The sequence below is a fragment of the Monodelphis domestica genome, chromosome X, assembly GCF_027887165.1.
Source record: "Monodelphis domestica isolate mMonDom1 chromosome X, mMonDom1.pri, whole genome shotgun sequence".
In the NCBI taxonomy this organism is placed as follows: domain Eukaryota; kingdom Metazoa; phylum Chordata; class Mammalia; order Didelphimorphia; family Didelphidae; genus Monodelphis; species Monodelphis domestica.
In genome coordinates, this window is record NC_077235.1 from 21,221,676 (window position 1) to 21,293,764 (window position 72,089).

Below are 72,089 nucleotides of genomic sequence, written 5' to 3' on the forward strand. Positions count from 1 at the left end.
CACCCCTGGGCATGGGTAAGAGTGTGAAATATAACATACACTCTCACAACTAACATACAATACCAACAACTAGTTGGGGAATGTTTCAAGGGTAAAGACGTTACTAGAAATGAGGTTGGAAGGTAAGTAATGACTCAAAGAAGTACAGCTTAGAAGAGAGATAATGTGTTGAATTACAGATTAAATGGCTTGAGGGATTGTACTTACATAGGCTATGTAATGTCAAATTTAAGAAACAACTTGTGGCAATTTGGTGAGAACATAGTATGTGTTTGAGAAGGAAAATTATGTGAAATAGGATTGTAAATGTAGTCTGAAGTCATATGGGGAAGGGTTTTTAAAGCAAAATTTGTCTTTCATTCTCTAGGTGATAGGGGGCAACTATAACTTCATGAGTAAGGGAGTGACAGTCAGATCTTGGCCTTAAGAAAGTTATTTGGGTAGTTGTGTGGATAATTGATTGGAGATAAACTAGCAGTAGGGAAACCAAGTAGTAGGCTTTTATTAATAGCCCAATTAAAAATTAATTAAATGAATGGAGAGAAATGAATGATTAAAAGAGATGTTGTAACAGTAGAATTGATAGGATATGGCAACTGTCTGACTGCAATTAAGACAAAGGAGACAGGCTATAATAATTCTAAGGTTACAATCTTGAGGAACCCTCTCAACAAGATGAAAAGGATGAAAGAAGGGAGATTGAACAGGGTAGTGAGAAGTTCTTTTCTGAATAAAATGAGTTTTTGCTGCCAATGACAACAAAGTAGATCTACTGAGGAGGAAATTGAAGTTCTGAGACAAGAGAGATTAGGGCTGGATATGTGGATTTGGGAGTCCTAAAGATCTACACAAAGATAATTGAACACTCAATATCAGGTGAGATCACTGAGGGAGAGCATGAAAAGAAGAAAGAGAAAAGGGTCCATGTAAGAGACTTGGGAATATCTACAGTTAGGAAGGAAAAGGAAAATGACCACCCTCAGTGAGGGAATCTGAAGAGATATACAGGAAGGCTAGGAAAGGGCAATGGTGCAAAAAGTAGAGGAGTTAAGGTAAGATATATAGGTAGAGGGAATGTAAACAACATCTAGTATTTGGACTAAGGAATGGGCATTGACTTTTAGACCAGATGTGTAAATTCTGGTTTCCCCTCAAAAAAGTTTAAAATATAACTGGGAAATGATTAAGAAAATGAATAAAAATATTATCCAACACTATGCTAGCTATGATGATAAATTTTGGTCAGTATATGACCTATAGGGGTTCTTTTCTATTTGAGTTTGTTACCAGTTGTTTTAAACCAGTGATGGACAACCTTTTGAGCTTGCTGTGTCAAAATTCGCCAAAAAAACAAGCATAACTCAGGTGATGTGTCACCTCGAGAAAAAGACCATAATTTGACGATATTTATAGTTTAAATAACAAAAATGTATAATTGTAATACATAACTGTATTTAATATACCCAAAACTAATTATTTAACTTGCCTGCTTAGTGACTTCTTTGTTCATCTGTCAGTTGGTTTCTTTTTTTTGGTCTTGATATTTAACTTGTGTAGGATACTGTGAACTAAGATAAGTGAGGGGAAGAGGGGATTCTTTAACTAACCTGCCTATTAGTGACTTTTTTGATGCTGAATTTCGTTGGCTAAATCTTCAATTAAAGGTTGGTATTTTGTATATTTCAAGCCCAAGCAAGTGCTACTAACTTCATCTGTCAATCTGTTTCTTTTGTTGATTTTAATATTATTTAACACTGAGAATGAGATCTCACAAAAGTACATAGAGGGAAAAATTGTGAGTAAAGCCATTGCTATAATTTTCAAGGTGGGGTTCCAGGCACTCCTCCATTGCATATAGGTCGGAGCCCCACCCAGTCTTCCTTGGGCCGGCCTTGCCCCTCCCCAGCTAGTTGGCCCAGGGGCACAGTGAGAGTAGCAGCTACCTACTGCCAGCCTGCCTACCTGAGCAAGCGCTCCTCCTCTCTGCCCCTGCAGGAGCTCCATGTGACCCAGCTGCCCCTCACTCGCCCCCCCCATCCTCTGGCCAGCATGTGGAGCAGCCCTCTGCCCCCAAGCCAGGCCAGAGGAATGGTCACGCCCAGGGTTGCAGGCCTGCAGCTCCCGGTTGACTCCCAGGCCCCAAGGCACTCTGAGCCCACATGTGACCACCTGTCATCAAAAATGGCTATAGGTTCACCATCATGGTTTTAGACAATCAGTGACCTTGGAGAGAACAATGAAACTGCATTAATCATCTTTCTATTTTACTATAACTTCTTTATGTTTTCTGGTTTCATTGTTAACCATGATGTAAGTCTTAATATGTTTCAGTTCCTCCCATAGCACATGAAACCTTTCCATTGTTAAACCAAAGTCAGCATACCAGCACTTCAATTAATCCTTACAAATAGTCTTATAACTCACTCTGAAAGCTTTTCTGCCATTCTACCAGTGCTGACTATGGAATCAGAGGATGGCTAGATAGGACTGAAGGCCATTGTGGTTTTGGTTTTTATTCATCCTTAACATTAGCCAAATAATTCATTGATGGGTAGCTAAGCTGAGTGTGACTAGTTTCCTTGTGCTCTGGTGAGGGTGCTCATCACTCTGAAGACATGGTAAATTTCCAGAACTGTACCTCAAACCTTTCCAGACTTCCAGGACTTGCCAAAGCCTTGGCTGTCTGCTTGATGAGCCTTTAAAAACTAAAGGTAATTTATACACCCTAATGAGACATCAAAGGACAGTCATTATGGGAGTAAGTGTTGTTCTTTAGTGCTATAAAAGAACAAGAAGATGTTATTATGCACTCTGGGATGAGAAGAGTCCATCCTATTGTGTTTCATTTGCATTTAAAGACATTCTTCTGAGAGGGATTCATAGACTTTACCAGACTGCCAATGGGCTTCTGAATACAAAAAGGTTTAAGAAGCCCTCCCTTATGTGAAGTCTAAATCTGGCTCTCAGCTAATCTACCCCATTTTTCCTATTCAACCCTCTGGGAGTAAGGAAAACCACAGCAGCAATGAAGATTAGTTGGAAAAAATATATATTCCAAAGGTATTTAAGTGTGATCATTTGGAAGCAGCTGGGGAGGTGGGGGTTCAGATTGCTTAGGTAGGATCTGTCATAGAACATGGTTATGTGATACAAGAAGGTTGTTCAGTATGTTGAATTATGGCATCATAGAGCTTGTCTGAATCAGAAAACAAGTCTTCATCATGGTAGATTTATTAAAATTGGGCCCCCCAAATATGCATTTACCTTTATTCCTCACCTTACCCAAAGTAGTTCTTTCATTGTTAAGGTATTGTGTTCTAATGGCTCCTCTTTTGGGGTGTCTTTTTGGCTTTGCAATGACAAGTGTGATGTTTTGGAAAAATCCATAAAAATATTTGCATTTGAACTGCTCCATTGATTTCAATTAAATAATCTCTCATTTCTATTAAAACCTTCTTACAAAACAGTGTAACTCCATAACAATGTTCTGCAAGCTTAAGAAGAAAACTTAAATTAAATGTAAGCCTAATGTACTAATTGTGATACCTTTCTGACTCAGAAATTTGGCCAGCTAGTAAGCAAAGTCTAATATTACTGCAAAGAATAGCTTAGAAGTCAATTACTTTGACATTCCGATAGGTAAATGACTATGACAGATGCCAAGTACAAAATGCATCCTTTATGTTAGTCCAAAAGCAAAATACTGAGCCTGAAATCTCTAGCTGCAGCTGGTTCTAGAGAATTTACCTAGTAGGATAGTGAACTAAATTCTTGGCTTGTTTTTTAACACATCAAAGAATGACCATCTCTTCCTATAGATTAATATTTAGATACCTATATTCAAATATTAAGCATCCTCATCCTCCCAAATTGACTGAAGAAAATATATTCTTTATATTTCAACACAGACCCTTCATTTCTGGCTAAATAAGTTTCAGATCCTTTCAGCTGGATGAAAATGCTGGTGTATGGAGGTTGTTCATATATTGTATTAGTATATAAATGTTTTATATGCATATATGAAAAAGTTACCCCCTTATCTGCATGTAATAAAGGAACTTATAGTACATATTTATTAGGAGGGAACTCTTACTTTTTTTTAAAACCCTTACCTTCCATCTTGGAGTCAATACTGTGTATTGGCTCCAAGGCAGAAGAGCGGTAAGGGCTAGGCAATGGGGGTTAAGTGACTTGCCCAGGGTCACACAGACACAGAAGTGTCTGAGGCCACATTTGAACCTAGGACCTCCCGCCTCTAGGCCTGGTTCTCAATCCACTGAGCTACCCAGCTGCCCCCAGGAACTCTTACTTATTTACAGTGCACATCCACTGTGTTTTGTTACCACTTTCAAATCCCATATAACTTCCCATCTCCTCTGTGAAGTCTGCAGCTGGAGGAATCAGTCTTAGCTCCAATTAGTTATGTGAGTCACTGTGAAAGTGACTTCTATTTCCACATTGGACCAGATTAATAGCTCCCGCTGACCTTGGTGCTACCTTGTACCTTGTCTCCTGCCCCTTTTCTCCAGCTCCACTTCAGACTAACAATTGTCAATGCACAGATCTTGGCTACAGGGCAGAGGGCATTCCTTTGTGAATTGGCAAACATCCTCTGGGCTGAAATTCTTTTCCTGAGTTTTTTCAGTGTTTTGTGTTTTTTTTTCCTTCCCAATCAAGACAGTTGTATTTTTTTCTAAATCTAGTAATATCACTAATTGGATATATATCTATATTTATGTTGTGATAGTGAAGAGCAGTTCAAAAGTTGACTTTTGTTTGAATAGCTGACTAGTTTCAAATACATTTTCTAAGAATTATTATTAAAGAATTATTATGAAATGAAGTGTGGACTTTTTTTTACCTTAAGGTAAAGAAAGGATTCATTTAGAAAAGAAATAAACTCCATATAATTTCAAACTCTTGGGTAAAGTTTCCTAACTATGAAACATTCATTGGATCACAACAATCTGAATCAAGCAGAGGTGAAGGCATTAGTCCACCGATCAGGAAATGAAAATGAAAGCAGTCATTTGTTTTGGTTATTTTTCTCTTCATTACAATTTTCTTTCTGATTTTAATAGAGAATATATTCTAAGAGATGATGTCTTTTGTCAGGGTAATCAAGGCCCACGACAAGAACTCGCTGCTCGGGTTAATTTGGGCAATAGTTTCAAATTGTTCCTGCTTGGTTTCACATAAAGGATGTATTTCTCAATAGTACAGTATCACAGAATTTTAAAAGATCTGAAAGTTATCTGATGCTGCCAAAAGAATGCTGATGACAGCAAACTTAGCAAGTGGTCATCCAGTCTCTACTTGTAGACTTTTAACAATGGGAAACCTCTCACTTCCTGTGGCAGCCCATTATACCTTTGCTCAGCTATAATTTTTAAGAAGTTTATCCTTAGATGTAAACTAAATTTATCTCTTTGTGATTCACAATTCTTGCCCTTGGTTCTGCTCTCTGGAGCCAAATAGAATGAATCTAATTCCTCTTTCATATGAAATCCCTTTGTATAAATGAAGATTGCTATTGTGTTCTTCCATAATCTTTTCTTTTCCCAGCTACCCTTGGCCAGATCCTAATAGACCAGGGTCCTGAGATCCTTCACCACTCTTATTGTCTTCCTCTGGGCATTTATTCTTATCATTGTTCTTCTTAAGCTGTGGTGCCCAGAACTGAATATGATGATATAATTGTGTGGTGAGTCTAGCAAATTCAGTGGAATGACTGGTCTTTCATGGTTGCCGAATCATGTAATTGGTTCACATTGAGCTGGAAGTTCATTAAAACTCCTAGATACTTCTATTTATTCGCATGTTTCTGTACATCTGAGGTCAGTTGTTTAAACCCCAATATAAGACTTTGTCACTTCTCCATATTAGATTTTATGTTTTCATATTCAACCAAAATGCTCTAAACAGTCAAAAATCTTTCTTTACCCTGACTCTGTCCTCCAGTGTGCTACTCATCTCTCCCATCATTGTCACCTCCACATTTGATAAAAATACCTTCTTAGGGGGCAGCTGGGTAGCTCAGTGGATTGAGAGCTAGCCCTAGAGGCGGGAAGTCCTAGGTTCAAATGTGGCCTCAGATACTTCCCAGCTGTGTGACCCTGGGCAAGTCACTTGACCCCCATTGCCTAGCCCTTACCACTCTTCTGCCTTGGAGCCAATACACAGTATTGACTCCAAGACGGAAGGTAAGGGTTATAAAAAATGCCTTCTTATGAATTTTTCCATGTCATTGGTAAAAATACCAAAAAGTAAATAGATTTCAGGAAGTTTGGCTGGAGACTTCCTTCCATTTTCACATTGAACTATTAATAACTAGTATTTATTTGGCACCTACAATGTGCCAGGTACTGTGTTAAATATACTTGGTAAATATTATTTCATTTGCCCCTCACAATAACCCTGGGAGGTAGATGTTATTATGATTGTCATTTTTGAAATGAGAAAAACGAAAAGAGATTAAATGATTTGCCCAAGGATACATAGCTAAGAAATATCTCAGTTCAAATTTGAAATCAGTTCTGACTCCAGGCTTAGGTCTCTGTCATTTATGACACCTAGCTGCCTATTAACTAATAGCGACAACTTTTGGAGTTGAGAATTTAAACTTTCGTGCATCAATTTTCATGCCAACATTTTTCCATCTTTTCCACAGGAATATCAGAAGGTATTTTATCAAATCTTTGGCTTTACATAAAACTATCTCCACTTCGTTCCTGTAATTTGCTGTTTTAGTGCTACTTTTAAAAAAGGAAATAAAATTAGTCTGATATGACCTTTTCTTGATGACATCCTGTTGGATCATTGTAAATATGACTACCTTCTCTAGATATCTACTAACCATCTCTTTAATTGTTTGTTCTAGAAATTTCCCAGGGACCAGAGTTCAATTTACTGGCCCTAAACTTGAGAGACTCCATTTCATCCTCTTTTTGAAAAAATTAGGGCATTTTCCCTTCTAGTCCATGATCCTTCCCCAATAACTTTCTCTATAATCATTTGACTACTATTGACAGTGCACTGTTTGTTAATCACAAGTATCAGTTTTCTTAGTTCTTGTTGATATATTTTTCATTTCAGCCAGGTGACATCAACTCATCAAGAACAGATAGGTACTTTTATAAGATTTTCTTATTCATTTTGAGTATCAGCTCCTTATTTTACATTTTTGTTTCATCCCTTCCAAATGATTCTTCTTGTCAGAGAAAATAGAAGTAAAACAATAATTGAATTGTCATGGTCCAATCATTCATATTAAGCATCATCTTCTTCGGTATAGTTGAAGAAAATCCCTTTTAGTTGTCCTTATCTTCCTCAATAACTCCAACTTCATATAAGCTTTAGCATTCCTGTCAATATTGTAACATACTCATATTCATTCTCTGTTACCTTCCCTTGCACCTCTCCTATGTATGTATATTTATAAACATAAGTTGACTGGATAGTTCTCTGAGTGTACATATTTTTCTTCAAGTAACTCTTATTTTTCATCCTCATCAGAGTTTTTTTATGTTTTCAGAATCTTAATTTCAAGATTTCCTTTATTTCATATAAGGTTGGAGTCAATGAAATATCATTTTTCTTTACTATGAAATATATGTTCTCTCAAATCCTAGGTTGTATGTCAGAATATCTCAGGGTTTACTCTATTACAAACCTTAAGAGGGAATAATGTATTCCTATTAATTCAACCCTTACAACTAGTTCTACCTTGTTATTGAGAATCATATTAGTATAGAACTTTCTCTTATTGGTTCTTCTACATTTTAAAGAATTAAATTATTATTAAGATGAGCAAAGAAATTATTAACTGCACTGTTTTGGGCAGAAAGTTCCAGTTTATGTCTGGATAATTGAACTCTCACACCACCACTTTTCACATTTTTGTTCAAGGCTTAGAAACTTTACTTCACCTATCTCCTCTTTTTGTACAGTTGGTCTGTGATATACTACAGTGACTAAATCACTTCTCTTTATTTCTCCATTGATCTTTCCTCAAATGTTCTCTGCTATACTCCGCCCTTCTATTTCTTGTAATTCTTCATGTAAGTATATCTTCTTCAATGTCAATGTTATTCCACATATCTTCGGACGCTGTGTTTCTTTGGACTAAAACTGCCCATCATGAACCACAAGTTTTGTCTCACACTGATTCAATTGCCAAATTTGACTCCTTGCTTTAAAATGCTCTATTTTAGTACTTGCTTATTGATGAAATTGTGGACAGATTTGTATAGACATTTGAGGTTATGGACTCGTTTCTTGAATTTTATTTCCTGTGAGCTTCTAGGTATTTTACCACCTGTTCCTCCTTCAATAGATTTTCAAGGTTTGGAAAATGTATTCTTACCTAGCATTGTAGGTACCTTCTGTCCTTAGTCAGGAGGTTGTCAATCCTCTATTTTCATCCATGGTCTAGAAATCCAAATACCATTCTCAGTCTGTATCATTTTAAATAGGTATTTGTTTTCTGAATCGCCATCTTTTCTTTTAATCCCTTGTTTTTATTGAGTACCATTTAGTAAAATATCTACTGTGCCTCCATGATCTTCAGTTTCTTACTGCAAACTTCATAATATTTGGTAATGCTTTTTAGGCTCCTTCCTGCAGAGTCATCTGTGCCCACATAAATCACCAGAATTATATGGTGATTATCTCTTTTGACGACTTTTTTGGAGATTCTCTGCTGTCTCTTTGGTACAGGCACTGAGAAAAGAGCAAACCTCTCTATGGCAAAATATAAGTTCTTTGAGGACATGGACTGTATTGATTTTGTTTCTCATCCTCAATGATTGATAATGTTATCAGATTTACATATAGCTCCTTTAGTATTCCTGAAAAGAAACTTACCAACCATTTATTATTCCTCATACTACGAAATATACTCTCTCCTCACATACACCTCTTAGACTCAGTAGTTTCTTTCAAAAGTCACCTTGAGAATCACTTCCTTAATGAGTCTTCCTAATTCTCAATCACTCACCCCAAATAATTTTATTTGTACATACTTGTAAGTTACATATTTCTGTACCCTTTAGACCTGTGGGCCACCACTGAATTTTCTTCCCCTGGCCTCTCATAGAGAAGAATACAGGAACCACAACCATCCATCCTGTGTTCAGTCCACCCCCATTGGCATCCCCTCTGCCTTCCTCCCTGGAAAACAAGTCTCAGTTTCCCATGGATATCATCATGAGGAAGATAGAATCCAAGATGAAAGAAATCCCTCAACTGGAGCACCTTCCCGACCTAGACTCTGTCATGCCTGACACCTGCTGGCCTGTCTGGTAACTAACATCATTGAATTAAAGTTTCTTCTTTATTCCCTTTAATTCCCTTAAATCGCCTAAGGGAAAGGATGATTTAATTTTTCTCTGCATCCCTAGCTAGATGCCCAACACAGAACTGAACACAATGTTGACCCTTAAGAAATGATTATTGTATGAGAAATATAGTTATTCCTTCATGTTCTAAACCTTTGCCTCATCAGCAATAAATATATTACAAATATTAATGAGAGCAGTTTTGTGGTATTCCTAGCAGAATTACTTTGTAGTCTCCTCAGGCATCCTGTTCCCATGTGAGAAAAGGAGAGAAAGCAGTTAGTCTAGGTGGCTGTTGGCTGTTAGGCAGCAAAGAACTTTGGAAGCAATAGGAAATATCTTCCCAACCCTTCTCAAGAAGGAATAAAAATGACTCTGGGAATCCATTTTTCTTTCTCACTTGCAAAACTATGTGAAGGAAGAGCAATTATCATCTGTCAAAAGAGAAACAAAATGTGTTTTCTTTAATTATATTGTTTACTTGAATAGTCAGATGTCAGAGCTGTCATTGGCCTTGAATGCAAATTATTTGTGTCCAAGAGATAGAACATGATTGCCAACAGTTCGCTTAACTTCCTCAGACTGGCCTCCAATTTTGCCTGCTAGTGGTAATGGGATCGGTTACTTAGGACTAAGAAAAGTGTCATTCCTTGGAACAGGGGCAAAACTGGAAAGTCATAAAGCATGCAGTTGACAGTTTCCTAGCTCTTTTCTTTCAGTAACTCTCTCTGATAGCTATTAGTAACCAAATGCTTGATTCTCTCTTGATAGAAATGCACACAGTGTAGCAAGTTGGAAGGGTAGATATATTAGGGAAGATATTTTCCTTACTAAACACATGCACACACACAAATTGCACAACCATAAGGGTGAACATACTGAATTTGGACTTCCATTTCGGCTAATCTTTCCAGATGGACTTACTAGTTTTCTACACCTTTCAATCCCCAGCATATACTCTGAGATCCAGGGGCACAGACCTTCTTGCTGCTCATTGCACATGACCTTCCATCTCTTAACTGTGGGAATTTTTACTGACTGTCCTCCATGCCTGGAATTCTATCTTTTCTCATCTCTATCTCCTTGATACCCTGGATTCCTTCAGGACTTCCTTCAAGAATAAAGTCTCATTTTCTGCATTTTCATGATTATCTTGAAATCTGATACCTTCACTTTGAGATTATTTCCAATTTATTTGTATTTATTTTGTTTATATGTAATTGTTTGCATGTTATCTCCTCCATTAGGCTGAGCCTCTTGAGAGTATGGACTGTTTTTTTTTTTTCATTTTTTCATTATTTATTTAATGAATTAATTTAGATTATTTTCCCATGGTTACATGATTCATGTTCTTTCCCTCCCCACTCCCATAACCGATTAACAATTCCACTGGGTTTTACATGTATCATTGTTCAAAACCCATTTCCAATAGAGTGATCATCTAAAGTTAACATCCCCAATCATATCCCCTCTGAACCATGTGATCAATCATATGTTTTTCTTCTGCATTTCTATTTTCACAGTTCTCTGGATGTGGATAGCATTCTTTCTTATAAATCCCTCAGAATGGTCCTGGGTCATTGCATTGCTGCTAGTAGAGAAGTCTATTACATTCAGTTGTAGCATAATGTATCAGTCTCTGTGTACAATATTCTCCTGGTTCTGCTCCTTTCACTCTACATCAGTTCCTGGAGGTTGCTCTAGTTCATGTGGAATTGCTCCAGTTCATTATTCCTTTCAGCACAATGTTGACTTTATTACATTGTTGGAGTCCTTGTGTTTATTGATTTTCTGTCTGTAACTTTGTAACCATTCTGCTTCATTCCATATAAACCTTCTCATGTTTCTCTCAGTTCTTCATATTTGTTATACTTTATGGTATAAAAGGTATTACACTTATGTAAGTAATACCTTACATACTAGATTCATCTTTTATTGCAATATGTTATCCCAGGGCACGTATTTGGTTTCCAACCTTTTCTCCATCACAAATAATTAGGTTATAAACCTGTGTTTACATAATGGCCTTTACTTGGTAGTATTCTCCTTAGATTATAATCCAAATACTGAAATCTGTATCAAAAGTCAATTTAAATATTTTTATATCAATTATTAAGTAATAAACATGTTTGCATGATTCAAATTGTGTTCTAGAATAGTAAAATCATTCCACTGATGCACCCAAATCTTGTTATTAACCTATAATCACTTCATCAATGTAATTTTCCATATCTTCTATTTTCATAGTTATGAATTGCTATTTGAGAATTATTTTAACTTCCATTCCCTGATGATTATTTTGAACATGTTTTGAGGGTTATTTATATTTTAGATTTCATTTGAAAAAATTATTCCTATCTTTTGACAACTTGTCTCTTGGGTATATAGTACAAACATATGTGTGTGTTTGTGAATTTTCTGTGAATTTTTAGAAGCTAGATTTTGAGCAGATATTTATTGCAAAGATTTTTCCCAATCTGAGGTTTCCCTATATACATTTATATTGTTCATGCAACCTTTATGAGATTATCCGTTTTGCCTTTTACAATCTCTTCTGTCCCATGTTGGTTATAAGTTCTTACTGTATCCATATTTATGAAAGATATAACTTTCAGTTGTATAAATTTTTAAGTCTTTGGTGGGGATTTGACCTAGCAGTTATTTATGACTATTTCCTCTAAGAACATATGATTGGGAATTGATTTAACACCATATATCTGTATGCTTTCATGACTTAATCTTGAATAAATAGTCTTCTACTTTCCCATGTTTTATTTAGCAATAGATAATTTTGACAGTTACTGATTCAGTGAAGTTTAATATGGAAGCACCAAATTCTTCTCCTTAATTATTTTCTTTTTAACACCTGATATTATTGGTTTTTATTTTTCATAATGAATTTTGAATTATTATTTTCCACAATTCTATGGAATATCTCCATAGAAATGTTTACTATTATAGCACTAAAATCTATAGAATAATTTTGACAGTATCAGGTTTACAGTAGTGGCAAAACTCAGGTATGTACATTAACTAACTCTTCTTCCAATTATTTACCTTTTATTTCTATAAAGAAGGATTATGGTTGTGTTTATAGAAGTCTTTTTTTAACTGATTGACCTAAATAATTTATTTAATATTGAAATTAGATGATCTTTAAATGTTTGGTAAAATTCACTTTTTCATTTTAAGTTTTATTTAATTGATTAAGAGAATTTTTTCATGGTTACATCATTCATGTTCTTTCCCTCCGCCCCTCTAACCCCCATCCCATAGCCAACGTGCAGTTCCACTGGTTTTTACATGTGTCATTGATCAAGACCTATTTCCATATTATCGATATTTGCACTAGGGTGATCGTTTAGAAATGCTGATGATTTATGTGGGTTTATTTTGAATCCTGCAACTTTGCTAAACTTCTTGATTATTTCCACTAGCTTTTTTGTTGATTCTCTAGGATTCTTTAAGTAGACCATCATATCATTTGCAAAGAGAGATAGCTTGGTCTCCTCATTGACAATGTTAATACCTTCAATTTCTTTTTCTTCTCTAATTGCTACTGCTAGTGTTTCTAGTACCATTTTAAATAATAGAGGTGATAGCGGGCATCCTTGTTTCACTCCTGATCTTATTGGGAAGGCTTCTAATTTATTGCCATGGAAAATAATGCTTACTGATGGTTTTAAATATATATTGTTTATAATTTTTTGGAATGTCCATTGTACTCCTATATAGGAATGAGTGTTGTATTTTGTCAAAGTCTTTTTCTGCATCTATTGAGATAATCATGTGATATTTGTTGGTTTGCTTGTTAAAATGGTCAATTATATGGATGGGTTTCCTAATAGTGAACCATCTTTGCATTCCTGGTATAAATCCTACCTGATCATAATAAATAACCCTTGTGATCACTTGCTGGAATATTTTTGCTAGTATTCTGTTTAAGATTTTTGCATCTATGTTCACTAAGAAGATTGGTCTGTAGTTTTCTTTCCCTGGTTTTGATCTGCCTGCCTTTGAAATCAGCACCATATTTGTGTCATAAAAGGAATTTGGTAGAACTCCTTCTTTGCTTATTTTGTCAAATAGTTATTTAGTATTGGGAGTAGTTGTTCCTTAAATGTTTGATAGAATTCACTTGTGAATCCATCTGGCCCTGGGGATTTTTTCTTAGAGAGTTCTGTGATGACTTTTTCAACTTCCTTTTTCTGATATGGGATTATTTAAGTATTCTATTTTTCCTTCTGTCAATCTAGGCAATTTATATTTTTGTAAATATTCATCCATATTACCTAGATTGTCATATTTATTGCCATATAATTGGGAAAAATAATTTTTAATGATTGCCTTAATTTCCTCTTTATTAAAGGTGAGGTCTCCCTTTTCATCTTTGATACTGGTTTTCTTCTTTCCTTTTTTTAGATTAATCAGTATCTAATCTATTTAATTTGTTTTTTCAAAGTACAAGCTTCTAGTCTCATTTATTAATTCAATAGTTCTTTCACTTTCAATTTTATTAATTTATCCTTTAATTTTTTAAGATTTATAATTTAGTTTTTATCTGGCAATTTTTAATTTGTTCTCTTTCTAGTTTTTTTTTTAATTTGTATACTGTGAAGATTGGATTTGGCTCTCACCCGATTGTAACAATGAAGGTACTTAGCTCTTCCCTGATTATGAAGATTTAAATTGTAACTCATGTCTATTGTTAGATTTCAATCCCCATCAATAAGACACCCTACTTAAAAGTTAAGCATGGAGACCTGCCTATTTTTAGATTAAATCAAAAAAAGTGAATACACAGTACTTAAAAGTTAAATATGAAGATCTTCCCATTAAGATCTAATCACCCAAAGTGCAAATATCCCACTTAATCATGAAGTGAGAGGTCTGTGACCCACGTATGTGATGGTGGGTAACAAATCAGAATCAACTAACTGCCTTTTGGGCAGTCCTAGATCAGAGAATGAGCTATAATTGGTAGATGTGGAATTAGGGGAGTGACACAAGAAAAATGCCTTTAAAAGAAAGAGTGCTACACAGAGTTTGGAGATTCTTGGAGCAGTGTTCAACTTGGACATCCACTTCTGCCTGAAGTCAAATTTTCACACTTTTGAGTTGAGGCTGGTGAAGAGGGGCAGAAGGATATGTTGACTGGACTGACACTTGGTGAGTAAAAAGCTGACTCTTAACTGCTGGATTTTCTGAAGAGACTTCTCCAGTCCTCAACTTTGCTGAGGTCAGCTGAAACTAATTCTCCCTGCCGGGAGGGGCAAGGAGTGAATTACTTAGTGATCGGGCTAGATATCTTACCTTATCCTCTCTCTGATTTCTTGCTTCACTCTTTGTACATTTTGTAAATAAATTGTAAATAAAATCTCTTTGGAATTAATTAAATTCCTGGTGACCAAACTCTTAAATAATCAAGTCAAGGGGGCAGCTGGGTGGCTCAGTGGATTTAGAGTCAGGTCTGGAGATGGGAGGTCCTAGGCTCAAATATGGCCTCAGACACTTCTGTGTCTGTGTGACCCTGGGCAAGTCACTTGACCCCCATTGCCTAGCCCTTACCACTCTTCTGCCTTGGAGCCAATACACAGTATTGACTCCAAGATGGAAGGTAAGGGTTTATTTTAAATAAATAAATAATCAAGTCCAACCCTTTAAACATTAACCCGCTTTCCCCCTTACAATGCCCAATTCATTTGGTTTGATTTATCTAAATAAGATAGAGGAACGTTCAGGTCTCCCATTAGTATAGTTTTACTAACTATTTCCTCCTTCAAATCCACTAGGTCCTTCCTTTAGAAATTTGGATGCTATACCATTTGGTGCATACATGTTGAGTACTGATATTTCTTCATTATCTATACTGCCTTTAATCAGAATGTAATTACCTTCCCTATCTCTTTTAATCAGATCTATTTTTACTTTGGATTTTTCAGATATCATGATTTCAACTCCTGCTTTCTTTTTCTCAGTTGATGCCCAATATATTTTTCTCCAAACTTTTATCTTTACTCTCTGTGTGTCTGCCTACCTCATGTGTGTTTCTTGTATACAACATATGGTAGGATTCTGGTTTCTAATCCATTCTGCTTTTTGTTTCCATTTTATGGATGAGGTCATTACATTCACATTCAGAGTTATAATTACCACCTCTGTATTCCCCAACATTTTGATTTCCTCTCCTAGTTCTACCCTTTCTTCTTTTGTTATTTCCTTCTACACCAGTGGTTTGCTATTAATCAGTCTGCCTAATCCCCACCCTTATTTTACTGTCCTTTCTGCCCTTTCCTTTTTAATTCCCCTCTTATTTTTTAGGGTCTATTAAATTCCATCCCTCTCTCTTTTCCTTCCTTTTTATACTCCCCACCCCACACCCCTCCTTGGTTTTTCCCTCTCAAATTCCTTGTAGGGTAAGATAGAATTCTATATCCCAATGCATCTAGATGCTATTCCCTCTCAGAATTGATTACACTGAGAGAAAAGTTTGAGTATTACCTATTAGTACATTCTTCCTTTCCTTATAATAGTATTCTTCCCTTCCCCCTCCCAAGCATCTCTTTGTGTGATTATCCTATTTTTCTCATTCCTTCAAATTTCTCTTGGTGCCATCTTCTATTCCCTCTCCCTTTTCATTTTTTGCATATCATCTTAAACCACGTAGTACTCCAAACTCTACCTATGATTAATTCTTCTAACTACTATAATAGTGAATTAAATTTTTGAGAGTTACTAATAACATGTTTCCATATAGGAATATAAAGAATTTGACCTTATTGAAGCCCTTAAAGAAAAAAATAAAAATAAACATTAATTTCCCCCCTCTCTTTCTTATTTACATTTTCATGTTTCACTTGATTTTTGTACTTGGATATTAAATTTTCCATTTATTTCTGGTCTTTTCTTTATAAATATTTGGAAATCTTCTATTTTCTTGAACGCCCATACTTTTCCCTGGAAGTATATAGTCAGTTTTGATGGGTAGGTGATCCTTGGTTGTAAACTCAATTCTCTTGCCTTTCTGAAAATCATATCCAAATCTTGCTTTCATTTAGTGTGGAGGCTGCCAGATCCTGTGTAAACCTGGTTGGTGCTCCTTCATATCTGAATTGTGTCTTTCTAGCTTCTTGTAATATTTTCTCCTTAGCTTGGAAGCTCTTGAATTTGTCGATTACATACCTGGGAGTTGTCTTTTGAGTATTTAATTTAGGGTGATCTATGTACTCTTTTAATGTCTAGTTTGCTTTCTTGTTGAAGAATATCAGGGCAATTTTCTTGGATAATTTCTTGTAGTATGATATCAAGGTGTTTGTTTATATCTGTGTTTTCAGGTAGACCAATGATTCTCAAATTATCTCTTCTATATTAGTTTTCCAGGTCCATCATTTTCTCAGTGAGACATTCCATGTTTCCTTCTATTTTCTCATTCTTTTGACTTTGCTTTATTAGTTCTTGCTGTCTTGTGATATTATTAGCTTCTACTTGCCCAATTCTGGTCTTTAAAGACTGGTTTTCAACTATGATTTTTTAAATGTTCTTTTTCCATTTGATCTATCCTGCTTTTCATGGCTTCCAGCAGGTCATTTCTGGTTTTCAATTTGCTTATCATTTCATTTGATTTCTGGGCTTCTTTTTTCTAGTGGGAGATTCTATCTTTTAAACTGCTATTTTTTGTGAACTATTTCCCACTTTTCTTGCCAACTTTCTCCTATCTTTTTAATGTGATTCTCAGATTCTAGCGTAATTTCTTGGAGAGCTTGTGACCAATTTCCATTTTTTTGGAAAGTTTGGATTTGTTTGCTTGTTTGTTGTCTTCTGCTGTCTTCCCTATAGTCTGGATTTTTTCTCCATAAAAATCATCCAGGGTCAATGCCTTTCTCTTGTTCTTTTTGGTGGTTGAAGTTTGTATTTCCTGGGTGTTGCTAGCCATTGTTTTATTGGTTTTTCCTTCCCTTCCCAGCCAGAAGTCTGAGTGAGGAGGGCAGGTTCTCTGTGTATCAAGATATAGAGCGGTTTTGTATGGAAGCTATTTTTTGAATCTCTGATGCATCAGCTGTGTGCTGCCCCTCTATGCTCTATCTCTGCACCCAATGTCTGCATTACTCAGCCTCCTGGCGTCCCAAGACTCACTGTAAGTGTAAGTGTAAGTCTGTGTTGCCATTAGTCAGTCCCCTGAAAATCTAGAAGTTGCACCAATCTCACTCTGACTCTGGTCAAGTGGGGGAGGGGTGGTGAGCCTGCTTTTTGGTGGGAGTCATCCCCCCCCCCTTTTTAGCATGGATGTGCCCCAAACTCTGCCTACCTTCAGTGCTTCACCCTACAGTGGAGCCCCTTTGCTCATCTTAACCCAGAAGTACTATAGAAGTCTTGAATATGGCTTGATAGCTTACTTTACTGATGTTTAATGCAGCAGCTTGTTACTCTGAATGGATTTCTTTTCCCAGATACCAATTCTCCTTATATTTTGTTAGTAAGTTATAAAAAGAACTGATTTCCCTTATGGATTTATTCTACATTCTGTTATTTCACTGCAGCCTTAATCTCAACTGATTTTTTCACTGCATGGTTGTTTCTCTTGAATATAATTTATTTGAAAGCTATAATTTGTGAGATGGAACTTAGATGACAGAATTGAGGAAGCTGAGGTGTCTCAACATTTACCTCCAAATTACTTTAAATAACTTCTTAAATCAAATTCAGGGGCAGAATATTTTAGTATTTTATATGTATATTTATTAACATTGGTCTAGAGTTTTAATTACTTTATCTCTCCCTCGTTAGAGGGTCAAGGGACATTTTCATTTTTTATAAGGAATGTGATACAATACCCTCTCTTCTTTTGTGAATAGTTTATATAGTAAAGGAATTATTTGTTCTTTAAGTATTTGATGTAATTCCCTTGTCATTCCATTTTTTCTCTCTTTCATAATCCATCTATGACTTGCTCAGCTTATTTTTCTGAAATGAGGATTTTTAAGATTCTCTAACTTATTTTATCTCAGTATTTCATGTTTTTTAAATTTTCATCCATTTCATCTAAGTTTTCAGTTTTGTTTGGCATACAATTGGATGTTGCCATTTGATAATTTTCTCAATTTCCTTCTCATTATTTGTAAATCTTGCTTCATTTTTACTTTGATAATTTTATTTTCTTCTCTCCTTAAAATCAAATGATATAATTTTAATAAGTTTTACTTCATTGTTTATGAAAACTGCACTCTGTTTATGATCCCAGTTGTCTTTATGCTTTTTCAGTTTTGTTTTGTTTTTTATCTGATCTCCAAAATGTCTCCTTATTTTCTTAGTTGGTGATTATTAGTTGGTTTTTATTTCAGGCAGAATTCACTGTTTAATTTCCTTTTTGCTGTTACCAACAAAGCTTAAATTTAGGCATTTTATAATGGGAAAAGAGGAATGTTTGTTATATATGCAAATAAGTGTATAACCCCTTGTTTCCCTGATATACATGGAAAAATTAATTGTAAAACTCAACTATAGAGATAAACATCTAATGCATCGAGGAGGTCCTCTGTGAAAGGTTGACTCTATTACAAGGAGATTTTGCAAATTATGAGGTGTCTGTCTGCTTTGGTGAAAGAAGTACCCACAGTAGTGTGATACTGATATCCCCCTCAATGTGTTTTGCATATATTAGTTGAATTCTGAGTTTGATTGTGGATTTAATTGAATTTAGCAAAGGTTGCTTTGTACTAATGCCTAAGAGGAATAGGTACTCAATATAGAAACCTTTGTTCATGAGCAAAATTGCCAAACTATTTAAGACAATAATGAATTCTTAGTTTTACTTGTCATTATCTTTTCATAAAGAACAACTTTTAGAGTCAGTCCAACAATAGTCACTCTCCTATTTGTTTTCTTTACCAGTATAAGCGAAACAGTTCAAGACTACCAGATATCAGTTATTCATTAGAGCCAGAGTTTCCAGGTACAAAGTAAGTTGGCAGAGCTTTCCACATTTTTATTTGCCTCCTGCCAAGTGTAATGCTATAGAAATACTTATAATGTCTGCAGATCTCTACTGCTCTCTGCTATGTGAACTAACAGTACTCAAATGAACACAATCAGCTAACCTACCCTATACCATATAGTTCCCAAAGAGGTGAAAAGCTTTAATATGACTGCACATGTTATGAGTAGGACGTCATATTGGATAATAACTTTTGGAGGTGAATTCTTATTTGCTACTCCCTGGATCAAACTTTGGGTAAATTCTGTGTTCAGCACACATTCCTCCATCCAATGATAATCTCCACAGATGAAATCATGAATGTGTTCATATTAAGTAGATTTTAGATTTTGATTCTGATTTCTCATATTATCTGAACTCTGGGGCTTCATTTCATTAATCAGTATTTGAGTGCAAAGTTTCCAGGCCAAAGAAAGGAATAGTGTAGTTACCTGATGATAGTTGTCATTTTCCAGAGTATGAATATTCAGGCAGGTGCATTTCATCATTCTCTTAGAACTTATCTCTGATCACTTATGACTATTTTATAGCATCTTATAAACCAGATGCTAATCAGGGAATTCAATCAAACATTGACCATGTTCTTTGCAAATAACAGTAAGCAGCTAAATTACATTTAACAGCTGTACAATTCAAGAGATTGAGCTATCTTAAACTGTCACATGCCAGGGAAGAAGGAAAAAGGGACTGTAGTTTGTGCTATAATTTCTTGTCAGGCTTGTGAGATAATTGAAATAGTTTATTCTGTCACTTTGTAGAATATTCCTGAGTGTGTTCAAGTAAGTTCAGAATTCAAATTATGTTTTCAGGGGATTCTATATGAAGAATGAAATGTGATGTGAGTGTGAGAATATATATTTATACAGTGAGGATAGTGACTAACAAGAAAACAGCTAAGAAATAACTATGAGTTATTTGGTTGGTTTTTAGGAAAACTTCTTTTCTGAAAAATGTAGATGAAAAGCTTCCTTCATGTCTGAGGTGAGTATCATGCAGTGCTAAGTCTATAGGAGAATGAGGCCTGCCTGAGTTCAATCCTTTTTGACAATTCTGCCTCTTTCCCCAAAGGGAAGCTTGTTAATCAGGAACTAAAGCACCTGGCATCAATTAGGCTCTGTTGAATTCCCACTTCACCCTCCCCATCATATCAAGGCTGGACACAGAAGCAGCTCCAAAATTTTTTTCATTGACAACCACCAACAGTCTCCATTTGTTCCTATGCAATTTACCTAGGCCACAGGCATCTGAGTGAATAAAGGATTTGTTGGTTATACTGTTGATGGAACAGATTCTTCTACCTAAAAGTTGGTGAAATCTCCTCCACTGAAAATGTCACATAGTCCTGGGAAGGAGAAATAATCCTGAGTTCTTTCTTTTTTCCCAACACTGCCTCTTTTTACAAAGTTCTCCCTGGTAATCCAGGTCTATAAGAGCAATTGGCCAATTCTGCTTTTTAAGAAGTTCTTCTCTTCTTAGGATTTTCGTGCCTCTTTCACCAATTATCCTATTCTGTTTTTTAAACTATTAATTTCTTCAGTATTTTGTGTGCCTCCTTTACCAAGCTGTTGATTTTTTTCCCACAATTTTCCTTTATCACTCTTTTCTCCCCTGTTTTTCTTCTACCTCCCTTATTTGATTTTTAAAGTCCCTTTTGAGTTCCTCCATTAATTCTGTTTGCTCTTGAGAGCAATTCATATTTTTCTCTTAAAGGCTTTGGATATAGCAGTATTCACTTTATTGTCATCATCTGAGTTTGAATCTACCCTGTCACCAAAATAAAATTTCAATGTTGAGTCTTTTTTTGTTGTTTGCTCATTTTTTCCTTTTTCTTTTCTTTTAGTTAAAAAAATGCTAAAGGTGGGCTCTGTAACTGTAGAGAAGGGTGTACTGTTCCAAGCTTGAGGTTTGTTGTGTAGATGCCTTTAAATCTGGTGCTAAGCATCTATCTGCTTTCAGTTCCTCTAAGATGTTATGATGAAACGAGAGGTATGTTTAATAACCTCTATTAGTAACAGCAAACACTCTTTAACTCATGGAATTGTGCTACGGGTCCCTTCCCCCTCTATGGCTGCAAGTCTTGGTGTATGCTGGTGATCCTCCTCAACCTGCAACAGTGCCCCAGGACTGTTACCTGATTTTGTATATGGGCAATACTATAAAAGTCTTTCATTCAGAGACAGCAAAGGAACTCCTGTAATCCTTTTCTGAACAGTTGGCTGACTCTGACCCTTACCTTCTGTGGTGGAGAGTTCCAAAAGGCTTGGCTGTTGCTTCAATTGTACCCTAGACCTGTTGCCTTGGTGGGGCCTTCCTTGCTGTGCTGTATTTCACCTCTACCCCGTTGTACTAGATCCTTCATGCTGATCTTCTAAGTTGACTTGGGCTGAAAAATTATTTTACCTTGTCTTTTTATGGGTAATGCTTTTCCAGAATTCATTTTGAGGTATTTTGTTGCTTTTTGAGAATCATTTGGCAAAAATCAGATGGATCCCTGTACCTTCTCTGCCATCTTGACTCTACCCACACCCTAAATCTATAAAATGGGGATGCCCATATGTAGATTTTGAAAGAACTGGGGAAACTTACCCTGGAGAAGAGCCTACTTATTGGGGGGGAACATAATATGATTATGATCTTTCAAATATTTGAGGGACTATAATTTTTAAAGGAGGTTATATGTGCTTTGTTTGACCCCACTCAGGAGAACCAGGAGCAATGAACAGAAGCTTTAGAGGATTGCTTAGGTTTGGTGTAAAGAAAACAGTATTTTTAACAATCAGAGATGTCCACAAGTACAATGAACTACCTTGGAAGGTATTAGACTCCCCTTTTATTAGAGAGCTTCAAACATAGATAGATTGCCATTTGTCCAACATGAGGTAGGAGGGATTCTTGTTCAGGCCCAATATGATGAGCATTTCTTAATCCTCATCCTTCTTAACATTGCTGCAGCATTTGACACTATTCATCACTATCTTCTCTTAGATACATTAATTGGGAAAATTCCAAAAAAGTAAAATGACCATTTTTTGGAGTAGCTGTAGTAATACAAGATATGAATTGGATATTCATTCTCAAAATCAGTTTGGGACTAGAGCCCCAAAATTGCCAAATGCATGCCTTTTGGCTCAGTGATGTCACTACTAACCCATAGATATCAAAAAAAGGAATTAATACCCATTTATACAAAAACATTTGTATTTTCCAAAATATTTTTATTTACAAAAACATTATTATTTTATAGTAGGAAAGAAATTAGATTAATGAGGTGTCCATCTATAGAGAAATTATTGAACAAATTTTGATATATGTATATAGTGGAATAATATTGTACTATAAGGTATAATCAAGAGGACAGTTGTATAGAACCTTGGGAATACTTGAACTGAGGCAGAGGGATATGAACATTGTATGGAAAAACACCTCCATCTGTAAGATGAAACCTACTTCTTGCCTCCTGACACATATGTGATGAATTCAGGGCACATACATTTTCAGACAGGTGTGGGGGGCTCAGTTTTACTGGAATATGCAGATTTGAGAGAAAAGTTTTGTTTTAGTTCTTTTAATTTTTCATTTTAGGGGAGCTTTAGTGAGGGAGAAAGAGAGTGAGAGAGAGAAACAAGCATCACTGAGATATTTAAAATAACACATAGAAGAGAAGTAATTAGGAAAAAACAGATTACATTTGAAAGTAATATTTTGAAATTATTAAAGTGTCCATACTCTTTGTCCCAGAGATTCTACAGCTTAGGTATATAATATATAAATATCTAGTTTTAACTACCAAAGCAGATTTTAGGATATAGGTCCTCTGACTCCAAATGCTTTCTTCTTTCTACTGGACCTCATTGCTTCTAATTCATTAAGCATCTATTTGTACAGAACAATATAAACAGGTAACTTTTCTGAAATATCAATATTTCATGTCTTTAAAAATAAACACTTCCAATTCTCTTTTTATACAAGGGAATCAGTGAGGTCTTCAAATGTTATTCCCTTAAATGTTTGGGTAGTGATAACTTGTCACTTCCATGCTGCCAATTCACCTGTGAAAGAAACTAAAATAAATTTGGATCTCTTTTCCCCCCTGTAGATCTTGTTCCAAGTCCATAGTTCTATTTATTTTGTTAAAAGACCTCTCCATCTTCTGAAAATGACTAGTTGATTTCCAAGGCATGAAGAAGGATGAATTGTACATTATTTCAGAATTATATGGCATTTGAAGATAATACAGGTGCCATGATGATAGGGGAAAACAGTGTTATTTGGACAACCATGAGAAACACAGATGGTCAGAAATGATTTTGTGGAGATCGAAGCATCTACTTTGGTTTTCTGATTTTCAGTACATGCTCGTGATTTGAAGCAAACCATGCATACTCTGAGCTTAAAGACACTATCTCTGCAGATCTTATTTATTTTGGTTGAAAAACTTAGGCCAAAGTTATATCCTTACTTCCTATTTTTCCTTTACTTTCAAAAAACACAGTTATATTTCTTTGTATATGATATCAAAATCTGCTCATTTGGAAAGCATCACAAGCTCACAAATCCAGGAATGAAGTGCTGGGACATGTAGATGGGAACCAAAGTAAATTGATTCCACGGGTTGCCATTAAATATATTTTTTCTGATTTTTTGTTAAAAATTCAGTAAAGTTTCATGAATATTTACTAAGGTGCTGGGAGACATCAGGCCACAATATCTTGACAAAGTCACTTGTGGTAGCTAAGGAGGCCACAGAGTGGCCCTTGGCATGATGTGATTGCCCACTCAGTCCCCCTTGCATGACCTCTCTCATTAACATCCCTTACCTATGGAATTGACATGATTACTATTTCCCCTAGTCTCAGAAGGAATAATGCAAGAGCAAAATAACTGTACACTATTTCCCCAAAATATCAGTAAAAGATCAGACCCTCAAACACAATCCCAAAAGACTCCCATGGGTTGACTTTTACTTAGGTACATAATCCCCAGTAAAACTGTAGCTACAAGCCAAGCCCAGAACTTTCCCACTCACAGAAACTTATTCTTATGAAGCCAGCATAAAAATCAATCATAAAAGCCCAGAAAAAATGTGCAGGTACACCAAGTTTCATCATGCCTCAGTGACTTGATTCTTCCCCTTAAGAAACTCCCTAGTAAACCCTGGAAAATGAAGAGTCTAATATTAAATCTGAATTGTGTTCCCATACCTCTCAATTTCAATGATATGATTATTGAATTGTCTTTAAGAAAATCTGATTGATTATTTCTTTTTATTAAAAGTAATAAGTAAATTTCCTTGATTGTTTATAAGATCAAGCTCCCCACAGGGTAATGAGAAAATTAAGCCACCTGTGACAAAATTATTTATCTTGTGTGAAACCTTTGTTCTGTCAAGAGTCTGTAATCACAATGCAAGAATATAGAATGTTAATCACATGATTTGTTAAAATTTAATGTATCACTTTTCCAATTATCTCTATTTTTGACATGTGTGTTAGGTAATGTATCTGTGTGCCAAAAATGGGTATAAAAATAAACACCAAGCCTGGGGATGGCGGAGCAGCTATCAGATGCAAAGCATGCCCATAGCGGTAAAATATACAGCTGTCTTCCATTTGTTATTTTCTTCACTGATCATTCACCACCTGTCAGGAACCCCTGGAGTCATGAGTGAGGCTAGACCTTGCCAGCAACACTAAGGGTCTACTATGGGAAAGACATTGTGCCAGGCCATGCCATAAAAGAAAAAGAGTCAGGTAGTTGGGTAGATGCCAGGTAATTGTAGGAGAAGAAAGAGATCACTGACACCCTGTATGAATGGAGAAAGGGGGAAGAAAGACTTTATGGAAGGAAGTAGTATCTGAGTTAAGCATTCTAAAAAGTGAGGAATTCTTAGCTATAGAAGTAGAGATACTACATTTCATGAATCGAACACAATGTATGTAAAGACATAGAGATGAACAATGGAATGTTGAGAGTTGAAAGTGCTTAGTTGACCAGTTTGGCTGGAATGAAGAATGGATACAGGGGAATAATATGAAATTATTGTCTTGGAAAGGAGTTGGAAATATCACTGTGAAAGGTCTTAAATAATCTGAAGTTTCTATTTTACGTTAGAGGCAATAGAGAGTCAATGAAGATACTTAAGCAGAGCAGTGATATAGAGTTCTGACTTAGGTGGATTTATTTAGCAGCTAGTTAGAAAATGGATTGTAGAGAGGGTGAGACCGGATGCAAGGAGACCAATTATGAGGCTTTTGCGATGATCCAAATGTGAGATAATGAGGGTATAAACAAAGGTGCTGGTAGTTTATATGAACAGAAGGAGACAGATGTGAGGAATATTATAAAAGTAGATTTGATAAGACTTGATAATTAACTCCAAAAAGAACTTCAAGCAGAATGATTACATATTTGTAAAACATTTATTTTTCCCATAGAAGACATTCCATTAGATTCTTTAGATCCATTTCAATTCAAATATTGTATAACAGTAATTCTAAGGGAAACTGGCCTAATGGAAAATGTGATGGATATGGAGTTTACTGATTGTAATTCTAGTTGAAAATATATTAATCTTTACATTGAGATTCAGTAGGGACAAAGAGACAAGCCTGGTGAGCTCTATAATGAGATTATATCATAAAAAGGATATATATGAAAAATGGAGGTAGGGGCACATAACCAAGGATGAGCAGAAAAAGTTTTCAGAAAGCAAAAAGAATATTAAAAGCCCAGAATGAACTATGAACAAAGCTAGAAACAGCACAGAGAGCCTTTTAATCCCTGTTTTGAGCTTAAAGTAAAACAAGGAAAATTTAGACCCATTATTTTGGATACACATTATATGTTCTCAGTCAGTAAATCAACAAATATATTCTGGTTCTGGATTTGGGTAACTATCTACCATCCTCAAGCACTCTCTCCTTGCTGTCTCAGTGACCTCAGTGCCTGGATCAGTCTTTCTTTCTGCCCCAACTTTTGCCTTAATACATATTCAACTACATCTTACATGCCGATACTCCCTCAACCTAACTTCTCAGTTCTTCAACTTACTTAATTCCTATGACCTATTCCTCCAGCCTATCTGAACTACCATCAGAGATGGTCATACCTTTGAACTTGCCACCAGCCACAGGTGTTCTCTTTCCTATTCATTAGCTCTAAAATTCCTTTTCTGATCATATTCTCTTGCTATTCCATATTACCCTCTCCCTTACACTCCCTAATCCTATTCTTTGTCCCTTTCCCCCTCACTTCCTTCCCAGGCCACCATTTTTATACTTGTTATACTTTCCTCACTTCCCCATGTTGATTCCTTAGTATACCAGTTTATCTCTACACTATCCTTTACTCTTTTTTTTATAATATTTTATTTGATCATTTCCAAACATTATTCATTAAAGACAAAGATCATTTTCTTTCCTTCCCCCCACTCCCCATAGCCGACGTGTGATTCCATTGGGTATCACATGTGTTCTTGATTCAAACCAATTGCCATGTTGTTAGTATTTGCATTAGAGTGTTCGTTTAGAGTCTTTCCTCTGTCATGTCCCCTCAACCGCCGTAGTCAGGCAGTTGCTTTTCCTCGGTATTTCTACTCCCACAGTTTGTCCTCTGCTTATGAATAGTGTTTTTTCTCCTAGATCCCTGCATATTGTTCAGGGACATTAAGCCGCCACTAATGGAGAAGTCCATTACGTTCGATTATACCACAGTGTATTAGTCTCTGTGTACAATGTTCTCCTGGTTCTGCTCCTCTCGCTCTGCATCACTTCCTGGAGGTCCTTCCAGTCTCCATGGAATTCCTCCACTTTATTATTCCTTTTTGCACAATAGTATTCCATCACCAACATATACCACAATTTGTTCAGCCATTCCCCAATTGATGGGCATCCCCTCGTTTTCCAATGTTTGGCTACCACAAAGAGCGCAGCTATGAATATTATTGTACAAGTCTTTTTCTCCATTATCTCTTTGGGGTACAGACCCAGCAGTGCAATGGCTGGATCAAAGGGTAGACATTCTTTTATCGCCCTTTGGGCATAGTTCCAAATTGCCCTTCAGAATGGTTGGATCAGTTCACAACTCCACCAGCAATGAATTAATGTCCCTACTTTGCCACAGCCACTCCAGCATTCATTACTTTCCTTTGCTATCATGTTAGCCAATCTGCTAGGTGTGAGGTGATACCTCAGAGTTGTTTTGATTTGCATCTCTCTGATTATAAGAGATTTAGAACACTTCTTCATGTGCTTATTAATAGCTTTGATTTCTTTATCTGAAAACTGCCTATCCATGTCCCTTGCCCATTTATCAATTGGAGAATGGCTTGGTTTTTTATACAATTGATTTAGCTCTTTATAAATTTGAGTAATTAAACCTTTGTCAGAGGTTTCTATGAAGATTTTTTCCCAATTTGTTGCTTCCCTTCTGATTTTAGTTACATTGGTTTTGTTTGTACAAAAGCTTTTTAATTTGATGTAGTTAAAATTATTTATTTTACATTTTGTGATTCTTTATATGTCTTGCTTGGTTTTAAAATCTCTCCCCTCCCAAAGGTCTGACATGTATACTATTCTGTGTTTACCCAATTTACTTATGGTTTCCTTATTTATGTTTAAGTCATTCACCCATTTTGAATTTATCTTGGTGTAGGGTGTGAGGTGTTGATCAATTCCTAATCTCTCCCACACTGTCTTCCAATTTTCCCAGCAGTTTTTATTGAATAGTGGATACTATCCTTTACTCATGAGTTTTCTCCCCTTTGTTCCATCACTAACCTTGACCTTCCAAGCCTCAAGATTAGATTACTCCAACCTTCTGTTTCTTTAACTTTCTCACACGCTCCCGTACAAAACTAGAGAAAATCATGAAACTATACTGACTGGTCTACAACCAATTTCTGTTAAATAATCTCAATATAACCCTAACCTTCAATAATCTGTTCACTATCTCATTCGCCATAACTTTCAAAACCTTTTTATCCTCCCCCCACAGGTGGGGGGATCCTAACCTCTTAGGAGAAAACTTTGACTCATGTGTCACTGAAAAAAAATTGAGGCAATTATCTCTATGTAGATAATTCCTGGAATTATGTCACTAGCCTTAACCTCTTTCCTTACCTATAAGATAGTCTTGAATACCTACTGGAAAAGTAGAATTATATATCCTATAGATATCTTAACTTTAACATACCAAAACTAAACTCAATACCTTTCCCCTAAAATCTTCCCTACTTCCTAACTTTCCTATTAGAGTTAATGACATCACTATCCTTCCAGTCACTGGGACTCCAGGACTGGATCCCATCCTTACCATTTCACTCTCATATCCCATATTGAATGTTGCCAAGTCCTATAAATTTTACATTTATAGAATCTCTCATATAGACCACTTTCTTCTTATACTGCCACCACACAGATTCAAGCCCCTATCACCATCATGCCTGGACTATTGCAATAGCCGATGACTTGTCTCTGAACATAATGTATCTCCGTGCTTTAGTCTATCTTCATCTCAGCTGTCAAATTAATCTTCCTAAGGTACAGGTCTGGCCATGTTGCAAACATTCCCCACGCCGTCAACTCCAATGATTCCTATCACCCCCAGTATCAAGCATAAAGTCCTTCATTTGGCTTTTCAAACCCTTCATAACTTGTCCCCTTCCTAATTTTCCAGTTTTCTTCTTATACCATACTCCCTTCTAAGTCCTCTACCATCCACTATCTTTGGTCTCCTCCCTTCTCTTCACAAAAGACACTCAATCTCTTGATTCCATTCATTTTCACTGGTTCTCTCCTATAATTCTTTCTCTCTCTCATCATTCTTTCCTTGTTACTTTCATCTCTTGGCTTCCTGAAAGTCTCACTTAATTCCTACCTTTGGCAAAAATCTTCTCTAATACTCCTTGCCATTTGTGCTTTGCTTCTAGATTATTTCCCATTTATCATATTTATATCTTTGTTTGTATGTTGTCTTCCCCAATAGACTGTGAGTTCTTTGAGAGCAAGGAAGATTTTCTCCCCTTTTTGTATCCTCAGTGCTTAGCACAGTGTCTGACACACAGTAGGTAGTTAATAAATGCTCTTTGATTTGGCTCATCAATGAAGAAATCAAACAAATAAAGCAGATTTAAAAGTCCAACAAATTCTTAATGCTTGAATGTGTACCTAAAAACACTTGAATAAACTACAAACTGTGGACATAAGCCGTAAACATTTATGTGTGGCTGAAAGAAAAACTCACTATACAGCATACTTCTCAAACTTGAACTTCATAAAAGTTGATGAGTTTGTTGGAAATATGGTACCAATTTATGTTAAGCTGTTAAGCCCAGAACCCTGCCATAAAGAGGACTGCTAGCACATCTTTTGAGTGGCAGGATATAAAAAGGGCATAAGTACATGGCCTTCCCCATTCTGGGACAGAGCATCACAAAAAAAGCATGCTTTGGAATTACTCAATCATCCAATATCTGTGTGCTCCCTGCCAAACTCAGTTTTTTAATTACTTGCTCATTTTCATTCCTTCAGTTATTTCCTGGGTAAAGTATAAGTGAAGATATGATTCCCATGCAATTCTTTATATAGCATAGCATTTGAGAGGACAGAAGACACTAAGCACCATTGTCAGCTGGGAAGCTTCAAAGAATACTTTCTATGTAAAAGAAATCAATGCCATTTAGTTCATTAACAGTCTACTTTAACATCCAATCCTCCATTGACTCTGGGACTTCAGTGAGGCAAAGTGTGGGTGCTCCCTTCAATAAGGCAGAATACAACCTCTCCCCACCTGCTCATCCAGCTGACCCTTTCCTATGTTAGCCACAGAGCATCCACTTACCATACTGAGAGTCTTCAATGAATTCTGATTCCTAGAGTTGGTAGTATACACATTTTCCATGCACTATATTCTTTTGGGAATATACATTCCCAGTAGAATGTAATCTTCATGAAGGCAGGGACTACTGTGAATTTTTGTCTTTGTTTCCTCACCACCTTGTCCAATGCCTTGCTCACAAGAGGGAACTTAATTTTTGTTTGGTATTTTATTTATTCATTTGTGAGGGCAGAGAGGGTGATTTGTTATTTTGATACTACAAAAACACAAATGTAGAATATAGGTTACCCACCAGTTATCCCTCTTGCTCTTGCCACATGACACATCTTCTTTTTGATCATCCATTTCTTCAAAGGTATCATTTCCACCATTTATCCTTTTTAATTCTTTGTAATATTTTACACCCTGATCTTGACTGCCATACACCTCTCCATTGTCCTTGGGGTGACTCTCAACCTCGTTCTTACTGAGGTGTTTGTGTTGCCTGACTTGATTGTCGTGGAATGACATTGAGTGTTCCTGTGGGAAAAAAAGAGTCCTTTGTTTCCAGGAAAAGCTTGAGGTCATTAAAATAACTGTGCAACTTAAGCATCTATTGTCAATACAATTGTTTAAAGCACATCTATATTTCAACTATGTATCTTTTCATTAGATCTTAAACAAAAGCTGCCAGCCTAGAAAGGAAAAAGAACCTATCCAAATAAATGAGCTTTGCAATGTGCTCCAAGGGCCCAGAAAACTCCTGACAGCCTTATTGATTGCTAGGATGAGAATATTTAAAAGAAAAGAACCATCTAAAACTGTGGGTGGACTGGCCAATTTAAATGTAAGAACTTCTCCCAGGAGCAATTTATGGATTTTTCAGAATCTACACATATCAGAAAGTCCAAATGACATGAATCCTGAGGTGTAAGCTAACAACGTTGCTGACCTTTGTGCTTAAAAAAAGGCTGAAATGTAGGAAGACACAATGACATTGTGGAAATATGAGGCCAGTTCTGTGCTTTGAAAAGGGCTAGAAATATTCCAGAGAAATTGCACTTAAATGTTAAGTATACCCTGGAAAAGAAAGGAGTGAATATGAAAAAGAAACTCGGTGAGGTCTTGTTGGATTGTGACAGGCTGAATGATCATGACAACTCCACACAGGCTGTGTCTATACACATTAACAATCTGCCTGAAGTATGTGGTCAGATTTGGGCAAATGACAGGCATTTTTCTTAACGGGGTGCCAATTAACTGCTGCAACTCTTTCCCCCTCCCCCATTTCCAGCAAGTTGTTTCAGCATCATCTAGCCCTAGGCATACAGTGACTGTTTATCCAAACAAATAAGCTTTCCCTTCACTTTTCCAGAGTGGGGGAAGGGGACTGGGTGTCATGGAATAAGTCCCTTGAATTCTTTGGGTTATAAAGTGATTAATAATGAGGGCTTATTATTTGTTTGTTTTAAGTAACCACTTATTAAATTGAATTCAAAAAAGAAGAATTAAAAAAATATGAAACGGTCTATGTCCAAAGAGAAGAGCTGAGGATGTTACCCAAATGATTTAAGGCCCTTCTGACTCACTTTCCTAGATGCTGCAAATGAAAAAGATACTTGGTATATATTATCCCAATGTAACCTATATTGTCCATTCCATGTCTCATTTGTAGACATAGCTACACCATGACATAGGCCAAACACCATCCTTTCTTCAGTATGCTTATGAGCACTAGGGTATATAGCCTTTTTAGTAAACTTTGCCTATGCTTTTTCTACACTTATCTATTATTGATACTTAAATAAGGGGAGGATTTAATAAACTCTATGCCCACATACTTCTACCATTTCTCTAGTGATGACACAATCTGATTTCTCCACCAGTTCATTATCTGTCTATACTGGAATTTCTATTGAGACTTTGGTAGACTAAAGCTACTAAGGAGCCAACACCTCAGACCTTTCACCTATAAATCTTTATCTTCATTGGTCAGCATGTATAAATCATTCTGAACTCTTCTAAATAAATACCTTGTGCAACTTTCAGATGAAGTAATCAAAAACTATCAATAATCACATGAAAAAGTGTTCTAAATCCTTCCTGATTCGAGAAATACAAACCAAAACAACTCTGAGGTATCACCTCACACCTAGCAGACTGGCCAATATGGCAGCAAAGAAAAGCGATAGATGCTGGAGGGGATGTGGCAAAATCTGGACACTAATGCATTATTGGTGGAGTTGTGAATTGATCCAACCATTCTGGAGGGTAATCTGGAACTATGCCCAAAGGGCAATAAAAGACTGTCTGCCCTTTGATCCAGCCATAGCACTGCTGGGTTTATACCCCAAAGAGATAATAAGGAAAAAGACTTGTACAAGAATATTCATAGCTGCACTCTTTGTGGTGGCAAAAAATCAGAAAATGGGGGATGCCCTTCAAATGGGGAATGGCTGAACAAATTGTGGTATATGATGGTGATAGAATACTATTGTGTGGTAAGGAGTGATGATCTGGAGGATTTCTGTATGAACTAGATAGACCTCCAAGACCTAATGCAGAGTGAAATGAAGAGAACCAAGAGAACATTGTATACAAAAAGTAAAACATAGTGGAACAATCCAATGTAATAGACTTTGCTACTAGTAGCAATGCAACAAGTCAGGACACTCCTGAAGGACTTATGGGAAAGAATGCTAATCACATTGAAAGAAAGAACTATGGGAATAGAAACACAAAAGAAAAACTCATGACCTATCACTCATTACTTGTTTATATGGATATATGATTTGGGGTTTTGGCTGTATGGTAAAAATGAATAATATGGAAATAGGTATCAAGTGATAACATTTGTACAACCCAGTGGAGTTGCTTATCGGCTCTGGAAGTGGGGAGGGAAGAGGGGAAGGAAAGAAAACAAATCATGTAAACATAGAAAAATATTTAAAAAAATAAAAATAAATAAATACCTGTTTCTGTGTGTGGATATATGTTTATACATATTTATATACATATATATTCACATAGATGTATATACACACAACTATACATATATATGTCTCTGAGTGTATTTATATCTTATAAGAGAAAATTTTATAGGAATGATCAAATACATAAGCTGTCATAGAATAATCAAGAAAAAGGCCTAACTTGGTAAAAAAAAAGAAAATTATTTTTAAATAACTCCTATATGGTGTAATTAGAATTATTAGCCACAATTCTAAAAAAAAAGGAGATATGGGACAAGTCACTTTCATACAAAAGGGTCCTTCCCTATTAATAAATGGAAGATCACCTTTTTACTGTGGTCAACATAGCTAGTTTGGGTTATGGTTTTTTTTCTGACTCTCCTGGTGAGAAAACAGTGAAATGTTATTCTCTACCCCTCCTCCACCCAAATAGCTAGAAAATGACTGGAAAATAATTTCCTTATTGCCATGTATGGCTAAGTAGACATTGTGCTAATTCTGCTAAACATGAATGTTAGAGGCCATATTAAACCATAGTAGTGATTTCACTGGGGTATGAAGGTAGGTTCTATGAGAGAGGATGGAAGTTCCTTCCATAATATTAAATTCAAAAGATTAGCAATATTCTCCAAGCAGCTGTAACCCTAGATCTTCCACTTATTGCCTTTGTAACTTTTGATAAGTCATTTGACTTCTCTAAGCCTCATTTTATCCACATGTAAAATTAAAATGTTTAGCATCATGAAGATTATTCTCTGCTCTTTTTTATTCAGTGATTCAGCCAGTGGGCATTTATTTAGCACCTGTCAGGAACTCTGCTTGAGGATAGGAAGGCAAAAGAGCCCTTATTTTCAAAAAACTCACAATGTGATGGGGAGGCCTACCTGGAAAAAAAAACAAGATACATCCAGGTGACCATCTGTATTAGAAATAACCTATAGAGGTAAGGCTTTGGGGTCATCCATCACTACACTTGCAAGACTTTGAAGCATGGCCCAGTGACAGATTTTATGTCCATCATCTGAAAACAAATCCAGTTAAGTTTGATCACCATAATTATGTCAGCCACAAAGTGAATTTTTTTTCTGCCTGTAGCCACTCTCTAAGATCTTCATTTAAGATGTAAGGGGCTGAGATTTTCTTCAGTGGTGGACATCTCTACCATAATAAAATTAATAAAGAAGTAGTATTTGTCTCAAATCTCCCTTCCCCAGTATCACGAATTACTGATACTTCTTATATTGAGGGATTTGATGAGTATATTTATGTCCACTGTGGCTGTAGCCTTCTAATTTTATAGACTTTGATCTATCCTCTCCCTTGCCTCCTCTCTGAAGAGTGGAAAATCCAATAAAATCATTGACTGATGGGAGTATACCATTCATGCTATATGTCCTTCTGTAAGATCTTATACTGTGCTATTTGAAAAGCAACTCATAAGACAAGATAAACTGAAAACTTGCTGAAAAATATCAAAAGAATATGCAAACAGACACTCTATTTAGTGATAGGAGGCATGTTTAGTGGGGCAGCACAGAGTTTTCTTAAGCCCAGTCTCATTAAACATCTTTGTTTATGATCTACATAGTGGAATAGAAAGCATTTAAAATAAATTTTCATATGATAGTAAATGGGGGGAGTGTTCTAAAGAATTAGTAGAGAATATTAATGATTCTGCAAAGGTCAGATTGCAAGATAAAAAATAAAATAGAATTCAATTTAACAGAGTAGTTTAATAGATTTGAAGAGAAATAAGTTGATCATTAGAGGCTATGTAAGAAAAGAGTGCTGGAAGTAGCCATACAGGAGGAAAAATTCTAGAAGACAAACTGTGGCTGGAAGGAGAATTGGGCTGAATAGAAAAGGATAACGTTTCATCTTTCACACACACACACATTCCGTTCTAAAAATCCTTGATTTGTGTCATCTCTTTAGTCTTTAAGTTTAAACAAATTCCAATTCCTTGAGGTAATCCACGAGTAGCATGCAATTAGAGTTGGCAGTCACTGGTGTAGACAAACCACCTGAATAGTAAGGGTGGATTTTTGAGTAATGTAGAAATGGATTTGGAACTAAGCATTTTTGTACTTGAGGCAAACTGCTTGGGGCAAGTGGATGGAAGTTCAGCTTCACTTGAAATCGCTTTATGGGGTGAGAACTAGAATCTCTGGGATGCTCCTGGGATGCTCCTGGGATGCTCTTGGGATGCTCCTGGGATTCAAGGCTTTTTGGAGAGGAAAATTAAGAGTTTACATGAGCTTACCTTCAGATTGCTCTCTATTTTAATAATTTCTTCTTGCTAAGTAGGTGCTAAGTCCTATTATTCCTAGAAGCTGAAGAATCTCAAGTGGTCTTGATGTCCTCCAGATTCAGTACCTTGGGACAAAGCCCTGATTACTGATTATTGTGGTCCTAGCTCTGTGCATAAAATCGCCCTTGCATCTTATAGCAGTTTCTCACTTTGTTTCTTTCTTTCCAAATGATAGCAATCATGAAACAGTAATACATTGGCCCTGGGGAGATATGTAAAAGTAGGTAACTGCTATCTCAAATGTAGATTTATTCTGTGTTGCCTTATAGTTTCCCCATGGTCATGTGTATCCCCTGAACTCCTGATCCTGTCATCGGCTGTTCCTGTGATCTATAGCAGCACCGTGTCATCTGTGTACTCCGAGATCCTATTATAGTGCCATATTTCACTGGAGCTCCAGCTTTCTCATGGCAGGTTACCATTATATATCATCAGAGCTCAGCCAGTAAGAGCAGGAGTCCCAGAGAGGGTTTCTAAAAGCTTGATAGAAAGAAAAAAAGTCTATATTTTATGAGGTGAGATTGAGAGATATGGTTCAGGGAAGACTTAATTCTTTTTAACATGAGAAGAACATTCTGCTTAACTGATTCTTCTTTAGCATATGGTGGTTAAAACACAACAGATGCTGGTCACTTGGATCCTACTAGTCCCTACTCATTATACCATACAAGATAAAAAAAGAGCATGTATTGTTTAGCCTCTACTATGGGCAGAGCAACATGCTAGGCCCACCCTGTGGGAGATACAAAGCTTAGAGAAGAAAGATTCCTACCATCATAAATATTGTAATCTAATACACCAGAGCAGATAATGATACATGTTGTTGATACAATGTTATATGATAAATGCTTATGAAAGTTATGCAATAAAATATAGCTTGAGGGCTGTGGAGCAAGGTCATTACCAACTTGAGAGATCCTGGAAGTTTTCATGTAGGAGGAAGTTTTGGAGTTGTTAATTTTAGATTTTACTCCACCCTGCTTAGTCTTTAGAATTCTAGCAACCAGGAATGTATACACGCCCACTTAAAGATTAACTGTGAGGAGGATGGGCTATAACCAACATGTGCTAGCAAGTGACAAATCAGAAACAACTGACAGACCCCCTAGGCTGTCCTAAGCCAAGCTTAAGCTACCATTGGTACATGTGAGACACAGGAAGTGATATAAAGAACTGCCTATTTATTTTGCATCACTTCCTCTCTCTGGCTCTCTCTTGGCAAGGTTGGGCTCTCTCTGTGGTGTTTGGAACTTGCTCAGGGACGTTGGGAGCTCTGGGTGGCGTTTTGGTGTGCTTGAGGGTTTTGGTTCTGTAGCGTGGTTTAGGTTAGGTGTCTTCCTTGAGCGACCTTGGTAAGTGGTTAGGCTGATTCCTCCTTTCCTTGACCTCCTAAAAGCACTATCCTCCAAAGAGGCCCTGGCGACCACTAAAATAATAGATTCAGTCAACAACCCTAATTTTTACCCTTAACAGAATTGGCCTTTAATGGACAGATAGAATGAACATAAACTATAGAATTATAATTCTGAAGACAGTATTAAATAATGGGTTCAATATGGTCTTTGATAATTACAAGGTTATAACCTAGGGGAAGTCAATTAACTTGTTAGAGCTGCAGCTAGCTATCTTAACACTGTAAATTATAGATTGTCCTCTGCTTCCAAAGAAGGAAGATTCACCTACCACCCTTTTATATAGGTATTAGATACAGTGTTGTACTATGAGGCCCTATGGGAGAGGGGTTTACAGAACTGGATATAATAATTATTATGTACAAGCTCTGCCACTAACTTTCATTCAAATATTTATTAAATATTCTAGGCATGGAGGCTGCTTGTACAAAGCCATAGAGGTAGGAAATGGAATGTCATATATAGAAAATAGCAAGCAAGCTGGTTTGGGTGAAGGATGAGTGTTAGAAAGAATAATTTGAAATTAACCTAAAAGACTATGTTGAGGTCAGATTACAAAACATTTTAAATGCCAAACAGGGGAGGTTTTTTGGTTTTTATTTTTAAATTCATCTTAGAGGCAAGCAAGAGCTACTGAGTTTCTTGAACAAAAGAGCTAAGGTAAAGGAAAGAATATTTATTCTATAGAAACGTTTTTCCTATGCTTCTTTTTACAAAATGTTTTCTTTTCTATTAGCTTTCTTATAAATATTCATTTGGAGCGATCCCAACCTTGGGTTACCTAAAATGAAAGGCAAAGGGATTTTTCCATATCCCAGGAAGAATATCCTGGTTGTCAGTTCTCTTGAGTACAAATGGAATTCTTCCATTGCCTTGACCCACTCTGGATGGTAGAATGCCTCACTGGCCCCAAGAACAGTTAGCAAATGGAAATCCAAAACAGGAAGAGTCTAGGGCAGTCTAGATGCTGGTTCTTGCCACTGGGGTCATTTCTTCAGGATGTAGAACTAAGAAGTGGGAAGTATGAGGGAATGAAGGGGCCAAGCATTTGTTCCCCCAACCATTGCTTTAAGAGTAACCCTCTAAACCCTTCAGTGAAAATAGTAGAAATGACCAATAAGGAAAACTTGGGGAAGAGAGGCCTTGATCAGAAACCATTGGAATTTCACCTGATATCAAGTTATTTGTATATATGTGGATTATTGTTTAATTTCCTGCAGGAAGCTATCTATTAGTCTTCTAAGTATCTTAAAAATATTCTTTCCTTCATTTTACTGGGAAAGACCAAGATCTAAATTGAGTTCTTTATGGTCCTATGAGTTTCATGCTCTTAATTAGCTTTTAAGACTTTTGCCATTGACACATGAAATAGTTTATTCATTTGCCATTCAACCTGCTGCTTCTGGGCATCCCTTTCCTCTACTGCCCACTGCTTGTCATAGTTTCTTCTTTGTCAGAAATAAAAATAAAGGTGCTAAAATGATATATGTCTTCCCTCAGGGAAAAAACAGAGAAATGAATCCAACAATGAGGAATGAGAGAGGAGAGAAGGGAAGAATGCTTCCAGGTGTCAGTTGCAGCAATCAGTGACAAAAGGGTTGAAGAGATGGAGCAGAGAGCCATGAGAATGATGGCTAATGTGCAAAGCTGGAACAGCCATCCAAGTCTGATTGAGCTTCCAGGTGATTGTCTAAAGCTAAGTACAAAATTCCCCCCCTTCCCAAACACTCTTTGATTGTATAAAAATTGGAAGGAAAAATTGGAACGAAAAACATAATATATAGTATTTGGTTCTAGGTTTCTGTCTGTTGTGCCACCAAATGAGGCATTATTGTGTGTCTTTTAAGTAGAGGAATGCCTAAGAAGGTGGTAAGCCAGCAAAAATATTGGCAGATATGAATAAGTATTTTAATAATTTGACCCTAACACTGGCTGAACATTTCTCAGCGATCCTAGATATCCTTCTATTCAGACAGACGTCATGTAACTCCATTTGCAAAGCACATACCTAAAGAAACCGTAATGAGCTGGCTTAATGTCACAAACAGCCACCACCGGAGCAGAAGATGAAGGAAATCCAGCAAAGCCAGTGATTTACAGGAATCTACAATTGGGAGGGGAAAATGAGACTTATTGCTTTTGCTTCCATCACTGGTTAATCCTGCTTTTTCTATAGAAATGTGGCAAGCACACATAACAAGAGAGAAATGCACAAAAATATACCTTCTATGAAGATTTCTGAAGCATTTAGATGCAATTAGAAAAGTGAGAGGAGAGAGCGACAGGGAGCAGGGAGAAAGGGGGGAAAGGAGAAGAAAGAGGATTGAGAGAAGTCAGCTTTTGTGAATACAAGCAGTAATTGGTACTTATTATCAAGTCACTTTTATGAAAAACTACCTGTATGACTCCCAAGTAACAAGACCACACATTTGGAAAATATTTCATGATTATAATGATGATGATGATGTGTGTTTCTGTGCTATTATACATATTTATATGTATTTTTGAGCTTATCAGACATCTTTAGTGATGAAAGGATATAGTATCTGAAGACAAATGACTGAGGAGACTATTTTAAAATCTAAGAAAAAATTGGGGGGAAATTTTTAAAAAGAAAAGTAAATAAATTCGGTGCACAAAATTCAGTCCCCACCTTCCCCATTGATAAAACAACAGTTTTTCAGGCAATAATATCCTATTTAAAACAGCATTAGGACATGAAAGAGAATTAAAATAGCATAAAGGTATTTTAGATATACATATATGTATGTATATATATAGAGAGAGAATGGTGGGGAGGGAGGGGAGAAATTGTATTGGAGTTAAGAGAATTATTCAAATTGTTATAGAAGAGTCATTTTATTACAAAACTGGAGATATGTGAAGATGACTCCTTTAATTATATTTGCCACAATTGCTCAAGGACAAAGGACTGATTCTCTGGACCTATCTAACATGACTAATATGTTAGAAAAGAAACAAGTAAGGGAATAAGAATTCCCTCCCTCCTTCCCTCCCTCCCTCCCAACCTCCCTCCCAAACTCCCTCCTTTCCTTGCTCCCTTCCTTCCCTACTTCCCTCCTTCCCTCCTTCCTTCCTGCCTTCCTTCCTTCCTTCCTTCCTTCCTTCTTTCCCTCCTTCCCTCCTTCCCTCCTTCCTTCCTTCCTTCCTTCCTTCCTTCCTTCCTGCCTGCCTTCCTGCCTTCCTGCCTTCCTGCCTTCCTTCCTTCCTTCCTTCTTTCCCTCCTTCCCTCCTTCCCTCCTTCCTTCCTTCCTTCCTTCCTTCCTTCTTTCCTTCCTTCCTTCCTTCCTTCCTTCCTTCCTTCCTTCCTTCCTTCCTTCCTTCCTTCCTTCCTTCCTTCCTTCCTTCCTTCCTTCCTTCCTTCCTTCCTTCCTTCCTTCCTTCCTTCCTTCCTTCCTTCCTTCCTTCCTTCCTATTTTTCTTCTCTCCTTTCTAAAGAACTATTCATTATAACAAAGAAAAAAAAGTCAAACATTATCAAGGAAATTTACCAATATTTCAATAGTCGGATGAAATATGTGGTATTTTATACCCATAATTCCTCACTTCTACAAAGCTGGAGAAGGAACACAATGGTTACTGCTCTGTACCTGGAGTCAGGTAGAACTAAATTACTATCTGGTCACTGACATTTTCTAACTGTATAACCCTGGACAAGTCACTTATCCTCTGTGTCTCAGTTTCCTCATCTAAAAAATAGAAATAATAAAAGCACTAAACTCTCAGGTGTGTTGTGAAGATAAAATGCAGTAATACATATCAAACACTTGCAAATCTTAATGTATCATATACATGCTAGCTATTATTATTATTTGTTATTATTATGACCCAAACCTTATCATTATAATTTTTCAACATTTGGTGACAATAGTTTTGCTGTTGTCCTTTTATCTACTTTTTTGTTGTCCTATGGGTTGTTTTTCTAACAATATCCCTAACATATGGTCCACTCAGTCTTGGCTTAAAGACTTCTGCTTAGATGGAAACTACTAGCTCCAGAGTTCTACTTCAGGAATATTTAAATTGTTAGGAAGTTTTTCCTGCCATCAAGTCTTAATTTGCATGTTTGGAAGTTGTACTCATTGCTCCTAGTTCTGCCCTCTGGGGCCAAATAGAACTGTCTAATTCGTCTTCTTCCAATTATATCCTTTCAGGTGGTTGATGATAGCTATCATGTCCTCATCCTCTTACTCCCTAACCCCTGTCTTCTCTCATGCGAGGTTGATCTGATGGGGTCATTCATGTAACTGAAATAATTGGGCCACTATTGCTTGGGGATATTTTTTCCCAGCACACTGTCTTGAAAGTCTTGTAAAAGTTCTCAAGCTTTCAAGAAGTTTGCCCAGCACAGATGTGAGTAGTTATCACTGCCGGGCAACCTCAGAGCTAGAAATGGCACTAGCTGTCCTGGCTTCAAAGCCAGCATCTACTTTTCTGTGATCAGTGTACCCTACTTGCTACTTTGAAAAGCATTTCTGGGCAAACATTCTTTTGCTTTCAACTTTAGCTCATATACTTTCAGTGCTCTCATATCAAATATATATATATACATATAATATATATACATATATATTAAAGATACCTCTGCTTTATTTGGCCTGATTTTTATTTAGAGACCCAGTGTCCTGGGAGTGAAGGGTCCAAAAATATTGCTTCTTTCCAAAAATGACATTCTGTTCTCAAGACTCTAAGAGAAGATGCATACTTCAAATATTAACTCGAGAGAAATCCAGGAAACAAAGTGCCTAATATGCCAAAGTCCCCTTCATGTAGAAAAGCTCCCTTGACTGGAATGCCATCCCACCTCACCTCCACTCAAAAAAGTCTCTAGTTTTTTCCAAAGCACAACTCAGGTACCCTCTTCTGTCCTACTCTCCTCCCTACTTTTATCCTCCTTGTCGTTAGCATTCACATCTTCTTGAAATCAATTTGTCTTACTTTGTATATACTATGTATTTATTTGCTTATCTACATGTTATAACCCTCTGGTAGGATGGAGACTCCTTGAAGGCAGGAACTATTTCATTTTTGATTTTGTGTTCCCAGCACCTAGCACTAGTCAATATTTGTTGAAATAAATGGAAATCAGTTAAGTTGTATGTAGCATATAAATTCTGATTCTGAGGGCATTCATGACAGAATTCTTATTAGGTAAGAAGTTCCTTTTGGTCTTAACACAATGAACTGTGATCTTTAATTCAATCACAGCTAATTGACTTGTGCTTCAAGGAGGAAGAAAAGATAATTTAATGTTCTTAGCTAATTTCATTTTTTGTTTCTGTTTTCTTGATCTATTCTCTAATCTTCTCTTATCCTGAAATGCCAACAAGCTTTTGTTTACTGAACTGCAAATGAATGAATGAATGAATGAATGAATAAGTAAATAAATGAAAGAGGAGGAAGAAAGAAAACAACCACTGCCAATAATAAATGAGACTTACCATAGGTCATTACTCTTGTTCATAGTTTCTAAATTGGAAAAGTGCTTTCTAACTTTGCTTGCCTGAATGTGTATTATTTAATTTTCATGTCTCCATTTATGACCTTTGATCTTATTATTTGTCATGGGGATGAAAACGATAATTCTAGTTTATGTTATTTGTCCTGCTTAACATTCCTCTAGCAGTCTTTCCCTGTTGTTTTTGGTGATAGAAGTATATCACCAAAGTGCTGTTCTGATTACTGAATTCCCTACACTTCAACATATCGGATCAATCAAAGTGACAAAATGGGAACATGAAAATTACAATGCTGATTATGCTTATAGTTATGCAAAGGGAAAGATACATTTTTTGACAATATAAGTTAGCTAAGATTTAATGGGATGGTTTTTTCATTGCCAATCTGTTGTTCAGTTGATACAGAGAATAAGGCAATCAACATATTGGAGAAAGAAAAATACCATCACCTGTTTGATGCCCTTGTCCAGAAATTCTAGTTGACTTTTCAGATAGAGGATTCTGTTGTTTCTTTAAATATGATTTTACTGATAGTTAAGAAGAATTATGTTCATCACTTTCCAAGATGCCAAATTGATCACTTAAACCTACAGTTTGAACCATGCCCAAAACTTCACTGGCTTTCTCTAACTCCCAGAATAAGATACAACACGTACTATTTGGCACTGGAAGCTCTTCCCAGTCTGTCTCTAGCCTCTCTTTTCCAGTTGGTTGCTTTCCTTGTGCATTCATAATTCTAGAAAAAAAAAACGGTCTCTTTGTTTTTCTTCATATGAGACATTTCATCCCCCATCCATGCTTTCTTCCTTGAGTACTTTCCTTCTCCTTTCTAATTCCTGTAATTGTTGTTGTTCAGTCGTGTTTGACTTTCTGTGACCCAATTTGGGGTTTTCCTGGTAGACATACTTGTGTGGTTTGGCCTTTCCTCTCCGGCTCATTTTACTTGAGGAACTGAGGCAAACAAGTTTAAATGACTTGTTCGGGGTTACACAATTAGTGAGTGTCTGAGGGCAAATATGAACTTGGGAGGATGAGCCTTCCTGGCTCTAGGCTCAGAGCACTCTATCTACTGTATCACCTAGCTGCCTCAATTCCTGTAATTATTAGCTGCCTTTCAGGCCTAGCTCATGTGTCACATTCTGCAAGGCTTCCCCCATTCACTTAGCTAACCTTTTTGATCATGCCTCACTCTCCGCCATTATTCTGCATCTACTCTGTATGCACACTGTGTTTACTTATATGTACACAAGTTGTCCCTACCACAAATGCTTCCCCCTTCCCAAATTGGAAGCTTCTAGAAGGCAAAAGCCATTTCTTTGTTGGTCTTTGCATCCCCAGCACTGGACACTATAGAGGAGGCCCTTAATAAATAATGCTTATTCATTTGAATTGAATTAGCTTTTGTGAAGATTCTGACAAAACCAACTTTCCCCACATCTATTAAAAGAATAGAAAGGCAGTGTTATGTAGTAAATAGAGATCTGGGTTCAAACCTTGCCTTGAGCATATGATTAATTGTCTTAACATCTCAGGATCCTAGGCAGCTCCCTAAGGTGGAAAGTTTTGGAATGCTTGCTGACACTGACTGCACACGGTAATCATAAATCTGAACCAAGTAAATAAACTATACTGGAAGGAAATTCATGAAAGGTTGTTGGGTTTTTTTTAAGTTTTTTTTTTTTACCACATGATCAATGTCTAGAATAAAAGTGATTAATTGTAAATAGAAAACACTAGGGAAGGAATCAGGAGAACTGGGTTCTAGTCTGGGGCAGGAGTTTGCTAGAGAAACTTGGACAAGTAATCTACCTCACTGGGTATTTTTCTTATCTGTAAAATGATATTTACCTCACATTGTAAAGATAAGCCTCAGAATTAGGCTTAGCTAATGATCAGTGCTCTGATTGTTGTGGAGACTCCCTCCAATCAGAAGTATCACAAGTATTTCCATTTTCCCATAAATCTACCATAGAGAGTCATCCTAGTGCTCTAGAATCCTTTGCCAATATCTTCTAATGTTCTCGGATGCTTGTACAATGCTCAGGCTGTCTCCCTGTTATTCATCACTCTTAATTGGACTGTGGCCTACCTCCTTTTCTGAAGGAACATTTCCTGCATGCTTTACCGTAGGACATTTTTTGAGAGCAAGTCATTGTACTGACTATAGGATGCAGGCTATGGATATCCACCTGACAGCTCACCATTGGGTCGCTTACCTTTTGCCTTTCTCAAATGGGGCTTTTCTGACATATATCATAGACCTTTTTAAGCATCTGGTGAAACCAATGGATTATGTAGCTACATTCATAATTGAAGGAAATTCTAAATTTCATTTAGAGGACTTAGTGAAAAAAAGTATATAATTGTTTTTCCCATCCATATTCATGGACTCTGAAATCTATCCATACACTCATAGGCTAAGAACTTCTGCCTCTGGGATCATGATGATCTATCATTTATAGTTTTGTGACATCAATGGAAGAATAGTAGGCATTACAGACAAACATGACAATTTGGAAAGTTACATGTTGAATCTGTAATGTACTTAAAAGAAAAGCAAGCCATACTTAACAGAGAGTCTGAGTTTCCTGTATAATTCTGTTCTTCTGTTGTCATATGAGAGTGCCTTTTTCCTTGGGTGTTAAACTCAGAAATAATGTTAAATACTATTGCTACAAAATAGAGAGAGAGAGAGAGAGAGAGTGTGAGAGAGAAGAAGACAGCTTGAGATAGTTGAAAACACTATTATTTCCCAAAGAGCAAATAGGACCCCACCATTCTCATCATCTCTGAGTCAGCTCATTGTCCATTTGTAAGGTCTCTTCATGAGTTGCACACTTGAGGACTAAGTCAGTGGACTGCCCATCTAACTCTGTGGCCTTCTGAACACGATGGGTGTTCATCACTGTTATAAAATAGCTCTAGAATAGAATTGTGACGGTGATACAAACATAAGGTCTTGATCAGGTTATTTTTTTTTGTTTTGTTTTTTGTATATTTTTTGTATATTTTGTATTTTTTTTGTATATTATTTATTTGGTTTTTTTACAACTGGTGTCCCATGCCCCATGTGCCACAAACTCTGCGCCTCAGCCTTTGGACTCCAAAGCCACATGAGGGTACACAATAGATGAAACTGCACAAAGACAATAGTCATTCTCGATCACCGAGAGACTACCACTACTATTACTACTACTACTATTTGTATATTGTATATTGTTTACAACACAGACGTTCTCAGGACATATTATTGTGAATGAGGGTGCAACAGGGATTGTTCAGAGCTTTCTAGAATGGTAAGCATTCATGGCAAAAATAGGATGTCCAGCAGTATGGGCCTGGAGTCATGAGGAAGGCAGACTGAGGAGCCACTTTATGGCTGTGTTAAGATAAATTTGTGACACTGTATCTTCTTTGTTCTTGTTGTTGTAATGTGATTGCCAACTACTTTAGCTAAGGGCCATTGTGACAGTGTTGGGCCTAGTTTGTAGGCCAGTGCAATGGATAACTTAGAAGATAGATGAAAAAATTACTCCTAATTTATTAAAGCTTATAAAGGTTTAGAGTTGAAAGTGTTGACTGGGAAAAAACACAGAACTATTAAATAGTCAAAATCACTCTTTAATCAAGGGAAAGGGGTTCAATGCAATAGGAGGCCTCGACACAGAACACACGACTGCACAGAGTCCGAGGATTGAACTCTGGCCGCTCTGGTCACTGACCCCTGGGAGTGCCACCATGCTAGATGACGACTCCAAGGAACAAAGAACTTGGGGAACCTCTATACCATTTGGGGAGTTCAGGGACAGGGAAAGATGGTTGACATCACTATAGCTACAAAGAAAATGGGAGTGTTCAAACTACACTGACAGGATACAGTCCAGCTTGGGAATACCTTCAGGGTGAATTTCCATGGGAACAGGGAACAAGTACAAACTTTGGGGTCTCAAACCTATAAACTAATCTTGAAACCCAGGGTACACCAGATCCCACTAGGCTATAAGTTTGGGGTTTCTAGATTCCATGTTGATACCCCCCCTTTTGGTCAAGACTGGACATCGCTGACCAAATAAACAGGACAAATGGGAAATGCTATATGGGGTTGGACTCTCATCACTAATGTGAGAAAGCTTTGAGGTACAGCAACAGGCAATTGTCATTTAGGGGCACTCCCCGAAGCCACCAGCATGCTGACATTTGAGCCAGAAAGGCAGGCAGTCTACCTTTGGCAAAACTAACAATCAAAACAGGACCCCATTTCCCCAAAGTCTTAAGTCTTTCAAATCTTGTGGGTCCTGATATGATGCCTTCAGCCTCCTCTCTGTCCTCCTGCAGACTCCTTTTGTACCAGACAGCTTCACTGCTACTGCAAGAGAAAGAGAAATCCCATAAACATTTTCTTTAACAGGTCTTGATCAATTCCCAATATACTTTCTCACTATAAAGATTATTCACACTGCTAACCTTAATCTGCCATCCCATATTAATTCTATTAATGTCTATTCTATACCAATTATAAAATTATATAAGCTACAAGCTTAATCAGAAAGATTGCAACACTCCAAACTATAGAAGTATAAAGGCAAAAATAAAATCCATACCACAGGTTATTTAAGACTTTTAAATCTGGAAGTGGCCCTACCTCCTGTTTGTGGCCAAAAATTAAAATATCATTCAGCATTAAGTAAAATTCAAATTTAAAAGTTTCAAAATTGAAATTAGCTCCAAAGCTTCTCAAAATTAAAAAACTGCTTCTAAATTTCTTTAATTTTAAAATCTCTCCCACACCTCCCATACTGCCCATTTTGCAACTGTTTTCATTCACCTTTAACTATTTAACAACCCTAACCATGCTTAAATAGCTTAGGCTTTTTACTTCTATTAACTATTACCTAGTATGAGAAAAAATAATGTTGCAACTGAGTCAGCTAATGTAAAGTCTGTAGATAAAAAATTTTGTTAAAATAATTCTCCTGATTTGACTGAGTTGTAGCCTTAAATTAGCTTTGGGTACACATTTCATTTTCCTGAGTATTTGTTCCTTGGCAATGAGGGCTCATTTACCATTTAATTTAGGCCTAGTCTATAGGTGATTTCATTAGTATTCCTAGGCACAAAGGTTTTCTCTAATCTCATTGTTTCCTTCCTTGAAGCTCCAAAATGTATAAACTTTACTGGTACTGGTACTGGAGAGCAACTTGGTGTTCTATCTGAACCTTGTATATTAAAAATGCTGCTTAGAATCTATTATTTATGTGCAAGGATTCCCCCCTTTTGGGCACTGATATTTTGCCAGGTTTTCCTTATGACTAAACTCTTCCTTTTAAGAAAAGGTACCCCTTTGAATTTGCTTACTCATTCATAATGGCTAAACATTTCTATCTGCCTCCACAATTTCCATATTCTATGCCTTGCCCTCCTGAGGCTTCCTTCATTATACATTACAGAAAGGGGGAATGATTAAAATGAGGGAGAAAAGCTCCCGTAAATATTAATGCCATGTGTAAATTGGTAATGATCAGCAGTCAGCTGTAGAACTTGACAGAAACTTAGCTCTTCCTTGTGATTATCAATAACCAATTTTCCTCCATAGCATTTCTTTTCCCCACGATCCTCCCATAGAATTCACCTATAGATTGCAAATCTCTCTCGCCATGCTAAGATTATCTTTCTTACTACCAATTCTTTCTAGGCTCCATCATTTCTTTCCTATCGTCTTCTGATTCGACTTTGAGACAACCCAGCACTCTGGAATCTTTGCTGCATCTTCTCCAATGAACAGATGTTCCTTTCCATCCTCTTAACAAGGTACAATGCTCCTATTTTCAACTTTCCTCCTTCAACTCAGTCTGGGTGTTATGGGGGTCGATGTGGGTGCCAAAATGTTATGAGTGGGAAGGATACCTTTGGGGTTCAGGAAGGACACCTTTTGCAAGAATGCAAGACTCCAAAACTTAGCTTAAAAACAAAAAGAGAAATTTAGTAATTTAGAAAGTAATGTTGAGAATGGCCAAGAGGATAGCAAGGTGGAACAGCAAGATGGGGAGCAGTTCCATGGGAGGACAGCATGAAAGGAAAGGCTTTTCCTCCATGGGGACAGCATGGATGGAGAGGCTGTCCCCCAGACGACATCAGTTCTGGGGATTTTATACTTTTTACAACAGATACTATGTCATGGTGTGGATGGGACCTATAGAGTGTTAGTCCCTCAATCATTTGGTGGGGTGAGGTGGTCATCTGACTGGGGTCTGCCTGGAGGCAAAGATTCATCTCTTTGTCCATCTTAAATCTAGAGGACAAAAGAGGATAAACATCTCAGGACCCTAGGTGAGGTCATTGGGTGTTTCTAGTTTAAGATTCAGGAGGAGGCAAAGCAAGGGAGTTTCCCTGATAATAATTGGTCTGGGTTTCTGGGGTACAGTGCCCATGTCATGGGGACTAGCTCTGTCCTTTCTAAATTCTCTACTTAAAGGGCCTTGGCTCCAGGGGGGCTCAGGCAGCTGGGAATTCTGATCTCGGTGGGACCTCCAAAATGTTGACTGGAAAAAAGCACAGAACTATAAAATAGTCAAAATCACTCTTTAATCAAGGGCAAAAGGGATTCAGCACTAGCAGGCCTCAACACAGAGCTGTGTGCCACACACAACTGCACAGAATCTGAGGATTGGACTCTGTCCACTCTGGACACTGGCCCCTGGGAGTGCCACCACGTTAGATGGACTCCAGGGAACAAAAGAATTTGGGGAAACTATATACCATTTGGGGAGTCCAGGGGCAGGGAAAGATGATTGACATCACTATAGCTACAAAGAAAATGGGAGTGTTCAAACTACACTGACAGAATACAATCCAGCTTGGGAAAGGAATCATGGCTAGAGGCTGGGGTGTAAGAGAAGGGGCTACCTACAATGGATACTAAAGATGGTTCCTGCCCAGGTGTGGGTCTTCTTGGGAAAGTATCTCTGATACAATAGGGGAGACTACCTAAGATAAAGAGGGTCCTTAGTATATGTTTAGTCCCACCCAACTAGAATTGTCATTCACCTGAGGGTCCCCCACTCAGTCTGAAACCACTAGCCTGGGATTCCCTTCAGGGTGGATTCCCATGGGAACAGGGAACAAGTACAAACTTTGGGGGTCTCCAACCTATAAGCTAGTCCTAAAACTTGGGGTTCATCAGATCCCACTAGGCAACAAGTTTGGGATTCCATGTTGACAAGATAAAATAGGAAATCCTAAAAACTAAGGGGTGGTTCTAACTAGATCCCAATTTCCACTTTTAGGCCCTCACAGAACCTTCTGTTTGGGTTTCCCCAAACCTATGCTATCTTCTTATTCTAACTTATCCCCAATATCTATCTAAACTAAGCCTATGTCCAAAATCCTTATTTGAAATTATATATAATTTTAAGAATACTGCCTCAAGATGTTTTTCAGTAAATGTTATATTGCCAGCCTAGCTAAAAGTTGATTCTGGTTGAAGCAGGAATGGCCTGAATAGGCCAGAGCCTGTCCTCTCTCTGCCTTCTCACAGAGATCAGAGAAAAAATCTCTTTTTTTCTCTCTTGTCAGTTTTTACTCTTCAGCCACTGCCAAACTGCCAGTCAGCTCACTCTTCCCAAACTGCCACTCTGGTATTCCCAAAATGTTTTACAGGGAAATGCCAGGGAGCTCAGGAATACGCTGCTTCTGGGACCAAACTCAGATCCCAAAGAGAACTCAGAGTGTCAGTTAAAAACTCAAAGCCCCAAGAATTCTCAGAATTCCAACAGAGGCTTTGGCTCTAAAACTCCAAACTGGGCTTGAAACTGTTTAACAAGGTTCTCTTCTGCCACTCAATTTATAAAATCTTTATGCCAAACCTAATCCAATTTTACCCCTAATACCTGGCAGAATGTTTAGTTGGAGGAAGAAACTGAGTAGCCTTATGGTCAGCCACCATAGAGGGACTCATCCATTCTTAGTCAAGATGGCAGAAAGCAAGGGAGAAGAAAAGGCAGTTTCATTAATGACAAGTTAAAAAGGAACTTCTGTGCATGTCTAGAAACTATAGAGACTTTTAAAATAGTGATTTTAGAGTTCTCATTTCACCAACTCTCCCTTTTGTTTTGAATTTGGGTCAATCAGCAACCAGGAAATTGATCCCACAGGCACTGCCCCCCTGGGTGGTACCAGACTAATTGAAGGATTGTGATTGGTTCTTGGAGAGTGATATCAGAGAGCTAGTGGATGTAGTAAGATGAGACCCAGGAGGAAGCTAGTGGGGGGGTGTTATTTTCTGAGGCTAAAATTCAGATATGTTCACCTCAGACAAACCTCTGTAATGGATCTTTCCTTTGAGATGAAAGGGTAAATCTGAACAGCTTTTTAAAAACTGAATTATCTTTAAATACCTTACCTGGGTTCCTGCAAGATTTTTGTTTCTTTTGTTCATTTGCTTTTCACATTAAGACCACCAGTTGCAGAGGCCAGAAATGTTCTGGGGGCAAATTGGACTAGGCAAGGTTAAAAAAGACCTAGTTAACATAAACAAAATCGGGTATAAAGCACATTATATCAAGCTAATACATTTCTCACCAGAATGATTCAATAGGAGGTAAAAGAAGACCAGCTGAAAAAAGACATGGTGAGCCTAGAAATCCTCTCCCATGCTCTAGATCCTTAACACCAAGCGTTCTGTCCAAATCTAAGAAAAGGGGGGGTAGAAAAAACTTGTTGAAGCCAAAATTCTAGAGTGATTGGGGAGGGAAAATGGAGTGACACCTTAGGGTGAAGGAAATGGATGGCTAAAAGCCAATTATTTTTCTTTTGAATGCCTCTTTTGGAAACACAGAGACAGGTACACAAATACAGACTACAGATGAAGACATAAACACACAGACAAGGCACATATCCACACACCCAAACACAAAAATAATATGCTAACACAGAGATAGAGCCAAAAACAAGTACATAGATAGTTAGACATACAGATGGCGACATAAACAAAGACAAGATATAGATCCACACACATGCTAAAAGAAAGACATAGAGCAACAGAGACAGAAATAGGTTCGCAGAAAGATAAATATGGGGAGAGAACCACACAGAACACAGATTCACTCAAAGACACATATGTAAAAAATAGACTCGAATACAGGACTACAATCCCCACAAGCCTTTACTCCACTTCCCCAAAATGCTTTGTAATCTCACGGAAATTCTGAGGTGGGCCGAGATTGAGGAAGGATTTAAGGTGGTGGCAAAGGTTTTTGGGGCTCTTTTTTGGACTTCTGTTTTGGAGCAGATGCATCTCTTCTGTGATGTGAGGTTATCTGGCCCAGGCCTCTGGCCTGGGCACGTGTTTTTTCTTATTCTGTATTTTCTTTAATCTTTAACCTTTAATAAACCTCTAAAATATAATACTCCTTGCAGAGAGAAACTGATTTCTACCTGCCTCAGTCTCCCCATATTCCTAAATTTTAATCTTTACACATATAAACATAGGGACACAAAGATGGGTACACAGAAAGACAGACAGACACACAGATTGGTATAGAAACAGTCAAGAAACAGATATACAAGCACAAAGACACACTAATAGGGGGAGGAGCCCCGACAGATACATAGAGACAGAAACACACAGACAGGTCCCAGACACACACACACACACACACACACACACTTCAAGACACATACCAAGAGAAAGAGACAGTCATAGACAGACACACAGATAAAACACAGGTACCAAGAGATAACACTAACCCAGAGAGGCAGAGACAGATTTCTGTGGCATTCTAAATTTTTTTAAAATCTCACCTTCTGTCTTAGACTCAATACTGCATTGAGTAGTATTGATACAATACTAAGGCAGAAGAGCAGTAAGGGCTGGGCAATGGGGTTAAGTGACTTTCCCAAGGTCACACAGCTAGGAATGTCTGAGGTCAAATTTGAACCTAGGACCTCCTGTCTCTGGGCCTGACTCTCAAGCCACTGAGCCACCCAGCTGCCCTCTCTAAGTTGTTTTCTGAGGCTAGTGAAAGACAAGGAGCCTTGAGCCCAGTCTGTGCTTTCTAGGCTGGTGTGAAGTAGCAGAGTGTGAATGCTAATGTGAATGCTAATGCTAGCAACTAGCTGTAAAATTGATGGGTTCTGCCCCCTGCACCTTGCAGCCATCGAGGTCAGCATACACTTTGTGCCCTTGACTACAGAAAGGCGAGCCAGTCACTCTACCCACACCTGAATCTATGTCTGCAGTGCACCTAGCATCAGGGATGGTGAGTTATATTTTTTCCTTGGTGATTGTTTTTATACTGCCTTCATCTCCTTACATAGCCTCACTATTCCCACATTTAGGAGGCCATCCCCTCTAACAAAGAATAAGAAAAGGAAGTGGAAAAAGACACTTGGGTAGCGGTCTGCGGAGTATATTGTAGCTATTGATCCCCACATTTGGGTGTATTTTCTCCTTTTCAATGTCCAGGTGTGATTGTACAACAGTCATAGAGAGTACATTTTCATTTTGCTTAGTCAACAAGCAGTGACTGTGTGTCAGGTACTGTCCTCGGTGCTGTGGATACAAAGACCAAATGCCTGTCCTCCATGTACTTATACTCTAGCAGAGGAGGCAACATATATGATACATATAAAGCATATACAGAGTAATCCTAGACAAGAAACAGTAGCAGCCTGTGGCCCTGGAAAGGCTGCCTGCAGAAAGGGACACTGGAACTCAGCCTTGAAGGAAACCAAGGACTCCAAGAGGAGGAGTGAGGTTAGAGAGCATCTCAAGATGCAGGACAGTCAGGAGAAAGGCATGGAGGCTAGAGATGGAATGTAGTCTCTGAAGAACAAGATGTAGGCTAGTATATCTGGACCAGAATCAATGAAAGTGGGCAGAATGTGTAAAAAGACTGATGAGTTTGAAAGGGGATAAATTGTGGAGAATTTTAAATTCAAAAGAGCATGTATTTGATCCTAGAGGTATTAGGGAGCCACTGGAATTTGCTGAGTATAGGTGGGGCACTGACATGATCAGACCACTGCTTTAGGAAAGTCATCTTGATGTCTAGGTGGAGGATGGATTGGAGTGGGGAGAGAATGGAGATGGAGACTAATTAGAAGGCAACTGTCCTTTTTCTGATGCTGGGTGATGAATGAATGAAATAGACTGGTGCCTTTGTAAGTAGAGAGAGGAGAGAGGACATGTGGAGACAGAAACCCAAGATTTGACAGCTAACTGGATATGTGGGGTATATGAGAGTGATGTGAAGATACTGAAGTGATCAATCTAGGGAAATGGAAGGATGGATGCTGGTGCCTTTAACAGAAGTGGGCATGTTAGGAAGAAAAGTGGGTTTGGGATATGTGTGTTCTATTTTCTGCATATAGAGTATCAGATTCCTATGGCACGTTGAGATGGAAATGTCCAGTAGATAGATGATGATGTAGGACTGGAGCTCCAGAGAGAAAATCAGCTGGAGAGAACAACCTGGGAGTCATTTCTGTAAAGTTGACAATGCAATTCATGGGAACTGATTAGGTGTCCATAGCAGAGAATCACCATCATTGGTACTGTAAGTTCTGGAGTCCTGAGCTTCCTGTTTGACTAACTCAGTGATACTCTTTTCCTTAAAATCTCACTGACGTGGTGTCTTTCCAACCAACACCCAGCTTATACAGGAACTCCACCTTTCCAACTCAAGCTACTCCATTTTCTTCTCTGTTTTTCATTTTCTGGTCTTGGGCTGAGATCATCCATTGGAGGGCCAGTGTCACTTCTGAGTTAACATGGCAAACAACTACATGAGACACTTTCAGTGGTGCTTAGAGTCCTTAGCGTGACACATGGGGACACACTTAGTGCATCTTTGACTGGTTGCCATGTTGGGGACAGAAATTTTATATCAAAATCTCCTTCCACTCTCAATGTTAGAGTGATAAAACAGATAATTCATTAGACAAATACCACTCCTTAATGCAGCAGGTGGCATTATTGCTGAAAATAAAATAGGGGTCAAAAATAGCACCAAGCTTCACAAGCTGTGATTTATTCCTTATAATTGATTCAAAACATAAATTAACAGCCCAACTTCCTTGAATATACTATAATCTGTTAATTCAACCTTCTGTTCAGAGAAGAAAGTGGCAGTTTCTCTTTATTGTGCAAATCAGTTGTAAGAGATGGACTAAATAATTGGTACCCTAAAATTTGGGGGTGACTTGTGCATATCTGTATCCCACAATTTTTTAGAGTTTCAGCATGGCATAGTCGATAGAGGGCTTCCTTGGGAGGCTGGAAAAGCTGGATTAAAAGCCGTCTCTGGCATCTAGTAGCACTGAGAACCTGGGCAAGCTACTTAAGCTTTCTAAGCCTCAGTTTCCTCAACTGTAAAATGGGGTAAATTATAGTCATTGCACCTACTTCACAGGGCTGGGGGAGGCTCTGATGAGATGCTCTATATAAACTACCTCTTGTGCAAATTTAATGGATCTATAAATGTTGTCCTCATCATTCATATTTTATTCCATGCCTATTAATAATTTCTTATTTCTCCTTTATAGAGCTGGCTTGATCTATTTTCAATTTGAATGTTCTCTCCCCCATTAGATTGGTACCTCCTGGAGGGCAGGAACTCTCTCGTGCCAATTTTTTTGGATCCCCAGCACTTAGTACAGTGCCTGGCTTATAGAAGCTGCTTTAAAAATGGTGGATAATTTGTCAAACTGAAGCTCTTCCATTCATCATGCATTTATTCAGTTATTACTACTTGAATCATTCAGTAAATATTTATTATTTGTCTACTATGTGCCAGGCACTATGCTTGGCAAGGCCACCTGCTAATTTTAGGGGACATGAAGTTCAAAGAGCTTACAGTTTCCTATTAGAAACAATAAATAGATTCAAGGATGACAGGCAATGCCAACTAATTGGAATAAGAGATGATATAGTAGCTTGGGGGTGGAGTGGAGGCGAGGCCAGAAATCAGGAAAGGTTTTGGACAGAGGGGACATGTGAGCTGGCCTTGAAGAGAGCTAGAGATTAGAAGTAGGGATGAGTGTGGAGAAAAGTTTGGGCAAATGTGTGGAGTGAAGCCACCAAGTGCTATCCAGGGAAGCCACAGGATGGCCAGTTTAAGCGTGGAGTTCTTGTTAAGGAATTGTGGGGAATAGGGATGACAAGAGAGGCGGTAATCAGGTTATTAAGAAATTTAAATACAAGATAAGGGAGTTTGCATTTTATCCTGGCAACTCATAGGAAGCCACTGCAACTTAAGCAGGGGAGTGATGTGGTCAAAACTTTGCTTTAGAGTATTTCCAGATCAATGAAAGGTCATTTTTGCACAAGGTACAAGCTTCTCTTTCTCCCAGAAAAGATCTGGCTAAATTAGAACCTAGGGTCAAATCTTAAAATCTGTGATATAATAAGCATCTCCCTGTTATGCTTATCCCTCCCACCCATGTCTAGGACCAGGAACAATTGGTGAATACTGCAAAGAGGTCATATGAAGCTTGATAATCAGAAAAAAAGCCTTCCTAAGTACTGAAGAGGTCCATTTGGAAGAGTGTGATGAACTCCCTGGAGGTGAGGGGGGGGTGGAGTTCCTCCTCTCTAGAGGTGTTGGAGGAAACTCTGGATAGCCCCCCTTTTTGAATATTTTTGTTCAGATGCAGACTAGGTTGCCTCAGGGGTCCTTATGGCACTGTGGTTCTGTGATTTATAATTCCTACTCTTAAAGGACTCAATGTTTAAGTAAGGAAGCATGACTACCCCAGGTAAGAGATAGCAGCAAAGGACACAGTCCTGTCAATAATCCTCAGGTGTCTCTTGAAATATATTCCTCCTTCACAACTTTATTATTATGCCTGTTCATGGTGTTTGAGCAGGATGTGTCCTTGTATTATTAAAGACTCTTCTAGTACATCAGATCTCAAGGTCTGGCAGTTTCTCCCAAACCTGAAAGGATTCAAGTGGAGATCTAATGACAGTGGCCCAGAATGACTGTTTTCCAAGGACTTGTCTAACAATGCTGAGAGATCCAGTACCAACTTGGCCATAGGTGCTAAATGTGATAATATCTGTAAAGCATTTAGCACAGTGCCTAACACATAGCAGGTGCTTAATAAATATTCCTTTCTATTGTTCCCATGTCAATTTTCAAAGAACATCCATTAAGGAGAGGCAGCTAAAGATCAGACCTCTGAAAACCCTTCCTCACCAATTAAAAATAAAATGCTTCTAGGGGACTGAAAACCACATTTAACAACAGGACAGAGGTAAGGAACCCTCCTGCTGGACACAACTAAAAAGGAAAGTCCCCCAAAAGCCTGAATATGAGAACACTCAGGTTTAAGAGGAAGGAAGAAGGAAAGTCCCAGGACCCTCCCCCTCCTCCAGTATGGAGCCTCCAGAGGTGGCTGGAATCTCTGGGCTGTCAGGGGTGCTAGTCCAGAAGGGAGTACCTTATGGGCACAGCTATGCCTGGCTCAGGACTTTGAACACAAGCTGCAGAGAGGCAGCTAGAGAAGCTCAGAGAAGGCAGCTCAATCACAGACACTGCATATTGCACACATCCAGCTCTGCAAGATCAATTCAGCCCTGGCTTAATCTTATCAATGGGGCAGATAAGAAGCCTTCAGAGGACAGGGAAGCTCAAGCTCCAACACCCCTCCCCACTGACTCCACTGAGAACCTGCTAACTAAACTCCAAGGGTGAAAGCTGCAATCACTACAGAACACCTTAATAACAAAATGGGAAGCCCAGATCCTTTTCAGGTGCTGACACGTGGGGAAGATCTGGCATCAGGGCTCACCCTGACCAATCAGCAGAGCAGAGAAGAAGCCCTTTCAGGAAAGAATAGCCCAAACCCACAGATCTAGCACATAATGGGAGTGGCAAGACTACAATCAATTACAGGGGGTAAAGAAGGGGGAAATATGAGCAAACGACAGAAAAAGAAAAAAAGAAATTATAATCAACAGCTTCTATCCATGCAATTAACAAAGAGCAAATGAAACAGATGAGGATCAAGGAATACCAAGCCAAAACACAAAAACTCCTGCAAATTGGACACAGGCTTTGGAAGAACTCAAAATACAATTCAAAAAACAATTAAGAGAGGCTGAAGACAACTTGCAAAAGAACTTAAAAAGCAAGATAAGTCATCTGAAAACAGAGGCACTTAAACTAAAATGAGAAAATAGTGTCTTGAAAGCCAAAATTAACCAGCTTGAAAATGAGGCAAAGGAGATGAAAGATGACCTCCAAAGAAAATCAGACCAGGAGAAGGATGACCAAAAAGCCAGGGATGGAATTCAGTATTTAAAAACTAGAATCCAACAACTAGAACCAAACAACTTCACAAGGCAGCAGAAAACTATAAAACAAAATCAAAATAATGAAAAATTGAGGAAAATATGAAACACATCATCCACAAAACAGAAGATTTAGAAAACAGGTCAAGGAGAGACAGCTTAAGAATCACTGGTCTACCGGAAGATCATGTCAAAAGAAAAAGCCTACATCATACAACAGGAAATTATTCAAGAAAACTGCCCCAACATTCTAGAGGAAGAGAGAAAAGTGGAGATTAAAAGAACCCACAGATCACCTCCTGTACTTAATCCCCACCTGACAACACCCAGGAAGTTATAGCCAAATTCAAGAATTACCAGGCCAAGGAAAAATATTACAAGCTGCTAAGAAGTCATTTAGATACCATGGAACTACAGTTAGGATAACAAAGGACCTGACTGCATCTACATTGAAGGACAAAAAGGCATGGAATATGATATTCCGGAAAGCAAGGGAACTAGGTCTACAACCTAGAATCAACTACCCAGCAAAACTGACTATACTCTTACAGGGGAAAGTATGGTCATTTAACAAAATAGAAGCATTCCAAGTATTCATAAAGAAAAGACCAGACCTGAACAGAAAATTTAATGCCCATAGAATTCAAGAGAATCATCAAAAGGTAATTAAGAAAGGGGAAAAAACAAGCAAGCAAACAAACAAAAACCCTTTTTTTAAGGGACCCAATAAGTTAAAATGATATATATCCCTACAAGAAAAGAGGATATTAGTAACTCTTAAAAATTGTTACTATCACCTGGGTAGCTAGAAGAATTATACTTAGACGGAACTGTGACAAACTGTATTGGATGAAATGCCAAGACATAAATAAGTATGTAGATATATGTATGCATAAATATATATGTATACATATCAATAGAGGTGAAAAAGAGGTTAATACTAAGAGAAATGGGAAAAGAAATAAAATGGAATAAATTTATATGTCATAAAGAAGCACATGGTGGGAGTCAGGGAGAACACCAATACACTGGAAGGGTAAAGAAGATGGAGATAGGAAATACTTAATTCTTACATGCATTGAAATTGACTCAAAGAGGGAAGAACAATCATATCCATTGGGGCAGGGAATTGATTTGTGCCCTATAGAGAAGTAGAAGGATTATAAAAGGACTGGTAGGGAGGGAAGCAATACTAGGGAGGGAGAAGATGGGGGATACTTTAAAATGACCATAAAGAAAATAGGAGGGGAATAAGAAGAGAGGAGGGGGTAGAAAGGGAAGTAAAATATGGGTGGAAATTAGGGGGACTGATTAAAAACAAAACACTGGTGCAGAAGGAAACATTGAAAGAAGTAAGGGCAGAACTAGGAGTGGAAATAAAAATGTTGCTAAATACACAGCTGGTAATCATAACTGAATGTGAATGGGATGAACTCGCCCATAAAACACAAGCAAATAGCAGAGTGGATTAGAAACCAAAATCCTACCATATGTTGTCTATAAAAAACACACGTGAGAAAGGTAGACACATAGGGTGTAATTAAACAGATGGAGCCAAATATATTGGGTATCAACTGAGAAAAAGAAGGCAGGAGTTGCAATCATGATATCTGACAAAACCAAAGTAAATATACATCTAGTCAAAAGAGAGAGGGAAGGTAATTACATCCTGATAAAAGGCAGTAGAGACTGTATATAGTATATAATATAGCTATAGGAAATATCAGTACTCAACATGTATGCACCAAATGGCATAGAATCCAAATTTCTAAAGGAGAAACTAGTGGAGTTCAAGGATGAAATAGATAGAAAAACTATACTAGTGGGAGATCTGAACCTTCCTCTATCAGAACTAGATAAATCAAACCAAAAAATAAATAAGAAAGAGGTAAGAGAAGTGAATGAAATCTTAGAAAAATTAGAGTTAGTCGATATGTGAAGAAAAATAAATAGGGACAAAAAGGAATACACCTTCTTTTCAGCAGCACCTGGTACATTCACAAAAATTGCCAATGAAGTAGGGCATAAAAACATCGCAAACAAGTACAAAAGAGGAGAAATAATAAATGCAACCTTTTCACATCACAATGCAATGAAAATAATAATTAGTAAGGGTACATGGAGAGGCAAATCAAAAATTAATTGGAAATTAAACAGTACGATTCTCCAAAATCAGTTAGTTAAAGAACAATCATAGAAACAATTAATAATTTCATAAAAGAAAATGACAGTGATGAAACATCTTTTCAAAATCTATGGGATGTAGCCAAAGTAGTACTTAGGAGGAAATTTATATCCTTGAGTTCATATATTAACAAATTAGGGAGGACAAAGGTCAATGAATTGGGCATGCAAATTAAAAAACTAGAAAGTGAACAATTAAAAATCCTCAGATGAAAACTAAATTAGAGATCCTAAAAATTAAAGGAAAAATTAATAAAATTGAAAGTCAAAGAATGATTGATTTAATAAACAAGAATAGAAGCTGGTACTTTGAAAAAACAAATAAAATAGAAAAAGTACTGGTCAATCTAATTTTAAAAAGGAAAGAAGAAAACCAATTAATGGTATCAGAGATGAAAAGAGAGACCTCACCTAATGAAGAGGAAATTATCGAGGAATAATGTTCTAAATTGCCTAATTACATAAAATTTTCAACAACAAAAAGAACACCCATTAAGTTGTAGAGGAATTGAGAACTATATGGATAGAGTTGGTTCCACACTGAGAAAAATGTGCATCTTAGAGGTATTGATCTCTTTTGAATTATCAAAACATCAAGGCACAGTTTGGGTCCATGCAGGGGCAATCATCTCTGTACTTTGGACTATAGCTTTGTCCTGCCCACCTCACCCAAACCCTATCCTATGTTCTCTTTTCTTTTTAATCTTTCCAAACGCCATTGATCTGGGTATATCTAAAATAATTCTGAGTATTTTTGTATATGCTAGCCACATTATCTAATTTTAAATGAATGAGCATGGTGCATCTGAATAAAAGTTAACTTTTATCCTAAAGAAATAGACATTATTATTATTATTATTATTTTAAATCCTAGTTCCCTAAGCTTCTCATCAGCAACAAGGCCAGAGACCAGATTGGTTGAGCAGTAGAACTCAGTGACTAGACTATATCATACTTTCATTCATCTATTCAATATGCATTTATTATATGCCAGATACAGTAATGGATGGCAAAAAAGAAACCAATTTCTGCCCTCAAGAAGCCTATTCTTGAAGCCCTAATGAGCCCATAAAATGCCTTTTTCAAATTGGAAAGGTAGCTCTGTAGGGAAGGGCCTGGCAATAGGTAAGGGAAAGTCCAATCAGGGGAGGAGTTAGCCTGGGATTAAAGAGGTGATTGCTTACCAGGATTAGGAAGGTTTGATATCATAGTCTGAGGGCAGTAGCACTACCATAAAAGAGAGCTAAGATATGATTCTACAAATGTGTCATACTCTATAGAATGCTTTGAAAATCCTGAAACCCTTTGTATATGCCAATTATTTTAATGATCATTGTTATTTCCCCATCTAGGGGCCTACTAACTCCAGAGCCTAGAGATGGACAAATAATGGAGAGCTGACATTAAGAGTACAGTAGTGGGAGTGGAACAAATGTGGAGGGCAAGAAATCTAGCACCTTGCCTCTACTTACCCCCAGACTATCTTAGTAATAGTTTTTCATAAACCCTGAGCTCTGAATGTAACATTTTCAATTAAAGTGTAAAGCTACCTTTTTCTTCAAGAATGCTACTTTGAAAATGGGTGGACAAATTCATTTAGTTTTTAAGCCATTATGTTTACAAGTGTTTATTTGTGATATTAATACTCTCTTAGATATACAGAATCATAAGCTCTTTAACCCAGAAAAGACTAAGGACTTAAGATATTATTTCAATAACTTTGTAAATGAGCAGGAAAGGTTCACATAGCATCCCTGACAAGTGGTCATCCAGATTTTGCTTGAAGGCCTTCAATGGAGAGTAGCTCACTTTCTGTCTCTGAAGTATCTCATTCTACATGAATGAAATATTTTGCCACATTTGTAAAATGGAGATTTGAACCCCAGACTTTATCACCCTGAGTCCTCACCTGAGTGTGAGAACACAATTTGTATTTAAACTGACTCTCCACCTACTTCGGCCCTCTCTCTGATTCCGCTTCTAAGCACATGCATCTCTCAAGATGTAGAGTAAGTGGCTGTGAATGGGTTTTTCAGCCCTCCTAGACACGTGCTTTTCTTATTTTGTATTTTCTTTATTTCTTAATTTTTTAATAAACCTCATAAAAATACAATACTTTGGGCAGAGAAACTAAATTTTAATCTTAACACATTGTACTCTTCCCACCCCACCCGCACGTACACATTGTTCCTGGTTCTGCTGTCAAGGGCCAAGGAGAAAAAGTTGAACTCCTCTTTTAGGTAATGACTGTTCAAAATGCCCTCCCCCATACCCTGAGTCTTCTCTTCTATAGGCCTCTTCCTTCCACTACTCCCTTCGTGATATGAACTTTAGGCCCTTCACCATCTTGGTTGCCTTTCTTTGGATATTCTCCAACTCATTGATGTCTTTTCTAAAACATGCTGCCACATGTGACTCCCCCTCTTGCAGCTCCTTTCAGGCCATCTCAGTCTTGAACAGCCAAGAAGCAGGCCTTAAGCCCCTGGCTATGACCCAGCCCCAGTCTAGTTTCTTCTCTGGGATTTAGTCAACCTAGACACCCTGCCCAGGGGACTACTAAACCCCTGCCAACCTGCAGATCATTCACTAAGAAGCATGGAAAAGAGACAAACCTGTAAAAAATGAAATCAAATGTCAAATGATTCCCTCCCCTTCCCTCTGTTTTCTTTTTTCTTGTCAAATCCAAATTAAAAAACAGTACCTGTTGCTTACAGGAGAATTTCTCAAGTTCATTTGCCTCTTGTGCAGATTATTTGCTGGGAAGGAGAGAATATTTGTAGCATTTGTATTTCTTTTGTTTATACTTTGTATTTACTAAACTGGGAACTTGATCTTCTCTCAGCCCTGCCACCCCACCTCCAAGCCCAGAAGAGAAGGTTGACTTCTTGACATGGACTGTTATTCTCTCCATCCCTAGCCTCTACTGTAGCACCTGGTATACAGCAAGTCCTTACTGAAGACATGCTGAATGAATGAATACAGACTTTGGAATTCAGTCCTATAAAGGAAAAATACCTGAGAGTTGCTATTTTCTTACAGATCCCTACATTGTCTATTGCCTGAGAGCAGCAGTTCCCAAAACAGTTAGGGAAATGCAGAGCTCTGTTCCTTAAACATTTACAAGATCCTAGCTCTTGCACTGGGGCCCAGAACTTCTGAGTCCACCTGACCCAATACTGTCTTTTTCAAGAAGAGGAAACTGAGGCACAGATAGGTTTTTGACTTTGCTGTAGTTACACAGATCAGAAGTGTCAGAGGTAGGATCCCAAGTCAGGCCTTCTGGCTCCCATCCAGATTCTTTCCAAGGCCCCATGCTTTAGATTCTTCCTGATGCAGGCTAGCAGCTCATATGCAGGCCATGCACTGTGGAGGCAGGGCTCATTTTTCATTTGCCTTTACAAATGCCAGTAAATTTCGCCCGTAAATAAAGGAGATTTGTCATGTTTTGGAAGATGAGCCAGACTTTCCTGAAGACAGCACACTTGGAGCTTAATTGTGTGTAAATTAAGTCTTCATTGTTCACCTGACCTAGATAGATGATGCACAGGATAAGCCATTGGAGAAGTGTGCTGAATTGAATAATTGATACAATTTGGCACATATTAGCTCTGAGAGAACATTTCAAATATAGAAATTTTAATTGGGTAATATTTCACATGTAATTATGGAAGTTGGACTTGTTTATTACAAGGTGTTTGTATCTTCAATTAAGATGATTTCAAGAAAATCAGGAATGATCTTGTTCATTACTAATCCAGCATCTGATTTGCATGCCCTCTTTCCACCAAAAAACAAGCACTTACATGATATGAATAAGAGTAATGGTGAACCCCTACATAGTGTCTTTAAGGTTTGCAAAGCCCTTTACAAACATTTTCTCTTTTCCTCTTGAATGTGGTTATTGGTATCTAGCTTTATCTCCATTTTATAGATTGGGGTGCAGAAGGAGATATGGGAAAGGATGCAATACTGACATCATTGTCTTCCCACAGGCCTCTCTGGCTGAAATTTCTTATTCCTTGTCCTTTGCTACTTCTTTAATGCTTCTATTTCAGGGACTATTTGGTATCTTTGATTCAATTGCATCCACTCCATATATGGATCATCTGTGGCCAGCCCCACTTGTTACTGTGATTATAACTTAAAAGTGTAAGATGAACACACAATATAATAGATATTTCACAATTATTAGATGATATTGTTTGGAGGAATGGAGAAAGGAAGGATAACTAGGGGGTAGTTTCTCTGAAAAAGATCTTGGCTTTTTTAGTAGACCACAAGCTCAACATGAGTCTGTGTTGTGATAGGACAATCCAAAAACCAAATATGATTTTGAGCCATATTAAGAGAAATATAATTAAATAGCATTTATTAAATTTCTATCATATGGAAGACACTGTTCTAAGCACTGGGGATAAAAGAAAGGCTATAGACAGTCCCTGCTCTTAAGAAGCTTATAGTCCTGCCATCCTCTTCTGTGTTCAGATTGTAGCAGGACTATTGAATTCAGTTCTAGGAGTCATATTTTCAGAAGGACAGTGGCAAATTGATGAGTAATGAGAAGGCAATCCATATAGTGAAGGGTCTTGAATCTGTGCTCTAGAAGAAATGAGGGAAATTTAGCCTGAAGGAGATTTAGGAATAATATAAGAGCTTTGCATGCTAAAGTATCTGAAGGCTCATCACCTGGAAGAGGTATAAAACTAGTGATACTGGCCCCAGAGGGTGGAACTGGGAATGCTATGGAGCAGTTGCAGGGAAACACCTACAAGCTTGATTTCTGGAAAATGCTCCCTTCTGGAGGGATGTCATTTTTCTTGAGTGTGTCAAATTAAATGGCCACTGGGCTTACTTACAATCCTGGAAATCTCTTATTGTATACCAACCAGACCACAAGGACAGGCAGGCCCAACTCTCTAGTGCCCTTACAACTAAGAATTGTGGGTACTCTCCTTTTTGTATTTCCCTGTGTATTTGATGACCAAAGAAAAAGTTCTAGGAAAGCAACTTGAAAAGTATTTATGCTTGCCTGTCTGCTTCCCCATCACCCAGCTGTGTGCTCAGCAGGATTAAAAATATCAGAGATGGCCATACATGGATGTGTGGGTGTGACATCCAAATCCACACATGATACTGAGAGACACAGGTAACTAAGTAGATTGGGGTAATGTAGTAGGGACGTTCTACTATGTGAGCCTTTCCTTGTCCAATTGCATTGTTGGGGAAGGCTTGTAAAAATGTTTTTGGGTGCATTTTGGATCTGTAATTCCAGAGATTCTTTCCCTACGAATAGTGGTTGAAAGATTAGGAGACAGAGGGATAATAGGAAGAATACTTGATTAGACAACTAGAAGACTTGGATTCAATTTCTTTTTCTGAAACTCAGAACCAGTGTGGTGTTGGCCATCTGGCCCTCAGGCTCCTCTTTTGAAATAAAAGAGAAGAACCAGATGACCTTTAAGTAGCTTCTGGCTGGAAATTTCTGGTCTCATATAGGTGTCTGAAGGCCATAATTGTTTTTGTTTGTTTGTTACCAATTACATGTAACAAATTTCCACATAAGTTTTCTGAAGTTATACGATCCTAATTGTCTCCCTCTCTCTCTTCCTCCCCCCTTCCCTGAAATAAGCAATTTGATCTAGGTTATACATGTATCACACATGTAAGAGTATACTTATATAAAACCAAAATACCATAATAAAAACCAAAATTAACTAAAGTGAAAATAGTATGTTTTTATCTGCTTCCTGATTCCATCAATTCTTTCCCTGGAGGTGGATAGCTTTCTTTGTCATATATAAGTTCTTCAGAATTGTCCTGGATCGTTGTATTGCTGAGAGTTGTCTTCCACAGTTGACCATTCCACAATATGGTTATTACTTTGTACAATGTCCTCCTGGTTCTGCTTATTTCACCCTGCATCCATTTGTGCAGGTTTTTCCAGCTCTTTCTGAAATCGTCCTGTTCCCTTCTGTCTTAGAGTCAATACTCTGTATTGACTCCAAGGCAGACCCTGTGCCCGGTCACACCGCTGGGAAGTGTCTGAGGCCAGATTTGAACCCAGGACCTCCCATCTCTAGGTCTCGCTCTCAATCCACTGAGCCACCCAGCTGCCCCCCTGTTCATTTTTTCTTAGAGCACAATATTATTCATTCACCATCATATGCCATTATTTGTTTAGCCATTCCCCATTTGATGGAAATCATTTCAATTTCCATTCTTTGTAGGTCATAATTGGGACAAAAGTGGCATTTGTCTTTGAGTCCCCTTCATTAGCAGCTCTTCTATCCCCTGGTTCCCTGACCCACCCTTTCAGCAGCTCACCTATCCTGTATTATCTCTTTCCCAGAGATGCTAAGAATTTTCTGATTCTTATGAAGATATTATCTGACAGAAGATCAATGTGGTCCTCTAAAGAATACTTGTATTTTAATAGTGGTCTCTTAGACTCAGAAAAATATTTTAGAGCCAGAGCAAAGGAAACCTGCATAGTAGAATCATCTCAGGCATTATGAATTCAATATCAAGATGAGAATGAGCCTGATGACTGGTTACTGGCATGATTTGAGGGAGGGGCGGGGAAACCACAACTCCATTCTTCCACCCAGAAATGTCTCCCTCATATTCTGTCCTGAAATTATACCATTCGATATCATTCCATATATATGACTTCTCTAATAAAATGCAAATATGTAAAATCATAGAAGCCATTGTCAGGCAACCCTTTTATGGAAGGAATTTGGTCAGTTGATGGAGAGCAAGATGGAAGCTGAGACCAGGAGAGGGAAGGGACAACTACAGTCACAGAGGCATAGGACAGAGAGGAAAAGAGCCTTCACCAAGTTTCCAAATTCCCTGAGACCTGGGCCAGCTAGCTCTCCCCAGAATGCTGAATCTTAGCTAAAAAGCAGACTGCACCATAGGGAAGATGAATGGGAGATTGGGGAGCTGCTTACTTCTTTCCTTTGCCTACTCTTTGGGGAAGTGTTTACACAATCCAACTGCCTGGCATTTTCCAAGATAAACTGGGAAAATGCCAGGCACATATCTGAGCTAAAGTTGACATAGATGTTTGCAACACAGTTTTCAGATTTGAAAGCAGCTGTGTGTGAGATATGTCAAATGATCCCTTTGTGCATTTGTAAAGATCAAAGTAGTGACATGGGAGATGAAACAGGCCTGGCTTTAGCATGGCAGGAAGAGCCTTTGATCACACATCCGAACTCCCAGTGCAATCTGCTCCTTCAATCTGCCCATTTACATAGCCGGGACCAGAAGCATGCCCTTTTGATGTCTTAATGGACTACCTTTGCATATGTCCACTCTTGCTAGACTCCCCATTGCCAGAACACATTTATATGCCAGGGAAACTGATCAATGCCCCCTAATCAAGAGCTATAATACATAATCTATGAAATCCCCCAATGTAGGGAAAAAATTCTTGAATTGGGCATTCCCTGACCCTTGAGTCTGCTGCATCATAGTAGCATGGATGCATTCCTGAGTGCTTGATGGTTGTGCCTGCAGCTAAATTCTCAGACAGCTCCATAAAAGATAGAAAAGCTCTCCATACAGCTCCAACAATCAGCCACATTGTCTTCCTTCTGAGGGCCAGCCTCCCAAAGTGAAGAGAGGCTCATCACCAGCTTGGCCACAGTGCAAAGGCCTTTTGCAGAAGTAGTAATGTGTATCTTTGAACTGCTCACACATACTCAGAAAATCACGGGTCCTTGACATGTTTAAGTGTTGAATCAGCTTCCTAGCCAGGTTGGTACAGGCTAAGATAGTGCTAAGCAAACACAAAAGTCTGCTTCAGAACTATTTAACTTACAGAGAGACTCTCACCCTTCTCTATAAGTAGAGGCGGCTAACATTTGCTGAAATTGTGGCTATTTTTTTAAAAGTTGTACAGAAATACATACAGGTATGTTGTTGGCAGAAGAGAAGGTGGCATTGCTACGAGATGATTGATGGGCCTTTGTCCAGGAGACACTAACATAGTGGGGGATACTTTCTACCTGTGGCGACCTCTGTTCCCATACCTCATCCTACATTCCTCTCCTAGCATGCAATACCATGCAAGACACCTGCCACCTGTTGCCACACACAAGTTCCATTTTGTGTGGTGCTGCTCTCCTGAGAACTGAATTTGTCTTTAACTTTCAAGACAGTTGCAAGCCTCTCTCCAATGGACAGACAACCTCCTTCCCCAGCAAGACTGTTACTATGCTCAGACTGATCTCTGAGCTGGCATCTCCCCATCTTTTCTCTCAAGCCAATATCACAGTTGATCCCAGGTACCAGGAGTATTAGTTGTGGCTCTGAGTGACAGCTGGGGTAGTTGGGGACTCATGCTAGCAAGAGGACAAAGGTCTTTTTATACAGCCAAAGATAAAGCACCCAAGGACTCAGTGGCACTTGGAAAGAGTTAAAACATCGGTGACTAGGGCAGTCACTGCATTCAGCCCATGCAGAGTTGTCTTTTCTTATTACAGTTTGTTGTTGTTGTTTTTACCATATTTGTCACAGATCTTGCTCTTTTATGATGACAGAGGATAACTGGGCTTAGACAGGACCTCCTACTGAGCCATATTAACACAAGTCTAGTTCAGTGTTCTTTGTGCATAAATTTTGTCAAATTTTATTTGTAAAGCAGGTAGAATTCCAGCTTAGCTAGCATGAGGATGGATAATACAAAAACCAAAGATGTGCTAAATTCCTGATCTCCACATTGTTCATTGAAAGGATATGAACCCAGGTGCCCACGGGTGGTTTTCTGTTATTTTTAATAAAATCAGCTATGATGCTCAAAGTTTAAGGAAGCTAATTTAGACAACCTTATTTATGATCCAAAGTAACAGGAATTAAACAATTCATTCTTGTGATCTACCTCAGTTCATTTTAATGTGACCTTTTCCATATGCCACTTAAATTGAAGAGCATGTTATTGTCTTTGGTTTGCATTTCACTCATTTTTTTCCACAGAAATCCAGAAAGTTAAATATAAGTACATTAAATGTTATAAACAATAATGTTTATAAGTAAAATCACTTCTTGCTAGAGTATATAATGGAAACAAATGACTGAACTTACTAGTCCATTTTTCTGGATTCCTAGTTACATCATAACTAGATACTGACAGACAGAGGTAAGGAAAGTCTTTTCAGCAGGAGCAGGTATATTGATTTTCAAGGATTGTTTGAGGTAAGTTATTTTACCCTTGTTAAAAGTCAAGGAGAAAACTAATCAATAGATGTTTACTCTAATATTTAAGTGAAGAGGCAACTAGGGATCCCAGTGGATAGAGTACCAGGCCTGGGAGTAGGAAGACTTATCTTCATGAGTTCAAAGTTGTGTGACATTGGGCAGGTCACTTAACCTTGTTTGCTTCACTTTCCTCATCTATAAAATGAACTGGAGAAAGATATGGCAAGTCACTCCATTATCTTTGTCAAGAAAACTCCAACTGAAGTCAAGAAAAGTCAAACATGACTGAAATAACTGAACTACAAGAACATTCAAATGAATTGCCATCTTGATTCAGGAATCCCATCTAATACTTCATATTTCAGTTACCCAATGTCTCCCCATCCTATGTGACTTTTGCTCATGTTCTTCTACAGTTTCTTCAGAGGGAATGTCCCCAAGATGCTGGAAGCTTTCCTCACTTTCTGTTTACATTGATAAGAAGCTCATGGAGTACTTGCTCTCCCTGCTTGTCATTCCTTGTTCTTGTCCATCTCTTCTAGACAACACTCTTTAATTGATGTCTTTTACTCTGCTTTTGAATGTCCTCCTCATTGATTACATGCCATAGCCTGCTTATACCTACTATATATTTCTTCTTTTCCTCTTTGTGATAGTCATCTCTAGTTTTCTGGAAATAGTGGTGTTCCAAGTCTCATCGCCATGTAGCAACACCAGAAAAATGTTAGTATTGAAAAGATGGGCCTTTGATTTCATGATACTGTTGAAGTCAGTAAAAGTGCTATGCAATTTCTTGAACTTACTAATGAATAAGTAATTTACTATTTTTAAAACAAATTTTAATTTCTCTTTTATTTTTAAATGACCTCAATTCCCATCTGCATCCATCTCCCTCCCCTACCTAAAGATAAGTCACATATAACAAAGAAATTTTTAGAGAAAAAAATCAGCAAATCCAATAAAAAACTTCTTAAAATCTGAAAATATATGAATTTTGCTTCAATTCTGCAAAGAATATGTCTTCTGTGGGGTCACGCTTTTTCTTCATAATTTCATAACAATCACTTTGATTGCTTTGTGGGTGTCATTTCTTTAATTCACATTGTTGGAGTCATTTTGTACATTGTGTTCTCATTCTGCTCACTTCACTCAGCCTAAAATCTTGCAGGAGTTTACATGCATCTCCATATTCACTGTGTCTACTATTTTATTACAGCTCAGTAATTTTCTGTTATGTTCATTTTCTGGTCCATAATCTACTTTTGTTTCCAATTCTTTGCTATGACAAAAAAGTTCTGCTAGATATATTTAACTATATGTGAGGACTTTCTTTTCATCAACTGCTGGATCAAAGAGTATGAACAAATTGCTTTCTGAAATGGTTGTACTAATCCATAACTCCATGCCCAATTTTTTGTGAGATCTGCTACAGGGATGTAATTTACTACTTTCAGCATTGATTATTTACTGGTGATGTATGTTACTACCTATATATTATCAATGATTATTTATGCACAAGATTTGGTATATAACATATTATCCAGGAGATGGGTAACTGGAAAAGGATGTATACATAATGGCAATGAATGGAAAATGAAATGTCTACTCATGTAGGAAATTGAAGGTTACCAATGAGCAGACAGTTTCAGTGTAGCCTTATCTCCACAGAACTGTAAAAGAACTAGAGCAGTGATGGCAAGCCTTTCAGAGACCTGTGCTGTGCCCCGCACCCCACTGACCCCACACAGGGGAGGGGTGGGTAAAGTATGGAATGTCCTCAGGGAGTATAGAGAGGGGAGGGGAGTGGCCTGAGTGCTCTGCTCCCCTATGGCTTTGCTGCCTGTGAGCCACCCCCTTTACCCTCTATGTGCTCCCATTGGGATGCTGGGCAGAGGAGCAGGTGATGGGAAAAAATGTCCTCAGGCATGGTGGAGATGGGGAGGGGAGCAGCTCCGCCTGAGTCCCTCTGCCTTTCTAGTAATGAACTGGGAAGGGGGGGATCATGCCCACAGAGAGCACTCTGCATGGTGCCATCTCTGGCACCTGTGCCATCGGTTCACCATCACTGGACTAAAAGAAGGCCTCTGACATGACAGGGTTATTCTCCCTTAGAGATATATAGGAGAATATAGTCAAAAAACATGGCATATGCTACAGAGGCATGGATAGATTTTGATCATTGCCAGTGAGGTCATAGAATCTTCGGATGATTTAATTATATACCTATGACTGAGACCAAGCTGGAACAAAATAGGATACAAAGAAGAATAAGAGAAATCTCATTCATACATATACCATGAGATAATATACATAAAGATAACTAACAATGCAAAATAGCCAATGGTAGGTAACAAATGTGTGCTTCAGAAAATAATTCTTATAGCATTTCAGAGGAAAGAGATTCTTTAAATTGTGGTAATTAAAAGAATCCACACAAAGAAGTTAGGATTTGAGTTGGACTTTGAGGGATAGATAGAATGCCCATTAAGAAAGGGTAAGGAGGGGGCAACTGAGTAGCTCAGTGGATTGAGAGCCAGACCTAGAGATGGGAAGTCCTGGGTTCAAATTTGGCCTTAGACACTTCCTGGCTGTGTGATTCTGGGCAAGTCACTTGATCCCATTAACTAGCCCTTACCACTCTTCTGCCTTGGAACCAATACACAGCATTGATTCCAAGATGGAAGATAAGGATTTTTTAAAAAAAGAAAGTGTTAAGGAGAGTACTGTAGATGAGAAGAATAATCTAATCAGAGACAGAAAAATTAGAATAAAAAACATGTTCAGGAAGCAACAAGGAATTGGCTACTCAGTTTTGAGCAGAGGTCAGTTTTGAAAAACAAGGCTAACAAAGTCAGGTAGGTCAGGGTTTTTAAAAAAACACCTTCTGTTTTAGAATTTATACTAAGTATTCAGGGCTAGGCAATTGGGCTCAAGTGACTTACCCAGAGTCACATAGCTAGGGAAGTATCTGAGGCCAGTTTTAAAGTATGAAGATGAAATTTAACTCTCCCCTGATTGTGAAAATGAAAATAATTAACTCTCCCCTGATTGTGAAGATTAAATTGTAACCCCTGCCTATTTTTA